At 46.3% G+C, this 72,089-nt stretch overlaps 2 protein-coding genes across 2 annotated transcripts; one reads left to right on the forward strand and one right to left on the reverse strand.

Annotated features, from left to right (window-relative positions):
- Positions 1-10,656: 10,656 nt before the first annotated feature.
- On the forward strand, positions 10,657-12,961 carry LOC123045022 (cylicin-2). The gene is made up of 2 exons (XM_044467929.1): positions 10,657-10,950; positions 11,491-12,961. Exon 2 carries the CDS (start codon positions 11,538-11,540, stop codon positions 12,777-12,779), a length of 1,242 nt encoding a protein of 413 aa, XP_044323864.1. The 5' UTR covers positions 10,657-10,950; positions 11,491-11,537; the 3' UTR covers positions 12,780-12,961.
- Positions 12,962-13,830: 869 nt separating this feature from the next.
- Positions 13,831-37,222, reverse strand: LOC123045021 (indole-3-acetaldehyde oxidase). The gene is made up of 10 exons (XM_044467928.1): positions 36,893-37,222; positions 35,023-36,789; positions 24,710-24,969; positions 24,348-24,557; positions 17,179-17,397; positions 15,611-16,576; positions 15,333-15,425; positions 15,122-15,220; positions 14,632-14,821; positions 13,831-14,439 (listed from the first exon to the last, which is right to left on the reverse strand). The coding sequence occupies exons 1-10, from the start codon at positions 37,050-37,052 to the stop codon at positions 14,222-14,224; spliced, it is 4,182 nt and encodes a 1,393-aa protein (XP_044323863.1). The 5' UTR covers positions 37,053-37,222; the 3' UTR covers positions 13,831-14,221.
- Positions 37,223-72,089: the final 34,867 nt, after the last annotated feature.

Raw genomic sequence — 72,089 nt, forward strand, 5'->3', positions numbered from 1 at the left:
TGGTGGGCAAGATGCCCAGCGTCACCTGGCTTGAGGGCTCCTTCGTGGAGACGGTGAAGGGGTGGTTCTACATTACCGAGCCGCACGGCAGAAACTGGGCTTGTCTTGGGGCTCTTCGGACGAGCTGACGGGGCTCCAACGTGTGTCCAGAACATGATAAGCAAGAAAATCAAGCTTGTCAACATGGTCCAGGTCATGCCCTTCCGCCGGATCCTTCCGTGCCAGCGCCGGACTAGCAATTTGTGGGAGTTCGCTCGGCCAAGCACCAGACGCTGCTGGAGTTCTTCGGCACGACGCACGAAGACATCTGGAAGGTGCTCTTCAAGGCCGGCGAGGTACAATTGCCCACAACTGAGGATCGTGGGCTTAGCTCGAAATGCCCGGCTAATCCGGTAAGTTCTTTCATGTTTTCAAGGTATATCCTTTACTGGCATATCTGAGGGAGGAAACTAAGCCTTCCTATCAATTTTTCAGGCCTGTATAGAGGTAGCGGAGCAGATTAACTGTCCGGCTCCGCTGCCCGAAGACCCAGGAACGCCTCTTCTGACAAAGATGTTGTTTCCGGCACCTTATGAGGTGCCGGAGAAGAAGGCCAAAAAGAAGGCCCGGGGACCAAAAGTGGTCTCCGTTGCAAGGGCACTTCGGACGTGACGTCTGAAGACTCCGAGACGCGCTCCTCTACCGAAGATGATGAGGAAGAGGAGGAAGAAGAAGAAATCCATCCCCCCTACTGGGGGGAGAAAGAATAGGAAGGCCCCCAAACATGGGGAGGCCGAAACGTCCAAGAAGGGGAAAACTTCCCTTCCGGACAACTCTACAGCGGCCACCAACAGCGGCGGGGAGTGGGAGCCCAAGGACAAGCCCCTGGCCATCTTGTAAGTGACCGGACATAGTAATATATCCAGCATTTTTACTTTATTGTTTTTAATGTGCTACATCATGCACTTGCAGCCCGGCCCAGTCCAACATCGCACTGTCCTCCTCTTCGGAGGGGTCACTAGACCCGTCGGTGATGAACAACACATCCCTTCCGACGGCCTCCTCCCCCAAGGCCGCGGGCAACACCGAGGAGAAGCTCAGGAGGCCGTCCCGGTGGTGCCAGAGGGTGAAGCCCAGGCTTCCGGACACGTGGTGGAGCAAACCCCCATGGACACCGGCGATTGGGGCCGTATCCAATTCGACCCCCAGCCGCATACAGCTCCAGAGACCCAAGCGGCTCCGGATTCGGGCAGGCCGCCTCTTCCGAACGAGGGAAGTGAGCCAACTCCACCGGTGACCTCTGTCCAACTAGAGGCACCGGATAGATTACTGGAAGCGCTGCAAGGCGCTTCTATTGTGGAAGAACACCGCACTCTTATGAGCATGCTGATCGAGAAGGTCCAGTCTACCAAAAGCGGACTGACCGAAGCGTGGCTAGCCTTCTAACAAGCTTCGAGGTAAGTAATTGTAAAAGAATGTCACAATATAGACAGTAGCCCCTGATGCTCTGTTCGGTGTTCGGAAAGAAAAGCCGAACAGAGGATCAAATTAATTTTCGCAGGAGTGTAACATAAAGTGTCTATGTGAATGAGCAGGCGTCGCTACTGGCTGCGACTGCTCACACTGCCGAGGTCTTCGGACTGAAGCAGAACCTGGAGCGGGCTGAGGAGGAGCTCGGCCTTGTGAAGAATCAGCTGGAGGACAGCCAAGGTACGCAGTGACCTGCGTGTATATTCGGGAAGGATGAATGGTTCGGGCTGACTAAAGTGTTATGAACTTTGTTAGGGGCCACGACCGAAGTAGCGACCCTCAAGAAGGCGTTGGCCGAGGCCGAGGACAAAGTGGCCAAGGAACGCGTCGCGCATGAGAAGCAGGAGGCCTGGGTCAGCGAGGTCCAGCAGGAGCTCCAGGACATCGTCAAGAAGTACGAGTCCTTGGATCGCGATTTTAAGACTCAAGAGTCTGAACTTGCCAAGGCCCGCCAGAGCGCACTAGATGCCCGAGACGAAGCACAAGGCGCCCTCCAAGAGATCCAGACGGCCAAGAAAATTACAGCGGGTAAAGCTTTCATTATGCAAAGCAGATATGTGAAGGAAACATTCCTGTTACTTACCCGGATTTGGAGCTCTCCAGGGGCATTTACGGATCTGCCGTGCAGCATATCAGATGCTTCCCAATTTTACCGAGCCGAAGAAGGGAGCTCTACGGAGAAGCTGTTCTGGTCTCAATACCTTGGACCAAAACTTCCGGTGCCCTTTAGCGACCAGCTGAAGCAGCTGGTCGAGCTGCATAAGGCGGCCGAACTAGCCATGAAGGACTTAATAGTCCGGCTATGGCCTGTCGAGCCCATGCCCAGCAGCTACTTCGGACTCGTAAAGCGGCTTGTCAGTGCCTGCCCACGGCTCGAAGTCATCAAGCGATCGGTATGCATTGAAGGTGCGCGGATGGCCTTTGCCCGCGCCAAGATGCACTGGGCGAAGATGGACGCCATGAAGCTGATGACCGAGGGGCCGCCTAAGGGCAAGGAGCACCGCCAACCTGAGCTATATTTCGACAATGTCCTGGAGGGATCCCGCCTTGCGGCGGAGCAATGTGCGAAGGATGTTGTATTCCCATGAAAACATTCATGTTTTCCTGTCCTATGATATGAAACAAGTTTGTTATGTAATATAATGCTTGTTACTTTAAAAAAATTACCTCTTGTGCGGCCGTTTATGAAAATCTGAGAGTTGCCAGTCGTCGGCTTCTGCCCCCATGTAGATAGTATGGGGGTGTTCGGGATAAATATAAACACTCTTTACTCCAAATTTTGGTCCTTAAAGGAGGTGTTTAACGCAACCAACAAGGCAATCGGACTATACGACTTTATCACCCTCACTTAGCCATAGGAGTTTGACAATGAAAATTTTGGCGAAGCCCCTGGTATTCGGAAGACCAAAGTTGGGGCGCTATACACGCCTAATCGGATGAAAACCGATTCCTCGCATAAAGAGGAAAAATCTCTAAGGATTTGAAAACCTCTCGAACAGCTGACCAGCTCTCGCCGCATCATGACAGTCAGTTTTCGGCTTTCTCTACTGAGGTGCTCGTCCAAAAGAACTGGGACACAATCGCAGTAGTTCTCCCTTTACTACCCTAGCCGATATAGAGGAATGTAAGGTAGTAAGCACAGGAGCTGGGCAACCCAACTATTGACCAAAGACATGATTCGGAGCCGATGCCTATAATGCTATAAGTTCGGGGTGTCGAACTGTACTGTAAAAGTGTTCGGACTTGATTGTCGTATTTTGCGGTGTAATGAAGCCCCTGGCGAATTAGTACGTACCAGAATGTAAGGGTGCAATAGATAATGAATACAAAGACAAGGAAAAAATCAAGTAATAAGCTGACGCTGTAAATTATTTTCCATTGTAATTTGAGTAATACGTCGAGGCATACTTGTACAAGTAATGCGATAAGCAAGAAAGGCTATTTAACATGCCGTGACCAAGAGCGAGCTGCATGCGGGTATGTAAAACAGGTATAGCAATCGTCAGCAGATACCACCTGGGTATTCCCTTGTACGTCAAAGCCCCTTGCCTCCTTGGTGTATCCGTCCCGTGATGGGTCCGATGATCAGGTTGTTAGAAAAGCCTCAAGAAGAGAAAAACCTGAAAGAAAGAGAAAAAGGTAAAGGTATGCGGATCCAGGGGTGGTTGAGCCGCATTGTGGACCGCAGACTAGCTATGCCTCTGTCCATGCCCATGGTACTTTAAATGCGTAGTTATGTACACACGGCACAAATTTCATCGCTTGATTGGGACTGGGACGGGGGGCGGATTGCTAGTTGAGCTCTGGACAAACTGGACGGTCCTGCTGCAGAGTAGTTCGGACTCGCTTGACGGTGTTCGGGGGCTTCACTGCCGAATTAAGGTTCTGACTAAGTAGGATGCTCTGTACTTCTGCTGGAAGGGCCGCGGTGTGCTCCTCAGTACGGAGGGAGCGCTCCGTATTTCCATTGATTGTTATAACACCGTGAGGTCCGGGCATCTTGAGCTTGAGGTATGCATAGTGCAACACCACATTAAGTTTAGCGAATGCGGTTCGTCCGAGCAGTGCATGATAACCACTGCGAAAAGGGACGATATTGAAGGTTAACTCTTTGCTTCGGAAATTATCCGGGGATCCGAAGACCACTTCCAGTGTGATTGAGCCCGTACAGCAGGCCTCTACACCTGGTATGACACCTTTAAAGGTGGTTTTAGTGGGCTTGATCCTTGAGGGATCGATGCCCATTTTGCGCACTATATCCTGATAGAGGAGGTTCAGGCTGCTGCCACCATCCATGAGGACTCGTGTGAGATGAAATCCATCAATAATTGGGTCAAGGACCAGTCCGCCTGAACCGCCATGACGGATACTGGTCGGGTGATCCCTACAACCGAAGGTGATTGGACAAGAGGACCATGGGTTGAACTTTGGGGTGACTGGCTCCATCGCGTAGACGTCCCTGAGTGCACGCTTGCGTTCCTTTTTGGGGATATGGGTGGCATATATCATATTCACCGTTTTGACTTGGGGGGGGGGGGGGTTTCTTCTGTCCCCCTGTGTTCGGTGGTCGGGGTTCCTCGTCGTCGTCATTGCTTTGCGACCCTTTCTCCTTATTCTCGGCATTTAACTTGCCGGCCTATTTGAAAACCCAGCATTCTCTGTTGGTATGATTGGCTGGTTTATCAGGAGTGCCATGGATTTGGCATGGTCGATCGAGTATGCAGTCCAGACTGGACAGGCCCAGATTATTTCTTTTAAATGGCTTCTTCCACTGACCGGACTTAGAGCCACTAAATCCGTCGTTGACCGCCGTGTCTTCGGTGCTACCACCGTTATTTCGACGCTTATGTCTATTGCGTCGGGGCTTGTCGTTGCTGTTTCTGGCTTCAGAAGTGCCAGGTTCGCTTGTTGCTACGGGCTAGCCAGCTGTCTTCGCCCGCACAAAAGTGGGTCATGAGTGATGTGAGGGCTGACATGGACTTCGGTTTTTCCTGGCCGAGGTGTCTGGCCAGCCATTCATCGTGGATGCTGTGCTTAAAGGCCGCTAGGGCTTCGGCGTCCGGACAGTCGACGATCTTGTTCTTTTTAGTGAGGAACCGAGTCCAGAATTTCCTGGCCGACTCTTTGGGCTGTTGGATTATATGACTTAGGTCATCAGCATCCGGAGGTCGGACATATGTGCCTTGGAAGTTGTCGAGGAAGGCGCCCTCCAATTCCTCCCAGCTGCCGATGGAGTTTTTGGGCAGACTGTTTAGCCGGTATCTAGCTGGTCCCTTGAGTTTGAGCGGGAGGTATTTGATGGTGTGAAGATCATCTCCGTGGGCCATATGAATGTGGAGAAGAAAGTCCTCGATCCACACCGCGGGGTCTGTTGTGCCATCATATGATTCAATGTTTATGAGTTTAAACCCTTCTGGGAAATCATGTCCCATTACTTCGTCAGTGAAGCAGAGGGGGTGTGCGGTGCCTCTATATCGGGCCAAGTCGTGACGTAGTTCGGAAGGAGCTCATCTACGGTTTTCAGCCCAGGCGTGGTTATGTTTCTCACATTCAGCCAGATGGCCGTCGTCGCGCCTCGAGGCACGCCCCCGTGATCCATAGATTGATCTTGTATGACCTGCTCTCTTTTCCAAATCGCGTCGCAGGTCATGTGTATATCCCCGAGCTGTTGTATTTCTGTTTGTTCGGTGAGGTAGAGCGGGCTAATATTCGGCTTGAGGTGCCACTTTGTCCCGGCCATGTGGTGGTCGGTCAGCCGTATTGTACCTTGGTAGGATGGGTTCCAACACCTCATCATCGAACTGTGGCAACAGTTTGCGCTTCGGGTAGCTTTCGGTTGGGTGCTCGAGGCCATATTCCTTGGCTACCAAGACATCAGTCCATATTTCATTGAGCAGATCCTGATCAGCTTGAAGCTGCTACTGCTTCTTTTTCAGGCTTCTTGCAGTGGCAATTAGCTTACGCTTAAAGCGTTCTTGCCCGGCAGGCTCTTCAAGCACGATGAAATCTTCGTCACCGAGGCTAACCTCATCCTCGGAGAGTGGAAGGTAGTTGCTATCCTCCAAGTCTTCGTTCATGGCCTGTTCGCCAGGGCCGGCTTGCCCGTCCTCCCATTCCTCCTGTTCGGAGGTCGGCTCAACGGGGTCTTCATTGTTTTCGGCACTGTCCGGAGTGTTATCCTCTTCTGTGACGGTATTTCTGTTTTTACTACGGCGTGGCTTAGAGCGGCGCCGCTGACGTCGGTGCTTCGGCTGTATCTTAGGAGGTTTATCCTCGACTGGATTTTCCTCATCGCCGTTATTTTCTTTGGGTGTATCCACCATGTATATGTCGTACGAGGAGGTGGCTGTCCAACGCCCTGTAGGCAGTGGTTCTTGCTCTTCTCCGGCATCGTCGCCCATACCGTCGATGTCTTCGGAGTCGTAATCGAGCATGTCGGTTAAGTCATTGACTGTGGCTACAAAGTGGGTGGTGGGTGGGAAACGAAGTTCTTCGTCATCCGCTCCCCATTCGAGCCGAACATAGTTTGGCCGTGAGTCCCCTGACAAGGAGAGGGATCTTAATGAGCTTAACACGTCGCCAAAAGGCGAGTGCTGGAAAATATCCGCGGAGCTGAACTCTAAGATCGGCGCCCAATCAGGTTCGATGGACGCGAATGCACGCGGTCCGGAGTCCATGGCCAGAGATGAGTCCGAGGTTCCGGAAACACAAGGCCAACTCGATGTTGGGTCTGTGTGCAGCTTGAGCACCGCTGAGTCTGCGTCCTCCGCAGCGGGGTTGGGCTTCCCGTCTATAGACGACGCAGTCCGCTCCGGCTCTAGGGCCAGGGCAGTCACAGGTGCTAGCTCCTGTGTGCGGCCAGATGACAGATCTAGGTCATGTTCATCATGGTGGCCGAGGGCAGCCGTCATGAGCTCGAATCCGTCGAAGATCAAGTCACTGTGGATGTCGGCCACAAAATTCAGGCTTCCAAATCTGACCTGATGGCCAGGGGCGTAGCTATCGATCTGCTCTAGATGGCCAAGCGAGTTGGCCCGCAGTGCGAAGCCACCGAATACGAAGATCTGTCCGGGGAGGAAGGTCTTCCCTGGACTGCATTGTTGTAGATGATTGATGGAGCCATCAAACCTATCTTCGACGACACAGAGGAACTCTCAATGAAAGCACCAATGTCGGTGTCAAAACCAACGGATCTCGGGTAGGGGGTCCCGAACTGTGCGTCTAAGGCTAATGGTAACAGGAGGCGGGGGACACGATGTTTACCCAGGTTTGAGCCCTCTCTATGGAGGTAATACCCTACTTCCTGCTTGATTGATCTTGATGAATATGGGTATTATAAGAGTTGATCTACCACGAGATCGTAAGGGCTAAACCCTAGAAGTCTAGCCTATGAGATTATGATTGTTGTGACTAAACCCTAGAAGTCTAAACCATCCGGTTTATATAGACACCGGGGGAGCTAGGGTTGTACAAAGTCAGTTTATAGAGAAAGGAATCTTCATGTCCGAATTGCCAAGCTTGCCTTCCACGCCAAGGAGAGTCCCATCCGGACACGGGACGAAGTCTTCTATCTTGTATCTTCATAGTCCAACAGTCCGGCCACAGTATATAGTCCGGTTGTCCGAAGACCCATTAGTCCAGGACTCCCTCACTCGTGGTAAGTCTTCAAGGTGACTTCCAAACCTTCACAGACTTGGTCAACCGGCAATCCACAATTCCTCTTGGATGCTCTAGACCTTGATGCCTAACCGTCTGGAAGATGCACAGTCTTCAAAGTAACAAGCATCGGTTCCACACAGGAACAATCTCTTCAGTGATGCTCAATCACTTTGGGTATTAGGTGTTGGGGTTTTGGGTTTTTCCTCATTGATGATTCTATCTCAAAGTCCTCGGAGGATGAGATGCTCTAAATGACAAGTGTCAATCTATCTCTCGGAGCAGCCAACCAGCTAGTGGTTAAGGGGGGCGGCTATTTATAGCCAGGGAGCAGCCTGACATGATAAGACATAAATGTCCCTAATGATATGACTATTACATGGATAAGATATCTGGACAACTGGCGCAAGGCACATCAACGGTCGGAATTTCGAACCATGAAATCCCTCAGGGCTATCATGTTCCTCACTGTAGGCAATTCGCACTAGCGAATTCCTAACTCCTCAGTCAGAACAAATTGCTTAGAGACCAGAAGAACTTCGTCTCTGTCACTTAAGAAATTGACTGAACTGCAGGAGATTTCCAAAGGATTCACTCGAAGGATTGGGTATGTATAGGCTTTGAAATGAGCATCACTTGTAAATTTTTCCTTAGTATTACCTCAACCCCCTTTAACAGTACGGTGTTTCCTATGACTCAAAAGAAAGAAATGAAACTATGAAAACAAAAGTCTTCACGCTTCATAGTCCTCACATCAATATCTTCAAGGTCACCCCAATTTCCTCATTTTCAAAGTCTCCAAGAAAACCAAAGCCTTCAGATGAAGACATTCATTTTTAGGGGTCGACTTTCTTCAGATGTATCAAACTCCTCATAGACTTATAAGACATGCGTACACTCACAAACACATTAGTTCCTTAACCTATAAGTCTTTAATACACCAAAATCACTAAGAGGCATTAGATGCACTTACAGTTGGATATCTAGCACCATATAAAGGGCAACGATACCATGTACCAGATTTCCAACAACACCCACTTGGGAGATATGAGACATTCAACCATCAACATTCTTCTTTGCGAAATGTCATCGAAAGAACATTTGGTGTTCTCAAGATGAAATGGTGAATTCTTGGAGGCATACCTTGTACAAACCGGAGACCCAAAAGATGATTGTCACTGCATGCATGTGTCTCCACAATTGGATTCATGATAGCAAGTGACATGATGAGCATTTTGACAAGTTTGACAATGATGCATATGTACAACCTCCATGTCGTTTATAGGTGCCAACGCTCTACCACCAGAAGATGATAGTACCATGAACGCAACATGCGAGTCGATTGCTGGTAGTCTTGTACCTTGAGATTATTCATTTTTTATCTCATCCACTTTTGTAATGACCAAAACTTTAAATCCATTCTAAATGTAATATTTAGCACTTTTTATGACATTCGTAAATCACTTCCGTACTCATTCGACTAGATATTGTTAAAAACAACAAAGTGTTAACAATTCATCAAACAATTTTTGTCTAAGGGTATACAAACATTTCAACACACAACTCTTTCCGGAATGTCAAACTACAATCTCAGAAAAGAACTCGACGACAGATTCTGGGAGAATTTTCCAGAATCTTGATTCTGCAAAATCCTGCGTGAAAAGAACTGGGCATGAGATCAACCCCAGAAAAATCCCCCAATGACCCACCGCTCCCTCGAACGACCCCTTGCATCTCCCCCTCTCACCACATTTCATCGTCTAGCCGCCACACACTCACATCTCTCTCGCGCGCACGACGCACTAGGAGATAATGGCGACCGAACCCTGATCTACGTCGACGTCGGTCGTTGCCCCTGCCCTTAGTCTACCTCGATGTCGCCCCTGCTCACCGCCGGTCACGGTCGCCCCTACCCGTGGTTTACCTCATCTGTCCGCCCCATCTCCCCTCCTCGCTTTCTCCTCCCTTCCTTCCTGCTCCTTGCCATCGGTGCCCTTGCTCCCTACTGGTGCCGATCTAGATCCAGTCCTCCGTACATCCCAGCCTGTCCTCCTTTCCGTCCAATCTACTACCCCTGCCCGTTGATTTGTACATTTTGTTCTGTTTGGCCCTTTCCCAGGGAGAAACTATTTTTGTAAACCCCATTATAAGTTGAATTTCGAATGAGGCCATGTAATGTGAATCTAGTGATGTATTGGTACAATTTATGATGGTTTATTGCTTATGATGTGTGGCACAAATACATGGCAAATCTGAACATTTTTTATGGCAAGTTTGCCGATGTGAGGATGACAACTTTAGTTATCAAGTATGACCATTTCTTTTCGTATGACAAGTTTCGTTTATTGGGTTTTTTCTTTTTTTTTTGGATGACAACTTTAATTGTAAAAAACGTCAGGGCCGGAGTGCTTCATGCCACATGTGTGACTCTTAATATTTGGGTTGTGTATGTAATATGAATCTAGAGATGCACTAATACAATTTATGATACTTTAATGATGAGATTATGTTAAAACGATGATGTTTTATTGATGGATTTATGTGTTAGTTGTTGGAATGGTGATGCTTTGTTGATGAAAGTATTAGTTTAGTGTCAAAATGTTGGTTACCTTACATGCAGTCTAAATATAGCATATCCAAACAAAGCCTGTCTCATCACATGCAGATCTACCAAACAATTACGATTACATATACTACTCCCTCCATTCCTAAATGTAATTCTTTTTAGACATTTCAAATGGACTACAACATACGGATGTATGTAGACATCTTTTAGAATGTATATTCACTCAATTTGCTCCGTATGTAGTCATTTGCTGAAATCTTTAAAAAGACTTATATTTGGGAACGAATGGAGTAGTACTCAACATGTCCATTCCCACACACAAAAAAGTACTCAACATGTCCACACTGGGAAAAGTGTGCGTGCCACCGCGACGTGCCGACGTCTACCACGCCGCACCCGCGCGTCGCTTTCCCTTGTACCAGCGCCCGGGACGCGGCTGATCTCCACTCTCTTCTTATTTCTTCTTCCCCTTGTGTGCTTCTCTTCTCTAACCTCACCCGCTCCTGCTCCCCTCGAATCTGAGCTGACCCACTCTACTCCACCACTCAGCAAGCTGTACCCACGAGAGCGCGCGACCACGCATACCGTCGGTAGCCCACTCTGCTGCGCGACCTCCGAAGCGAAGCGCCAGATTTGATTACCTCGCTGTCCGAGGAGGTCGCAGCTCGACCGGCGCCGGGCACAACCTGATTGGATCGGATCCGTGGACCTTGGCATAGGTCAGTTTCTCTATCTTGTTCTTGCTACCTCCAACCAAGCTTATGCGGATCTTAAAGGAAATTTATCATCATTAGCTCTCGGGTATTACTATCATATCATCGTGTCAGTTCTTATGTGGTTCCCCTAACGTGTGCACGTATCAGCCTTGCGATCTTGGTGCACAAGTTAGCTGTACTTAATTTATATATTTTCACTCTGTCTAGTTTCTACTCTCTAGTACAGTATATGGCAGTACAGTTCGTCATTGCTCCGTTTTTGCCTTTCCCAATGTATCTAGAACTAAAATACATCTAGATATATTCATTCCTCCGACGAGTATTTCCGGACGGAGGGAGTATATTCTAGCATTTGCATTTTATGCTGATTGGAATGTGTGTGTATGTAGCCTATGGTTCGTCAACCCCGTGGCTTTGGTTCCATTTGCTCATCCCTGAACTGAAATCGCCGATAGCCTTGGCGCAGTTGTCGGCTGAACAGACTATATGATTCTCCATCATGTAGCAAATTGAATTGATAGTGACAGAACGTTCTAAATGCAGGTCATTCTGGTTCTTGGAGGTTATTGCTAGCCCATCTCGAATTAGATATGGAGGCAGAGAAGAAGTCGAAGGATGAGTTACATCTCAAGATTAAGAGTAAGGACAAGTCCTCGGTGAATGAGGAGGACGAGAAGAAGGAGATCGAGATAGAAATCGATGCAAAGGTTGTGGAGAAGGAAGAGGTGTCCAGTGATGGTTCAAAGTCTGCAGGCAAAGTTAAGGAAACTAAAAAAGACAAAGAAAAGGAAGGGGAAAACAAGTCAGAGAAGCATGTAGATGAACATGAAGAAGATCAGAAGGCGAGTAAGACGAAGGAAAATAAGAAGGCAGAGAAACATGAAGATGGTAAGAAGGAAAAGAAGAAGTTAGAGAAGCATGAAGATGACGGGAAGACAAGTAAGAAGGATAAAAAGGAGAAGGATGAGAAAAAGAAAGAAGATGGCGAAGGCTCAGAAAAGGAGAAGGCCAAGAAAGGGAAAGATAAGAAGAGCGAGAGCAAAGAGAAGGATAAAAATAGCGTCAAGGAGACTGGAGCTGATGCAGATGACAGTAGCCCCAAGAACAAAAAGAAGGAGAAGGACAAGGCAAAGAAGAAGGATGAAAGCGATGAAAAACAAGAGAAAGACAAAGAGGAACATGAGAACAAGAAGAAGCATGTAGAAGTGGATCAGGCAAGAGAAATCAAGCTACAAGATAATGAGTCGGCGAAGAAAGAAACTGATGCTTCTGAAGAGAAGAAGGATGGCACGGACAAAGCAAAGGATAAAAGAAAGAGAGACAGTGCGAAGAAGCAAGATGAACATAAGGAAATCGGTGACAAGGACGAACAAGGTAACAAGAAAGATACAGAGAAGAAGGACAAGAAGAAAGATAAAACCGACAGGAAGGGGGGAGGCAAGAAGAAGGATGGCGATGATGAGAAGGAAGAAGGTAAGAAGGACAAAGAAGCGAAGGAGAAGAAGAAAGATAAGACCGACAAGGAAGAAACTAAGAAGAAAAAGAAGGATGGTGAGGATGGGGAGGAAGAAGGTAAGAAGAAAGACAAAGAGAAGAAGAAACACAAGGGCGGCAAGGAGAAGACCAACGATCCGGCAAAGCTTAAGAAGAAGCTGGAGAAGATCGACGCAAAGTTACAAGACCTACATGCTGAAAAGGAAGACATCCTAAGGCAGCTGAAGGAGAAGGAGCTCGAAGAGGGAATGACCACTGAAGAGAAGAAGCCTGTACAGATAGTGGAAGCGAGTGGCAAGGCCAAGTCCAAGGAAGATGATCTTGTTACTGCACCCTGATCTTCTGGAAATCTTTGACTTGTTGACACTTGCTGTGATTTTATATGGTTGTAACGCGAATAATTTCTGATCTGGGTACGTGCACACGTTTCTGTGTGCAGTACAGAACTCTCTCTATATACATATACAGCTTGAGTGTAAGAATATAAACGCCCAGAAAAATAAAATAAACCCATTAAACATGTTTGCTCCCATGGTCCTTTCGTTATGCATCTGCTAACATGTTCTTTGTAGCTGGTATTCCGCTGCATGTCTCTACCCGGTGGTAGTGCAGTCGGACTGGCTGAAGCTCTTTCAGTTCTATCTAGCAATGGTCTCATAAGATCAGCGTATGGTCAGTTAATCCTAGAGATCAAGGAGTTTGATGAATAGAAGGGAGTTTTTACCTCAGAAAATTCATCATAGTCGGAATAGTGTTGCAGATCGGTTGGCCAATTATAGCCGCACCGAGAGAACCACGGCTGTGTGGGTACACTCGATTTCACCTTGTATCGAGGATTTGTGGCCTCTTGATTGTAACACTGTGACATTGCAATAAAAACTTCCTTTTCCCTGAAAAAAAAAGAAAAATGAAAAGAAAATGAAAGCTCTGGTCTTCACTGATTGACCCAGCAGCGACACTTGCGTCAGTATATATCTTGTACTCTCTACCTATGTTCTGCGCTTTATACCTTACTAATGAGACCTGGCATTGTGATGAATTTTCTTTTTCTTTCTTTCTTGACCATCACAGGTTGAACTATATGATGTATGCACCTCCCAGTATCATGATTTTTTCTATGATCTGTTGCGCTGCATCAGTCTCAATAAAATTATATTCCCTGTTCCTAAATAACATTATAGTCCCTCTGTTCTGGCAGTTCAATTTCAACTACCAAAACATCTTATATTTAAGAACGGAGCATCCACGGATGGTAAACCGAAAGGTACTACTCCCTCCGTCCAGAATTACTTGTCACCAAAATGGATGTATCTAGAACTAAAATACATCTAGATACATCCATTTCAATGACAAGTATTTCCGGACGGAGGGAGTACATTATAACCTTGCTTTTTCTGAAAAAAAAACATTATCAAACTATGAATCACATTACATTACACAAATAGGGAGGTCCCATGACCATGTCTCATCATGCTCCAAGTATACATCTTCCATTTGTTTACTCTCATCGTTTTGCCTATTTGAGTCACAAATACCTGTATCCATCCATCAGTCTAGTACAAAATGTTACCTAAGAACTATGTACTGTAAGTCCGTACCTGAATGAAATTATCGAACAAATGTGGCACAACCAAACAAAATTCTGTTATAGTCGAATGGTGCATGCGTTAACAAGTGGATCACACAGTACCTTCTAGTATGCCCAGAGTACTATGCAAGAAGTATACCTTATAATGCTATCATTATAATTTACTTTGCCAAATGTGAAATTCGTCTGTATTTATTTGGAACCCACTAGAGTTTCCAAATACTTCTCCACATTGTCCAAGCCACACAGCTCCTTCACCACAGGCATGATTGCCGGAACTTCCAACTCAAAGAACGAAGGTGAAGACGATCCAGACCCACAACAGTGGAGTTCCTTCCGTGCTGCGGCAATTGCATCCCTTGTTGCGCAGTGAACTGAAGCTGCAAGGAGCAAAGGCGGCTCCCCAGATGCTGTGACAAACACCAAGTCAACAAGGCAAAAAATAAATAAATCATAAACGATCTCTACCAAATATTCTAAATTATTGTTTTTTATTTTTGAACTTAATACCATCTTATCCCTGCTAGGAGCCTAGAAAGCAAAATACAACTATCCGTTTGTTATATGCCCATAGATGTCAAAACAGGGGAGAAACCGAATACCTTTTGAAGACAGCACTCTCTTCTTGTGAAATCCACTGTTGCGCAGCTCAACATTAAACTGTTTAGGGATGGTGTCCACGGTTGGGATCTTGTATGTCCAAGTCCCGTCCGAGACAACCAGCCCATCCGTATTGGTCACATATTCCTCACTCATGAAATAACCAATTCCCTGAACAAAGGCCCCTTCCACCTGAAGTGCCATAATAGGACAGCAACAAAAGATATTAAAACACCATTAATGCAAATCAACATCAAAATGAAATGGGTTTCTATGTCCATCTCTGTGGACTTAAAGAAATGAACAATCAATGCACTAGACAGTAAACCAATACTAGAAGATAGCATAAAACACAAATAATGTAGGTTAGAGTAGAGCGAGACTACATTGTAATTAACTGATGACCTGCTATCTGAAATGACTCGAAGATGCATCTTTGGAAAGTTAACAAATATAGACAGGTTAGAGTAGAGCGAGACAAATTATACCCACCTGCCCCATGTCCACAGCAGGATTTAAGCTCTGGCCACAGTCATATATAAGATCACTGCGCAAAACTGTAGTTGCTCCCGTGAGAAGATCAATCTCTACCTGTAAATACCCGCTATGAATATCTTAATGTATGTAAACGCGTGTGTATTTCAAATTTGTACATCTATAGCAGCAGCTTACTAGCATATCTGAAACCAAGGAGTAAGGATACCTCACTAGCAGCAGCTCCGTAGTTTAGGTATGAACCAGAAGCCCCAGGAATGTAATATTCTCTTGCTGACAAATCCACACCAGCCATTTTTGCCTGCACAACGGAACATCGCGACACCTTAAGGTCATTGACTACATTACTGAGTAATGTAATATGGCACACATAACTATAGAAGCCAATGATGCACAAATTTCTACGGACGACTAATTTTTGAGAGAATAACACAATAACATCCTGATAATAGTTGCTATTAACTGAAGTTATCATCTTATCAATACCTGTGAAATTAGTCCATCCCATGAAACCTTGCCATGCTTTTCTTGCAATTGCTCCTTGAGTGATTTCAGCCTGTCAACCATGATATTGCAGGCAAGTCGAACTGCCTCACAGCTGCATTCTGATGTGGTACTCCCTGTGGTCCACCCTCCCTGTACCACACTTAACGTGTCTGCTTGAATAACTCTTACTCTTTCCAACAGGTCTTGGCTTCGATCAGCCCACAACTGTCCAAGACCAAATGCTGCCATCTGCTTCACTTTTGTCCAAAGCCCCTGGCCTAACTCAATGCCTCCAACTTCAACAACAATGGATCCATCGTTAAGAATAGACACCTTTCCAGGTGTCGGTCGAGATAACACTTTATGCACTATCGGAACAAAAGAAAGTCCCCTCTTTTTCCACTGGCTGGTTTTGTTAAAGGTCTGGATTATTTCTGAACGATATTGGTAATTTGCTGATGCAGTCAACTGATTACAGATAGAGGGAAGTGTATACCCCAAGGCATTTTCCAGGCACTCACTGTGAAACAAAGCAAGGCTCTCCACTGTGTGAATATTTCTCTGCCTTACCAAATTAGCATCAGTAGAGAGAACTGACGCCACATGCTCAATAATAGCTTCAGCAACATAAGAACCTTGCACTTCTCCAGGGCCCCGCATTGCAGACCGTGTTGAAATGTTTGTTTTGCAAATCTTTGCATCATATGAAAAGGCACCCCAATTATATTTCTTCAGTGCCTCTATGAAATTATGAGGAATAATTGGGCTAACATCCATGGTCATTCCTGCATTTATGAACAAATCTACATGCAATCCTGTGACCTTCCCATCTGATTTGAATCCTATTGAATAGCATATTTTCATGGGATGCCGGCCGCCAGTCATTATCATGTCAGTCTTGCGATCAAGATACATTCGAACAGGACGATGCAACTTAAATGCTGCAAGTGCACAGGCCGTCGCCACCTATAATTAACATACATATAATAAGTGTTCCGTTCTTTATGCTAACTCAATGAACTGTTAAACAAAACTGCAGATTAAAAGGCTCGTGAAGCACCAAACTTAACAATGTTTAAATGAGTATGTTCTTCAAGTTTTTAGCACTTTAGCAGCAAGACTGCAGCCACCCCTGCCTCCTCCTATATGTAGCACTTGAAAACTTCACATGAAGTATGTCATTAAGAAAATGGCTAGATCAGAGTGAATCTTGTTAAAAGAGACAATTCGGCTTCAACATTCAGTGTAACAATGTCACAAGAGGAAACAATACGCTTTTAGTTGTGTTACAGCTGAAGCAATCTGTATGTTATGCTTATAAGGTGAAGGTATGTGCAGATGTTCTATATTCTTATTTGGGTGCGAGGATACTCAAAATTTCAGGATCACAGCGTCTGCATTTTAAAGCACAACTGATAGTTGGTAAACACAGCAGAGTTGAACATGCAACAGCACTTGGCTGATTTACCATTTGTACTTCACAGAAAGTGTTAAGCATAATCTGACAAAAATAAGACATGGTCTGCAGCATTTCAAAAGCTGTAAGAAATGATGGTATCGACACTTACTGGTAATGATCTAACAGCTTTTCCTCCGAAGCCACCACCAACTCTTCTAGTGATAACACGAACATTGTGACAAGGTAAACCGAGGCATCTTGCAATGTTATTTTGTGCTGCCTCAGGGCACTGACTTGAGCTATACACTACCATGCAATTATCCTCATCAGGTATGGCTAGAGCAGTTTGTGTTTCCATGTAAAAGTAATATTGTGAGTTAAGCTTCACCTGCACCAAGTGTTTGTAGCACAATGCGACAATATCAAAGATATATAAAGAATAACCGAATCTTATAAAAAGATACTCCCTCCGATCCAAAAAAAGTGTCGTGGTTTTAGTGCAAATTTGAACTAAAACCAGGACATTTTTTTTTTGGATCAGAGGGAGTACATAAGAAAGGACTAACCACCTATCAGGGAGGGGGGGTGATATGTCAATTGTTCAATAATTGTGGGGGTCGAGATTGAAAGGTTAGACAAGGAAACAACTCACAAGTAGGGAGACACAAATCAGAGGAAAGGGGAACATAAAAGGGAGGCACACTTGCAACATCCATTTAATGTAAACTACTGTAGGGGCACTAAGGGTGATTCAGCGTTGCAGCAATGAATAATCTTTACTATATCTTTTACTATTAAAGAGGAGTTGGTGTCTGTATATAGGTTGGTGAAGCCTCCCCTTTTGTCTTGGTTTATTCCCCACCGATCCCCCTTCCACTGATTCCCCCCCTTACTGATAGTCTTGTCATTTTCCATGCACGCCGATTTGTTTCCTTATCCATACCCCAGAGACGTTTCCGTTTTTACCATGCTTCCTTTTTTTTACAGTGGTTACCGTGTTTCCTTTGGTAAGTGTTCCCTCTTAACATTTGTCTTCGTATGTCTCCCATCCCCCCCGCATGTCTCTGCTGAGAATAAACCAGGATGCGATCCAATATTTCCACGTGTCTAAAAAAAGCTATTTCCTCTTCCTACCTGTCAAGGGCCTCGGTGCCCAAGACAGCAGGGCCTCGACTACGTAGTTCGTAGTCTCGGTGGATAGGAGCGCTAGGGTTTTTGCCTGGCTGCTCAATGGTGCGGGAGGAGAGGATAGGAGTAGAGGAAGAGATAGGAGATAATAACTTTATTGCTTGCGTCCAAGGGTGCAGGTTACAGGATATATAAAGGCCTTATGGGCTTCTAACAACTAGGAAACTAACTATGCTTCTAACAAACTAGGAAACTAACTATTCCTGGACTCTAGGAACCAATGCAGGATCAGGACTCCCTGTCCCGATCACGCTTCGCCAGCCGTGGCCGGCCGTTGCTGGGCACGCGACCCGCGTCTGTACGCAGCGCCCCACATGACATCTCTCCCCCCCTCGACGAGCAGCTCGTCCTCGAGCTGAAAAGCGGGGTAGCGCTCGACGAAACTGTCAAGATCCTCCCATGTTGCCGATGACGCAGCCTCGCCCTTCCAGTGGACAAGGATCTGGCGCACGCCGCGTGCGAGACGTGAACGAGTCACGCGTTCCGGTTCCGGGACAGCCGCACCGTTGTGGATTGGAGGCAAACACGGCGGTGCAGTTGGAGGCGTGCCGAAGAATTTCTTGAGGAGGCCCACGTGGAACACATCATGGAGGCGCGAGCGCACCGGTAGCTCAAGGCGGTAGGCGACGTCGTTGACGACCTCGGAAATGCGGTATGGCCCGTAGAAGCGTGGCTTGAGCTTGCCCCTGGTTGGCAAGTTGAGAGAAGATGTAGCGCGCTGGCGAAGACGAAGCCACACCCAATCGCCCACTACATGCCTGACGTCGCGATGGCGTCTGTCATAGTAGGATTTGTAGACCGCCTGCGCCTGCTGTAGTCGATAGCGGACATCAGCGAGTAGCTCGTCTCGCTCCGCCATGCTTTTTGCCACGGCCGCCACCCTCGTTTCGCCTGGCTCGTAAGAACGAATAGTAGGAGGATCGCGGCCATACACCAGCTTGAATGGAGTTTCTTGGGTCGCTGTCTGGTAGGCGGTGTTGTAGATGTACTCGGCCCAGGGTAGCCACCGTAGCCACTGACGCAGATGATCCCCTGTGAGGCAACACAGGTACATGACAATGATCTTGTTAGCAGCCTCCGTTTGGCCATCCGACTGAGGATGAAATGCCGACGTCATGTGCAACTTCGTCCCGGTGAGGCGCATGAGCTCCCGCCAAAACGCCGAGGTGAAGACGGGGTCGCGGTCCGAAACCATGGACTGCGGAACGCCATGGAGGCGCACGATCTCGGCGAAGAACACCTGTGCCACCGACTCGGCCGTGTACGGGTGGCTCAACGCCACAAAGTGACAGTACTTGCTGAAGCGATCCACCACGGTGAGGATGACGGACTTCCCACCCACGCGAGGGAGCGCTTCCACGAAGTCGATGCCGACGTCAGTCCACACGCCCGTGGGCACCGGCAGTGGCAGCAGCAGCCCGGCGGGGTGCAAGTGCTCGGACTTGTACCTCTGGCAAGTACTGCAGGTGCGGACGTACTCTTGCACCGTCTTGCGAAGGTTAGGTGCGTGGAAGTCGCGGCGGAGACGACGCAAGGTGCGCAGGACGCCTTCGTGCCCATCGTCGTGCACTGCACTGAGGATCTCCTGGAGTAGCGGGGACGACGGCGGAATGTAGAGGCGGCCGTTGAAAGTGACGAGGCCGTCGGAGAGCGACCACGGCTGCTGCCGCGTACCCGCCGTGATATCCTCACGCAACGTGACGAGCGCCGGGTCTGTGGACGTAGCTTGCCGGAGGCGATCGATGAAGTCGAAGCGAGGACCCGAGATCGCAATGATCGACGTCTCCTCCGTGTCGCGGCGGGAAAGAGCGTCCGCCACAGTGTTTGTACTACCGGCCTTGTACTCCACGGTGAAGTCGAACCCCAGTAGTTTGCCGACCCAATGATGTTGCGGAATGGTTGCCAAACGCTGGTCAAGTAGAAATTTGAGACTGTAGTGATCCGTTTTTACCACAAATTGGCGCCCCCAGAGGTATGGTCTCCAATGACGAATCGCGAGCACCAGGCCGATGAGTTCCCGTTCATATGCTGCCAGGGAACGGTGACGTGGCGCGGCTGGCCGGCTAAAGAAAGCCACCGGGTGCTGGTCCTGAAGAAGGACGGCCCCGAAGCCGTATGTAGAGGCGTCACACTCGACGATGAACGGCCGCGTGAAATCCGGCAACGCGAGGACGGGAGCCGTGGTGACCGCCGTCTTGAGAGCGGTAAAAGCTGCTGCCGCCTCCGGCGACCAGGAGAAACCATCCTTGCGAAGGAGGGCCATCAGTGGCGCGGCAACCACGCCAAACTCCTTGACAAACTTGCGGTAGTACCCCGAAAGGCCGAGAAACCCCCGGACCGCGCGCGCCGAGCGTGGCTGCGGCCATTCGGCCACTGCCTGGACCTTTCCCGGATCCATGGCCACTCCTGCAGCGGAGATGGTGTGACCCAGGTATGAGATCGACTCGACGGCGAACGCGCATTTGGATTGCTTGACGAAGAGCCGGTGCTGGTGCAGGACGGTGAAGACGGTGCGCACATGGCGGAGATGGTCAGCCCACGTCTCACTAAAAATGAGGATGTCGTCAAAGAAGACGAGAACAAAGCGGCGCAGGAACGGCCGTAGCAGATCGTTCATGAGGGCCTGGAACGTCGCCGGCGCGTTGCAGAGGCCGAACGGCATCACCAGGAACTCGTAGAGGCCGTCGTGAGTACGGAAGGCGGTCTTCGGGATGTCCTCCGCACGCATCCGCACCTGGTGGTAGCCGGAGCGCAAGTCGAGCTTGGTGAAGAAACGAGCGTGCCGGAGCTCGTCGAGGAGTTCGTCCACCACCGGGATCGGAAACGCATTCTTGACGGTAATGGCGTTCAGGGCGCAGTAGTCGATGCAGAAGTGCCAGGACCCGTCGGCCTTGCGGACCAGCAGTACCGGCGATGAGAATGCGGAACAACTCGCTCGGATGATGCCCTGGGCGAGCATGGCGGCGCACTGACGCTCCAGCTCGTCCTTGTGCGCGGCCGGGTAGCGATACGGACGGACGGCCACCGGGGCGGAACCGGGCAGCAGGGTGATGCTGTGGTCGCGGCTGCGGGGTGGTGGCACGCCGGAGGGTTCGGCGAAGATGTCGTCGAACTTGGTGATGATGGCGTCGAGGAAGTCGCGGCCGCTGCATGATTTCAGGGCTGGTCCGTCCGGTCCTGCAATGCCGCGCCAGCACACCCGATGGCCCCTCCGCCAGAATGTCATGGAGAGGGCGCGGAAATCCCACAGGATCGGTCCGAGCGTCGCCAGCCACTGCGTGCCCAGGACGATGTCGTGGCCCGCGAGCGGCAAGGCGAGGAAATCCTCCGAGAACTCCTCTTGGTCGATGCGGAAGGGCACGACGTGGTACGCGCCCTGGCACAGAACGCGCTCGCCGTTGGCCACCGTGACGCGCATCTTCTCGGTGGTGGGGGATGGCAGCGTAGCACGAGCGGCCGCCTCCTCGGCGATGAAGTTGTGGGTGGAGCCTGAGTCGATCAGGGCGAGGAGGGAGACACCCCCGAGAGTGATATGCATCTGCATGGTCTCGCTCGTGCGCACGCCGGAGATTGCGTGGAGCGAGATCTGAGGGTCGGCCGGCGATGCATCAGCAGTGGCGGAGGCCGTGTCGTCGTCGTCGTCGTCGTCCGGCGCTAGGTCGAGGAGAAAGATGCGCTGGCACACGCGGTTGTGGCCCCTGCCAAACTTCTCATTACAATTGAAGCATAGGCCCAGGCGACGGCGTTCCTCCATCTCCGTCTGTGACAGACGTTTGATTGGGCGCCCTTCCGGCAGACTGAGGGCATGCTGGGGTGCGGCTGGTGGAGCCGGTGCGGGGGGCGCGAGGCGTGGTCCCGGCGTCGGCAGGATGCCCTTCTGCGGAAAACGCACCGGTGGCGCGGAGGTGAGCGCGCACTGGTCGCGCAGCTCCAATTTGCGGGCGAGGCTCATGGCGACGGCGAGGGACTGCGGGTTGTGGATTTCCACGTCGAGGCTGAGGGGTGGCTGGAGTCCCGCGGTGAAGATCTGAACCTTCTGTGTCTCGGATAAGGTGCCTGCCCAGGGAAGGAGCGCCTCAAACCGCTCCTGGAAGTCGACGACGGACGTCGTGCGCTTGCACGCCATTAGTTCGCCCAGCGGGTTAGCGCGCAGAGGTGGCCCGAAGCGGAGATTGAGCAGCTCGGTGAAGCGGGGCCACGGAGGTGTGCCCTCGTCGCGCTGGACCTGCATATACCACAGTTGGGCAGTACCCTCGAGATTGTATGACGCCATCCACACCTTCTCCTCCTCGGCGATCCGTTGTTGATGGAAGAAGGACTCGCATCTGTTGATGAATGCGAGAGGATCAGACTTGCCGTCGAACTTGGGGAAGTCCATCTTCTGAAACCGGGGCGGCCGATCATTGTGGTGCTGCCCATCATGGCCTCCATCAGCGCTCGACGAGGAGGACTTGTCCTTCTGGAGTGCGGTGACGGACGACTGCAGGGACGCCACCATGGCAGTCAAGGCCTAGATCATCTTGGCCAGATCAGCGGTGGTAGGTTCTGCCATGCCGGAAGTGACCGAGGCGGCGGCGGATGGTGGCGAGGTAGGGGAGCTTGGCGCGGACGCAGGGGTGGAGGCGGGCTGCGGATGGAGCGTGGACGAGGAAGAGGATCGCCTGGAACCTGATACCAAGTTGTCAAGGGCCTCGGTGCCCAAGACAGCAGGGCCTCGACTACGTAGTTCATAGTCTCGGTGGATAGGAGCGCTAGGGTTTTTGCCTGGCTGCTCAATGGTGCGGGAGGAGAGGATAGGAGTAGAGGAAGAGATAGGAGATAATAACTTTATCGCTTGCGTCCAAGGGTGCAGGTTACAGGATATATAAAGGCCTTATGGGCTTCTAACAACTAGGAAACTAACTATGCTTCTAACAAACTAGGAAACTAACTATTCCTGGACTCTAGGAACCAATGCAGGATCAGGACTCCCTGTCCCGATCACGCTTCGCCAGCCGTGGCCGGCCGTTGCTAGGCACGCGACCCGCGCCTGTACGCAGCGCCCCACATGACACTACCCACAACTCCCACTTTATGCATGCTAATCGGGAACATCCACATTGTCTGTTTAGGCCTTGCACGATGCAAGGTGCTTAGGAAGATGCTTAGTAAAATAAACCGAGTTTTTCTCAAGCATCAGTGCTTATCTCTACAGGAGGGGTGCCTAATTAAGCGTCTACCCTCTACAAATAAGCACCGGTGCTCAGAAAAACTGGTTTATTTTTCTAAGCACCTTGCATTGTACAAGGCCTTACAAACCAACATGCCGGCAGACCTGCATGAGGTTTCGCAGCCCAGCAGTTACCTCGGAAGCTGGGGGATCTCACCACTGCCACGGCCACCACGGGTAGCAGCGACACACGGAAGGCGTGGCCACAGCTTGAGCGGCTGCGCAGGGGGTACGCGCACGAGGCAGGAAACCTGCGGCATCCATACACCTATGAGGTACAACTGCTAAACCCCGAGCGCCGGCGGCAAAGTGCAAGGCGGGCCGGGGCACGTGCCGAGGTTGCGTGCGTCGCCAATGATGAGCACAAGGCCGCATAGCTTCCGCCGCGCAGATAAGGTCTGCCAAGCGCCAAGCCTTCAAGCTCTGTTTCCGCCAGACCGCCGTTGAAGCTGTATATGCTGATAATCTTAGGCAAGTTTTCATCAGGTACTTGTATAAAACAACCCTTTATAATCAATGGTGATTGTGCATATTTAATAGCTATTCCATAGCAATGCACAAGTACTTAGCTACTCTCTCGATTCACTATTATAAGATTTTCTAACTTTTTTCTAAATCGGATGCATGTAGACATGTTTCAGTGTGTTTGTTCACTCATTCCAGTCCATATGTAGTCCATATTGAAATATCCAGAACATGTTATAATAGTGAACAGGTGTAGTAACTAGTAAATATCAAATTACGAGTTCATCACTCTTCATGGGCCAAACACCTACCAGTCTGCCACAGAACCATCTCATATAACAGGTACATGCGACCAATGAATACTAATGTTAGCCCAAGCTGAAACTCTTTACCTGACATAAGAATCAGTTCATCCACAAACTTTGGATGGGTATCAAGAAGATTCAACTTAGCATTAAAAATTATATGAGGTGTACCTCAGCTGAGTAGATCTTCTGATCGGCTTCTTCCATCTCTTTGGAAAAATCACCAATATTTTGCGGAAGAAGAAATGGTGGGGTTTCAAAGTAACTGCATCTTCTAACTGCCTCCTCTATCGATAAAACTGGGCTATCTAAAGTTTCTGTGCTGTAGTTGACTACAGCTCGTTTGGCAGCTATATTGGCAAAATTCCGTGTTTCTGCAACCTAAAAATGCTAAAATCTTCAGTAATAGCTGGAATTAACGTTAACTCATGTTGTCAGAAATATAAACTTCATTAAAGGATAATTATTTTTTCTTTTTGTTGAAAACTGTTGCAGATTTCTTCAAATCCAAACCATCAGAGCAAAAGCCATACCACGATACCAAGAGGTTCCCCAGCACACTGAGTAAGTGGATCGCCAAACAGAGGTTCAGGTCCAAATATAGTGTTGGCCCCAAAATTGCCACCCCCCTCTGGAATATCCTTAACAGTGATAACTGCCACAGTTTTCACCTGCTCGAGAGAAGGGTCGAGCTCTATGCTATTCACATGAGCTAAAGGCTTTGTACTATATACAAATGCTCCATAAAGGCAGCCCTCTGGAGAAGGGATGTCATCCACATATACAGCCTCACCTATACATAATGTTTCTGTTATCAGCACTACAGTATACTTTATGCAAGATCAGAGTATGCAACTTCCACTGATTAAAATAGACACATAAATAAACTTGAAAGAAATGTTAAGAAAGGAATCATCAATGTATAGATAAGATGGAAGAAAGGAAGATAAACCATGTCACTAAACAACACTAGCAAGAAAAACAACATGCTGCATAAAACAACTGCTAAGTTATCTATATAAATAGGGAAAGGTACATTTTTTGTCCCTAAACTCTCTCGAAAGTATAGAAATGGCCCCTCAACTCCAAAACCGGCAAACCTTAGTCCCTCAACTCTTTAAACCGGAATAGTTTAGTCCCTTCATGCGCCAAAAGCGATTTGCATGCTGACACCGCATGGTTTTGACCCGTCACCTGTGTGGCAATCTTCTTCCTTTTACATGCATGAGCAACAGGAGAATGAGGTAGGCATGTATCTTGTGTGGCTCATGGCATCAGGAACATGTGCATACAAAGCTAGCACATACAGAACAGTGCCATGCCACTCACTCGGGCAGCTTTGCTAGAGCGAGCCATTCAACACTAGGCCAATTTTTTTAATTTTTTTTGACAAGTCGACGAATTGCATAGGCACAAGCAAGATGACCCAATTTTTTAATTTTTTTTTGACAAGTCGACGAATTGCATCGGCACAAGCAAGACGAGCCTGGCCAACACAACCGGTGGCGAACCGCAATGGCAGCCAGTGGCCACGAGCGAGTGGCGGCGCGTGCAAGTACAAGTGGGCTCTCCTCTCCGTGACGCGCATGAACACAACCGCGCGCAACACATGCCTCAACATTGCGGCATCAGGATCTCAATCCTGCTGGCGCGCTCGTGCCTCGTCGAGTACGACTGCGATAGCGCTTGACATCCTCGCTTTGTCGTTGTCGTCCACGCCGAAAGCTACTCGGCGGAACGGCCTGCGCTAACAGCGAGCAGGGGTGCCCAGGACGAGTGCACGAGGCGGAGGCATTGATGCGGAGCATCCTTCCATCATCCCCATGGACTCTACATCAACACATCCACCCCCACAAGGACCCATGACAAGAGCTAGAGCACGTGCTTTGGAAACCGAGGTGAACTCCTTCCTACTAGACTTGCATATGGACACAAATGGAACATGTATACTACCTCACCAAAATATGCTATGCATCCTTAGGTATGAAGTGGAACATCACCAAGGAGCTCAGGAGCATCCCCAAGGAGAAGGAGAACCACCCCAAGGCCATGAGGATCAAGACGGAGTGCAACCGCAGCAAAACAGCAAGTCCCAGGTGACCCCGTGCGCACGGGCCCCAAAGACCCCGTGTCCACGGGCTACACAGGAACCCGGCGCTGGAGCACCCCGTGCGCACGGGCATGTACCGTGCCCACGGGACCCCCGTGCGCACGGGCCTCCCAGGATGGCCGGCTGAGATGGGATCTCCGACTCCCCTTCGTCTCCTTCGACCCCAAGCCTATATAATTTGTACCTAGGGCCATGTTTAGGGTTAGCAAAGTATTGGATGATATCTTGGTGAGCTTTGCTCCATTACCTTCCCTCTTTGAGGATCAAGACCCCATTAGGGAAGAATCCTTGAGGATTTCAAGACCTCCATTGGGAGAAGACTACCACCAAGACCCCTCTTCCTTTGGATTTGGGATGAACTTTGCCATTGTATCTTTCCTTTGATTGTGTTTGAGACTTGTGGATCTTGTGTTGTTACTCTAGTGGATGTGTAATCGGGAATTGTTGGAGTGATTGTCCCTTTGTGTTCATCCTTGTGTTCTTGTGATTTATCTCCATTTTTTCCCTCCAAGTGTGAAAAGGTCCTTCCTAGGGTTCTACCCTACATCATATGGTATCATGAGCCACGTTGATTCACATCTTGGAGTCCCTACCTTCCACTTTCTAGCTTGATTTTGTTGTTTTTCGTCCTAATCCGAAAATCCCCACCAAAAATAGCCCCAAAAAATTTTCTTGCAATTTGTTGATCTTGTGAGATTTGGTTGATTTGATCCACGAATTTGGTGTTTGGCAAGTGGATCTACCCCCCCACCATCATCCCCACCCATCACCCACGGGAATTTGCCCAAAAACTTGCAATCCCCACGAAATCACAGAAGTGCACACGGGACATCGGGACCCCGTGCACACGGGACCCCGTGCACACGGGCCTCACTTACCCCGTGCGCACGGGCCATCCAGAAACTTTCGGCCATGTTCTGTTTTTCTTATTTTTGTTTCACCACCATCCTTCGTGTTCTTCCGCACCATTCCACGTGTTTGTTGAGTGTTTGGTTGCGATTTCTCTTGTGTCCTAAGGTGTTTCGGCTACTTAGGCGCAACTTGGTAACATCATCGCCACCAATCATCGACTCGGACAACACTTTGACTTCGACAAGATCATCTTCGACCGTAAGCAAGGACGGTAACCTCGACGACACTTTGTACTCCCTTGCCATTAACTTGATAGCTTTGAGCCATTTTGCGTAGCTTACCCATCGAGACTAGCTTGTTGAGTATTGTCGGGCCACGTCTTAGTGCACCATTTAGTGTTCCGTCCATCCCGTGCATCTACTACTTGTTATCTCGTTGTGTGGCTCGCATATCAAGCATCGTGGCATAGTGAAAAAAAAAGAGGAGATAAAAAGCTTTTAAGCAAAAGAGAAGAGAAGCAAAGAGCTATAAGCAATAGCATCGAGCCCTCGCATTCGTGCATTATCTTGGTCACCACATACATTTGCATACTTGGGATAGTGAGACGAGTAGATTCTCTATTAGGTTGGTGCACTAGCGTATCTAGCCCATTAGTGCAATCGAGCTAGCGTCTCTCTAGTATCCGTACGACAAGAGCTTTTCCCGTGTTTAGATATCTTCGAGCTCATTCCTTGGTTGTGCGGATCCCATTTATCTTTCGTGTGTGTGTTCCTCGTGTTATATTGGGAGGTTGATCTATTTGTCTTATTTGCCATTTGTGAATCTTCTCAACTTTATCAACATCTCGACTAACATTTGCTTGAATTATTTGTGTCTTTCCTAACCAAGCTCCTCCATAGACCATTTACTTGTAGGTGTGAGAAACAATTCCCGGTACCAATTCCCCTATTGTAACATCACGTGGGATCGTACTTGTTACATCCACAATCTTCGGAAAAGGTAACTTTGGTTTTGTTCTCTCATTTTCCTACTCACCACCACTTTCTTATGATGGATAGGCCAAGCTCCTCTACCAACCCACTCTTCATCGAGCAAGACGACGACATGTCATCCTTCGTCACCAAGAGCCACCTCTTTGGTGCACAACGAGCGCTCCATCAAGAGCAACAAGCTATGAACGACCGCATCGACAACCTCGCCACCGACTTACGACTCTCCGAGCAACGAACACGTGACTACTTCGACAGCAAGCTCGACGCGCACAAGCAAGAGAACGATGCAAGAATGGACGAGATCCGAGCTTTGTTGGTCAACCGGCATTCTTGAACTTCTTCCTACTCAAGACGGAGCCATTCAAGTCGACACTCCGACGACACCTCCTCCGGCTCAAGTACACCGTCATCGACCATACTTCGACGAGCCGCGCGTCAAGACCGTCATGCATCTCGAGATCCACTACACGACAAACATTCCCAAGAGCAAGTTGATGAACAAGTCCATCGTCCTCAAGCAAATCAAGTCGCTTTTGCTCAAGCTCAAGAACGACAACGTCTTCGTCGTCAAGAAGAAGAAGAACGAGCGCGTCTACACCAAGAGAAACAAGACGCCGAGGCTCAACGTCTTCAACAACAACAACGAGAAGCACAAGCTATTGAGGCGGAACGTGCCCTTCAAGAATCAAGTCGAGCCATCGCCAACCGCAATCGCGAACGGCGGAATCAAGAGGAAGCTCTTCGAGAAGAAATACAAGAGAGGAACTATCAACCACGTGTGCACCGTCAAGTTCCTCAAGCTCCTCCCCAAGTTCGTCAAGCTCCACCTCAACCTCAAGTGCAACAAGAGCGACACCAAGTGGAACAAGTGCTCCAAGACCCTCCTCAACACCAAGAGCGACATCATGAGGAACGAGCATTCGAGGACTTTCCAAGGCAAGAGCGCTACCGCAACCGCTATCAAGATGAAGAGCAACGATACGGAAAACTCAAATTCACAATGCCCAAGTTCAATGGAAGCAATGATCCGGAAGAATATCTCTCATGGGCATTGAAGGTCGACAAAATCTTTCGTTTGCACAACTATGAGGAAAAGAAGAAGATCGCAATGGCATCACTTGAGTTCCAAGACTATGTGCTCATATGATGGGAACAAGTCCTTGAGCGCCAAGAAGCAAGAGGTGACCCTCCAATCACCACTTGGGATCAAATGAAGGATGTCATGAGAGCACGATTTGTGCCCACCTACTACAACCGTGATCTCTTCAAGAAGCTACAACTCCTCAAGCAAGGAACAAAGAGTGTTGAAGAATACTACAAGGAAATGGAGATAGCCATGATTCGAGCCAATGTCAAGGAAGATGATGAGCAAACAATGGCACGATTCTTGAATGGGCTCAATCACCCCATCAAGAAGATCGCCGACTTCCAACCCTACTCCAACCTCATCGAGCTAGTACATCAAGCGACCAAGGCGGAACGTCAAGTACAAGATGATTTCAAGTACGTCAAGTGCTCCTCCAAGACATATGGCTTCTCCAACAATCAAGCTTCAACAACTCCTCCAACATCTACGTCAACCAAGCCTTCTCCAAGCAACAACGAAAAGACATCATACAAGAATCCTTCGTCAAGTTCAAGTCGCCTTCCTCCTACTACAAGCAACTACAAGCCGCGTGCTTCTTCCTCTACTCCGACCGATGAGACCGTCAAGACAAGCTCCTTCAAGTGTTTCACTTGTGGCGGCCGAGGCCACAAAGCCTTCCAATGCATCAACAAGCGCACCATGATCCTCAACGACGATGGCACCTACGACTCAACGAGTGAAGATGAAATGGAAGCTATTGAGCAAGTGGCCATGCACCGGAGCGTGAATGAGGATGAAGATGATCAAGTCTTTTGTGATGAGGATTCGAGCCCCGCTCTCCTTGTCTCCAAAGTCTTGACACTTCAACATCAACAAGAAGAAGACCAACGATGCCACATCTTCCACACTAAAGCCGGCATCAATGGAAGGTCAGTCAAGGTCATCATCGATGGAGGTAGTTGCCACAACTTGGCAAGTGAAGAACTATGTTCAAAGCTTCAATTGGTCAAGAGGAAGCACCCGCACCCCTACAAGGTTCAATGGCTAAGTGACTCCGGCACTATACGAGTTGAGCATACGGTCCAAGTCTCCTTCAAAATCGGTGCATATGAGGACACTTTGGAGTGTGATGTGGTCCCAATGACCGTTTGCCACCTCCTTCTTGGTCGACCGTGGCAATTCGACCGTGGTGTCATCCACAATGGGCGAACCAATCACTATAGTTTCAAGATGAAAGGGAAGGAGTATGTGCTACGACCTATGTCTCCTAGTCAAGTGATAGCCGACAAGCAAGCCACCCACCATGGAGAGAAGAGTGAGAAAGTGACCCACCCAAAAGTGAGTGAGAGCCACAAGCCAAACTTGAGCGCCTCTTCGCCTAGAGAGAAAAACCTCATCCTATTTGCCACCAAAAGTGAGATGAGAGAAGTGTGTGAGAACCCATCGAGTGTGATGCACTTTGTCCTTGTGTGCAAGGATGGAGAGCCAACAACTAACACTTCTCACGAGCTACCTTTAGTGTTTCAATCTCTTTTGCAGGAATTCCACGATGTTTTCCCCGATGAGCTACCTCCGGGTCTACCTCCACTACGAGGCATTGAGCATCGAATCGACCTCATCCCCGGAGCACCACTTTCAAACAAAGCTCCATACCGTGTCAACCCCGAAGAAACCAAGGAGATTCAACGGCAAGTACAACAACTAATCGACAACGGTCATGTACGTGAAAGCTTAAACCCTTGTGCCGTTCCCGTTATACTTGTGCCTAAAACCGATGGAAGTTTCCGCTTGTGTTCCGGTTGTAGACCTATAAATGCTATTACCGTTTGATATAGGCATCCCATTCCTCGCTTAGATGATATGCTTGATGAACTTAGTGGAGCCAACTTTTTCTCAGAAATTGATCTTAAAAGTGGCTATTATCAAATTCGCATTCAAGAAGGTGATGAATGGAAAACTGCTTTCAAAACCAAATTTGGCTTATATGAGTGGTTAGTGATGCCTATGGGTTTGTCGGAAGCACCCGGAACTTTCGTGCGTCTTATGCATCATGTGCTTAGACCTTACATTGGAGTCTTCGTTGTGGTTTACTTTGATGATATCCTTGTGTTTAGCAAAACCATGAAAGAGCATATTAATCATGTTAAATCTGTGTTGCAAACTCTTCGCAAGGAAAGCCTTTATGCAAACTTAAAAAAATGCACTTTTGGCGTTGACAAAGTGGTTTTCTTGGGTTTTGTTGTCTCTTCCAAGGGTGTCCATGTTGATGAAGCTAAAATTGAAGCAATTAAAACTTGGCCTCAACCCACCAATTTGCAACAAGTGCGAAGTTTTCTTGGTCTTGCAGGATTTTATCGCCGCTTTGTGAAAAACTTTAGCACAATCGCCGCTCCTTTGCATGCTTTGAGTAAGAAGAATACTCCTTTTGTTTGGGGATCTTTGCAATCAACCGCTTTTGATGAGCTCAAGTCTTTGCTTACTCATGCTCCGATTCTTGCTTTGCCCAACTTTGACAAAACTTTTGAGGTTCATTGTGATGCAAGTGGTACCGGAATTGGCGGAGTTTTAATGCAAGAAAAACGAGCAATTGCATACTTTAGTGAAAAACTCTCCGGTGCTCAACTTAACAATCCCATCTATGACAAAGAATTGTATGCTTTAGTGCATGTCCTACATGTTTGGGAACATTATCTTAGACCTCATGAGTTTGTCATACATACCGATCATGAAACACTTAAATACCTAAAAGGACAAACTAAGTTGAATAGGCGTCATGCCAAATGGAGTGAATTTATTGAATCTTTCCCGTATGTGATCAAGTACATTAAGGGTAAGGAAAATGTAGTCGTCGATGCACTTTCACGCATATGCACGCTCGTCACTAAACTTGAGTTGAATGTTATTGGCTTTGAGCACATAAAAGACTTGTATGCTAATGATCCATCTTTTGCACCTCATTATGCTAAATGTTTGATGCATACATCTTGGGAATAATATTACATCAAGGATGGTTATCTTATGAGAGCTAACAAACTATGCATTCCCGAGTCTTCTCTTCGTTTGCTCCTTTTGCAAGAGGCTCATGGAGGCGGACTCATGGGACACTTTGGACGCGACAAGACTTTCGCCACGCTCTCCAAGAACTACTTTTGGCCCAAGATGTTCCGCGACGTCTCACGCTTCACCACCCGATGCTCTACATGTCGCAAAGCTAAGTCTAAAGCTCAATCTCATGGTCTTTACATGCCTCTTCCTATTCCTTATCAACCTTGGGAAGACATTAGTATGGATTTTGTACTTGGTTTGCCTCAAACTCAAAATGGAAAGGATTCCGTGTTTGTTATTGTGGACCGATTTTCTAAGATGGCACATTTTATTCCTTGCAACAAGATAGACGATGCTTCACATATTGCAAATCTCTTTTGTAGGGAAATCTTGCGCCTCCATGGAGTACCAAAGACAATCGTCTCCGACCGCGACGTCAAGTTCTTGAGTTACTTTTGGAAGACTCTATGCGCCAAGCTCGGAATCAAGCTATTGTTCTCATCCGCATACCATCCTCAAACCGACGGCCAAACGGAGGTGACAAACCGGACACTATCCACTCTACTTCGCGTCTTGATCAAGAAGAACATCAAGGAGTGGGAGGCGTGTCTACCCATCACCGAGTACGCCTACAACCGCGCAAGACATTCGACTACCGGCAAGTCCCCCTTCGAGGTCGTCTACGGCTTCAACCCGTTGTCCCCATTGGACATTCTACCTCTCCCTCTACAAGAGCGCACCAACATGGATGCGAGTGCACGAGCAAGCTAAATCAAGAAGATGCATGAAGATACAAGAAACATCATCGAGCGCCACGTACATCGACTAGCCACCAAGCTCAACGTCAACAAACAACCCATGATCTTCAACATAGGTGACCTCGTGTGGCTACACCTTCGCAAGGACCGCTTCCCCAACGAACGCAAGTCCAAACTACTACCTCGAGCCGATGGACCATTCAAGGTGCTAGCACGCTACAACAACAACGCCTACAAGATTGAACTCCCACGAGACAAGTACAACGTGAGCGACATCTTCAACGTCAAAGACCTCTCGCCTTTCCATGGTGATGAAGATCTTGATCCGAGGTCGGATCCTTTCGAAGGGAGGGGAGATGATGCGGAGCATCCTTCCATCATCCCCATGGACTCTACATCAACACATCCACCCCCACAAGGACCCATGACAAGAGCTAGAGCACGTGCTTTGGAAACCGAGGTGAACTCCTTCCTACTAGACTTGCATATGGACACAAATGGAACATGTATACTACCTCACCAAAATATGCTATGCATCCTTAGGTATGAAGTGGAACATCACCAAGGAGCTCAGGAGCATCCCCAAGAAGAAGGAGAACCACCCCAAGGCCATGAGGATCAAGACGGAGTGCAACCGCAGCAAAACAGCAAGTCCCAGGTGACCCCGTGCGCACGGGCCCCAGAGACCCCGTGTCCACGGGCTACACAGGAACCCGGCGCTGGAGCACCCCGTGTGCACGGGCATGTACCGTGCCCACGGGACCCCCGTGCGCACGGGCCTCCCAGGATGGCCGGCTGAGATGGGATCTCCGACTCCCCTTCGTCTCCTTCGACCCCAAGCCTATATAATTCGTACCTAGGGCCATGTTTAGGGTTAGCAAAGTATTGGATGATATCTTGGTGAGCTTTGCTCCATTACCTTCCCTCTTTGAGGATCAAGACCCCATTAGGGAAGAATCCTTGAGGATTTCAAGACCTCCATTGGGAGAAGACTACCACCAAGACCCCTCTTCCTTTGGATTTGGGATGAACTTTGCCATTGTATCTTTCCTTTGATTGTGTTTGAGACTTGTGGATCTTGTGTTGTTACTCTAGTGGATGTGTAATCGGGAATTGTTGGAGTGATTGTCCCTTTGTGTTCATCCTTGTGTTCTTGTGATTTATCTCCATTTTTTCCCTCCAAGTGTGAAAAGGTCCTTCCTAGGGTTCTACCCTACATCAGGCATGCTGCGACAGGGGCGCTCCGTGCCACTGAGCCAGACTCCGGTGACCACCGCGTCGGCGTCCCAAAGGGAGGAGAAGACATGCACCCGGCATCGCCATGGACCACGATGCCACCCGAGGGACCTCCCGCAGTGACGCCAAGACGGTGTGATTGCCCCCAGCTCCGAGCATGGAAACCACGTGCACTGGAGGAGGAAGAGCGCTAGACAACCTGGGGCAACGCATGTTTGTGATATAGGCTCAAGGCGACGCAGAGACATCATCGGCGCCGTGGCCAGCAATGGCGGAGGCATACCATGAGCACCAGGATGGCAACACGAGCAGCACTTCGCCGTGTTAGGAGCTCGCCTACGCCAAGGCCAATCTGCTGCGTGTTTCCCTGCTGCTAGTGAGCCTCGTAGTGCCACAGCTCCCCAGCTGTCTGCACCTTTTGCATGCACCGCCGTGAACCACACAAGCTCCACGTCTACCTCCTTCTCCTATTGCTCAGTGTGCGCCCACTGCTCGACGAAATGTCCAGCTAAGTTACAATGAGAAGGGAGAAGAAGACTGCCACATAGGTGACGACCGGTCAAAACCATGCCAAGTCAGCATGAAAACCGCTTTTGCATGTGAAGGGACTAATCCTTGAGAAGTTAAGGGACTAATATTTGCCTGTTTTAGAGTTGGGGGACCATTTCTATACTTTTGAGAGAATTCAGGGGCGAAAAATATACTTTTCCCTTACCAAAGTTCAAGATTACCAATGGCTACAACAAGAAATATGTGAAGCTCGTACCAGAGGCTTGGAGTTCTGCTCCAACTTTCTTGGCTGGTATGCCAACTGGGAGATAATCTTTACTGATTTCAACTATCTGCTTGCAAGATTCAAGTATGTGGTCATTGCTATGCAGACCAGATTCCACACTATTGGTCTCCTTAAGTGACAAGTCAATATCTGCACTGGGTGGACAATTTGGATTTCCATTGGTATCAGAAGCAGCATGGCCATTTAGACGAGCTGATCTTGCAGGCTTCACATTGCGTTTGGTCATCGGGTAAAGAAAAGTAAACAGAAAGGCAACTGCCAAGCTTGATCTGTAAGCAGAATGTGTTGTGCCTTCTTTTGGAACAATGATTTTCTTAAGAACGTTGCATGCTTCAAGCAGGACTGATGCACTAATGGGTTTACCAACTAAGTACTTCTCAACGTCTCTAGCCCTGATAGCATGTCGGGTTCCAAATGCACCAAAAGCTAAATGTAGTTTTTCCAGTATTAAGCTTCCTGAACTTTCATCTGAGGAGATTTGAGCAAAGAAAGCGCAGTTAAGGTAAGCAACTGCATTTCCAAGAGGGCGCGGAGCAGCTCGGTATGTCTCGAATAGCAGTGAACTTTCTGTCTTATCTCCTGTCATATTTACAGCCCCAGCACTTGATGAGACATTGTCAGGAGTACAATGAGGAACAGAAATGCTTAAGAGTAGTGCCTTGTAATCACACGGTGGCATTTCCAGGAACTCATCCAACGTGACATTCAATTTTCCTGATGATACCTGGATGCACACTGACGAACCAGCAGCAAGAAGAATAGTTGCAATATCAGAGGGAAATTCGTCCCTTTGCGCCATCACCAAATTTCCACCCAAGGTTGCCGTGTTCCGAACATAATGAGAGGACACCTTTTCCATGTGATCAGCAATCTTACCAAAGATGACATCCTTGCAGTCATCACCTTCTCGTCTTAAAATCTCAATAACCAGAGAGATCGATGTTGCAGCTCCAATTTGAACACCCTCGGAATCCTTGGATACTGAATTCAACTCCGGGATGTCTCTCAGGTCAATGTACCTATCATACACCTCTGCCTCCCTGTAAACACCAGAAGAGGTGTTGCCTACGACCACCTTTGTGCCACTTCCATCGAACGAATCAGAAGCTATCAGCCTGTAGTACTCCTCCACACTCCGAGGTCGATGCCAAGAGCTCTCGCTTCCCGCCATTACCCTAGCCGACATACACTTATCAATCCTCAGAGAGGCTCTGATCTCAGCCTTGAGAAATTCTGGGAAAGCACCAATGCTCCCCTCCTTGTACGGTGGCAATTTGTCGACATGAGCGTCTCCCTTTTTCCAGAAGGAGTTGAGACCAAGGTCCTCCAAATCGACGTCTGCCGCGAAGCTCTTGCAGGCGTCGGCAATGGGGCGGTAACCCGTGCAGCGGCACAGGTTACCCACGACGGCGCGCTCCGCGTCAGCCGACGTGAGCCTCGAGAACCCCTCCCGCGGAGGCGGACCGGACCCCTTGCCCTCTGCGCCGGCTAGCGCGGCGACGAGGGACATGCACATGCCGGGCGTGCAGAAGCCGCACTGCGAGGCGTGGAAGCCCGCGAATCGCGCGTGCACGGCGTGGAGCCCGTCGCGGCTGTTCCCGAGCCCCTCGGTGGTGGTGACCGCGCAGTGGTGAAGCCCGTGCACAAGGGTCAGGCACGAGCTCACGGCGGCGTGCGAGACCTGGTCGGCCGCCGCGTCGTACGTGGAGAGCAGCACTACACACGCGCCGCACCCACCTGCAACCAAGTACGAATGGAAACCCGCATTAACCTCGAACGGCGACGGCCTCTGCCTAGGAGGAGGAGAGGGAGGGGGTAAGCGCAAAGTGGTGGAGCGTACCTTCGCCGCAGCCGAGCTTGGGCCCGGTGAAGCGGGTGCGGGTGCGGATGAAGTCGAGGAGGGTGGCGCCCGGGTCGTCGCCACCGCGGAGCTCGAAGCGCTGGCCGTTGACGGCAAAGACCGCCGCGGACGGCGGTGGCTGCGGCGTCGAGGAAGCCATCGCGCGGAGGCGAAAAGGGGGAGAGATTTGCGTGCCGGAATCCGATTCCCATGTGCTCGATCTCCTTATCTAGTGAGCCTTCCACCCTTCCGTGTCGCAGTCTCGTCACTGTCTGCCTCGGCTGCGAGAGCTCGCGAAATTCCAAACAGAGAACAACCGACGGTGACACGCGAGAGCATGTGTCGCCTCCCCCGACCCCGGCGGCGTTGCTGGAGAGACGTGTCGTGGCAGCTGCAGGTGGGGCCAACGAATAGGATGGACGGCGCATGGGGGTGAAGTTGTTTGGGATCACTTGATTGACTGAATGAATATTTTATAACTGCAATAACACGTGAGGGACGGCGTCACGGCGAAGACGAAGCGGGTGTTCCGGTGCACGCGCGGCGGTTTCGACCATGCTCCGGCCACGTGACGACGTCCACCTCCGCGACCAATCCCACTTGACAAAAGCCCAAATGTTGATGGTTCCTGGAAATAGAAATATTATAGAAAATAAGATGATATGTATCTTAAATTTTATAGAAAAAAAGATGGCATTGATATATAGAGCAGCAAAAATTTCATCGAGTCAAGGCTAATGTTTTCTTTCTTTAAAATGCGAAGGGTTAATTTCTATCCTGCAAAATAAGAATTCATTCCTACAAGGTTTCAGAAGAATTTTTCTTTTGAAAATTCTGTCCTATAGAATTCCTACAACCAAAGGAGATGGTACTCCGCCCGTCAAGTGCCGCAAATCAAAATCTGGTCTGACTTAGAGCATCTATATCTGGGCGCCCACCCCCCCTCCCCCCACAAATGGCCTGGTCAGTGACCCGTCAAAATATCCAACTCAGGTGTGTCTCTCAAACTGGTCGTCCGGGCAGTCCCGCACCCCTCAGATTCAGGAGGGTTTGCGAAGGCCCGGACACGTTCGTCACGTCAGACCGGCTCATCATGGCCCACCCGGTGCCACATAAATCCCAAATTCGGACGAACTCTAGACCGCAATCCACTCCACTTCTCTCTCTCTCTCTCTCTCCGCCTCCTCCTCTTTTCGTCTATCCCAATCCGACCTATGGCGAGCGGCGACGACAGCGCCGCCGATGACGACGTGGAGGAGATCGCCCTCTGCACCGCGCTATGCCAGTTGGCCCTTGGCCGGGGCGGCAGTTGTAGCGACTCGATCCCAATGGATCAAAGTCTCTGTGCTTAAGTGTCATCCCTGGATCGGTATACTGACACACAGTACTCGAGGAATTATAACAGAGTTCAATCACACACTTATTACATCGAGGTCCTCATAAAGAGTATTTATTACAAAAATATGGTTGAAGGCCATCTAAATAAGATAACTGCGGAAGCTTCGAACATAAATGAATCCATCAACTCCACGGCATAACTGAGTGCATAACAACGACCTAGCCACCTTATTCTTCGTCGGAAAACTCTGCAACATTAGACGTTGCAGCCGTGTAGGTCAGCACATGGAATATGCTGGCAAAATTACACTATAGAACAATGAATGAAAAAGACTATATCTACATGCATATTTGGTTGGTGGAGGCTCTAAGTTTAATTTTTACAGAAAGCTAATTTTTTTCCTATAACAAAGGAATAATTTTATTTTACTACCAAGTTTATGCCATTATTGAGAAGGTTCCTCCAACTCAATCCCAAAATTATCAAGTATAATAATAAACCCAGTGCACTAATTAAAGAGTGATGAGATCAACAAAATATTCACTTCCAGATACTCAAATTGTCCATAACCTGGGACACGGCTCACCATGATTAGTTTGTACACTCTGCAGAGATTTGTGCACTTTTCCCCACAAGACTCGACCGCATCGATGATCGAAAGATCGAGACATAGTCTTTCTGAAGCATTAAATATTTACTTTGGGTAGACCGGTACACCTACTTTCCCCTACATTTGCTAGTCTACCACTGAAAGAGGTCACACAACTTACTCAACTATGACAGAGCCCATGATTGGATTATGGCTGTACACGGAAGTTTCTAGACATGAAACATCATATGATCCCTTTGAGCCTGGGTGGCGGACCTAGGGTAATCACACGGGTACTCCGGGATTCCCATGGGCAAGCAATGGTTTCTCCAGGTGCCCCAAACAATCCACCAAGATGTGTATTAAAGTTGCCACTTAATGTTGTACCAAAATTATTATCTCTCGCAACTTACATGAACCTCACAAACCAATACCAGTCTACGAGCATGGCTAAGCAATTTATGAGCATAACGTATGTTCCTAGGGTGATCAAAGGTAATAGGTTCCTACCACATGAACTACATAACCAAACCACATATTCCCAATCCTACTCATGCAAATCTTGGAGGGAGAAACGAATGCATAGTAAAAACTGGGTATTGAAAAGTATGATCAAAGTGTAACTTGCTTTGCTAATGATCGGAAAACTCTAGAGATACGTAGTAACAAGCTTCGCACTCCAGAAAATCTATCGTAAACAAAAAATAGCATACATAAGCACTCAAGCAAAAGATGCAAAGAGAAATCAAAGAAACGATTCGAAAAACTCAAAAATAAACAAATAACTAATCTAAACAGGAAACAATTTTTAATGGTACCATAATTATGTGGATTATATCTTAACAGAAGGTACATGTGATTATCTTTGATTTGCAAAAAGAATCAACTAAAACGGACCTACGAAACTTAAGATCGATCAAAAGAAGATCAAATTCAAATTTGAACAAACTCAAAATTTTAAACTTTCAAAAACATGTTTAAGTTGGATTACTGGATGGATGAGATTGCGCTGAAGGTTTTTTGCGTTAGTCTCATCGAATTTGGACAAACGAGCAAAAGGTTATGCTAGTTTGAAATGCAGGGGCTAAACTGTAAATAAAAACTAGCGGATAGGTCCCTGGCAGAAAAAGAAAAGAAAAAGAAAAAGATCTAACGAACGAACATTCGCTACAGAAACTAAATGAATGAAAACCGTTCGCTACCGAGATCTAACGAGCGAACGCTCGCTAAAAAACAATTCGAAAAAAACAGATCTCGATCTGGATCGTTGGATCCAGATCGGACGATCGAGGGCGGCGGCGCTTACAGGGCGTTTGTGATCGACGGCAGCGAGGCGGTCGACCGACCATGGGTTGAATTTTGGGGCGACAAGAGCTACGGCGTAGACGTCCCTTAATGTGCGTTTACGCTCCCTCTTGGGGATGTGGGTGACATAGATCATGTTCACCAATTTCACCTCGGGGGGAAACTGTTTCTGTCCCCCAGTGTTCGGCAGGCGAGATTCGTCATCATCCTTGCTTTGAGGTCCTTTCCCCTTATGTTCGGCATTCAATTTGCCAGCCTGTTTGAAATCCCAGCAGTTTCTGTTGGTGTGGTTGGCAGGCTTGTCACGGGTGCCATGAATCTGGCAAGGTCTGTCTAGTATTTTGTCCAAGTTGGATGAACTGTACCTATTACCTTTGAATGACTTCTTACGTTGACCGGGTTTGGAGCCACTGAATCTGGCGTTTACTGTCGTATCCTCTATTTCGTTATTGTTCCGATGTTTGTTTTTGTTGCGGCGTGGCCTGCCATTGCCATCCCTGGCCTCAGAAGTGCCGAGGTCGCTGTAACTGTTGCTTCTATAAGCCAACCATCTATCTTCGCCCGCACAGAAGCGGGTCATAAGTATAGTAAGAGCTGCCATGGTCTTCGGCTTTTCCCGGCTGAGGTGTCGAGCGAGCCATTCGTCGCAGACGCTGTGTTTAAATGCCGCTAAGGCCTCGGCGTCCGAACAGTCCATGATTTGGTTCTTTTTAATTAGGAACTGATTCCAAAGTTTGCGAGCTAACTCTTCGGGTTGCTGAATTATGTGACTCAGATCATCAGCATCCGGTGGCTGAACATAAGTGCCCTGGAAGTTGGCCCGAAAAGCATCCTCTAAATCTTCCCAGCTGCCAATGGAGTTCTCTGGGAGGCTATTCAACCAGTGTTGTGCTGGTCCTTTTAGCTTTAGAGGGAGGTACTTAATGGTGTGGAGATCATCTCCGCGAGCCATGTAAATGTGGAGAAGAAAAATCTGCAATCCATACAGCGGGATCTGTCATTCCATCATATGGCTCGATGCTTACGGGTTTAAACCCTTCCGAAAAACTGGTGCTACATTACCTCATCGGTAAAGCACATGGGGTGCGTGGTACGTCTATACCGGGCGACATCGCGATGGAGTTCGGATGACATCTGTGTTCGGGGCTGACCCCGGATTTGGTTATGTTTATCATGCCAGGCCTGATGGCCGTCATCTCGTGCTGGAGCATGTCCTCTTGATCCATAGATTGATCTAGTCTGGCCGGCTCTATGGTCAGGTCCTGACGTAAGTCGTACATGTAGCCCAGAGCCGTTGTCTCCTTGCCTCTATGGCGAGGGGGCACAGGCTGGTGGTCGGCATAATGAGCCATTTTGTCCCGTCCATGTGGTGGTCGGTCTGGTTGATCAGCATGATTGTATTTTGACGGTATTGGCTCAAAAGCCTCATCGTTGAATTGTGGTAGTAACCTACGTTGGGGATAACTTTTAGTTTGGCACTCATAGACATATCCTTCTTTGACGGCTAGGACCTTGGTCCATCTGTCATTGAGCATATCAAGTTCGGCTTGAATCTGTTGTTGTTTCTTTTTCAGGCTCCGTGCGGCGGTGATAAGCCGTCGCTTGAAGCGTTCTTGTTCGAGGGGTTCCTCTGGGATGATGAAATCTTTGTTACCGAGGCTAACATCCTCTTCGGGGGTGGGTAAGTAATTATTGTCTCCTGAATCCTTGTGATCAGCGTGTTCGGGGCTGTATTGACCCTCTTCCCTTTCATCCTGCTCGAGCGCAGGCTCAACGGGGTGGTTGGGGTCTTCGGCGTTGTCCGGAGTGTCATTATCTCTGGTGCTGGTATTGATGTCCCTTGCCCGACGCGATCGTGAGCGGCGCCGCTGACGTCGGTGTTTTGGTGGTTCATCGATGGGCTTATCCTCATCTGGATCTTGGGTGCCATCGTCGTCCTTCTTCTCAGGCGTGTCCACCATGTATACATCCTAAGTAGAAGTGGATGTCCAATGCCCAGTGATAGGCGGGTTTTGACCTGGTTTGGCTCCGACATCGTCGTCCATGCCATCGATATCTTCAGAGGCGTAGTCTAGCATGTCGGTTAGGTCCTCGATAGTGGCTATTAAGTGGGTGGTGGGTGGGACATAAAATTACCTACTCCCAGCCCCCAGTTCAAGCTATGCATAGTTCGGAGGTGATACTTCCGTGATGGTGAGAGATTGTATTAAGTCCAGTGTTTCGTTTAGGAGTGAAAGCTAGACAGGCGTATGAGGATCTGTGGAACTGGGCTCGGTGATAACCACTTGATCGAGCTCGATGGACGCAGACCTCAAGAGTTCGGAGTTGTCGTCCAGAGGCGAGTCCAGCTTCCCGATGACGGTGAGTCCCTTTTGACTCCGGGTCCGCCGACGGCATGGTCGCATCTGGGTCTCTGGCTAGAAGCTCCGTGATGGGAGATAGTCCGATGGGGTTCATCCTCCCGTCTTTGAACGATGTGGCCCGCCCTAGATCTAAGGCTGAGGCGGATACGAGCATCGACCCCCCTAGACGGGATCTGATAGTTGATCCGAAGGGCCCTCTTCGTATGGGTGGGAGCGGCGGCCAAGGCCGTGAACCCCTTGAAGACCAGGTCTCATCAAATATCGGCGATGTAATTCAAACTTCCAAACCTGATCTGGTGACCAGGGGGTAGCTGTCGACCTACTCAAGGTGACCGCCCGAGTTGGCACATAGCACAAAGCTGCCAAACACAAAGGATTGACCAGGGAGAAAAGTCTCCCCGGGAATAGCGTCGTCGTCGATGATGAGGCAACCCATCTTCTTCTATTGACAACACAACGGAACTCTCAATGAAAGCACCAATGTCGGTGTGAAAACCGTCAGATCTCGGGTAGGGGGTCCTAAGTTGTGTGCCCGAGGATAGATGGTAACAAGGGACAGTAGGGAAACGATGCTTACCCAGGTTCGGGCCCTCTTAATGGAGGTAAAACCCTACGTCATACTCGATTATATTCGTTGTGTATAAGGGTTGCAAGAGTTGATCTACCTCGAGATCGTAATGGCTAAACCCTAGCTGTCTAGCCTATGATTATTCTGATAGCCTCTATAGACTAAACCCTCCGGTTTATATACACACCGAAAGGGCCTAGGGGTTGTATAGAGTCGGTTTTGCAGAGGAAGGAAATAACATATCCGAACACCAAACTTGCCGTCCACGCATATAGGAGTCCTACCCGGACACGGGGGATAGTCTTCTGCTTTATCTTCACGGCCCATCAGTCCGGCCCATATCGAATAGTCCGGACACCCGAAGACCCCCTAATCCATGACTCTCTCAGTAGGCATTGCACTGGCAATGATAATTGTGTTGGATAATATTCATCATGTAGCAGTAATACCTAGGGTGACATAGAACTAGCTCCAATCCATCAATATAACGTAGGCATGTATTCTTTATATAGTCATACGTGCTTATGGAAAAGAACTTGCATGACATCTTTTGTCCTACCCTCCCATGGTAGTGGGGTCCTAATGGAACTAAGGGATATTAAGGCCTCCTTTCAATATAGAACCGGACCAAAGCATTAGCACTTAGTGAATACATGAACTCCTCAAACTACTGTAATCACCGAAAATAATCCCAATTATTGCCACCTTGGGGTATGCGGATCATAACTCATAATAGGTGTCTACAACTTGCAAGATAGGATCAAGAACTCAAATATATTCATGAAAACATAATAGGTTCAGATCTGAAATCATGGCACTTGGGCCCTAATGACAAGCATTAAGCATAGCAAAGTCATAGCAACATCAATCTCAAAACATAGTGGATACTAGGGATCAAACCCTAACAAAACTAAGTTGATTACATGATAAATCTCATCCAACCCATCACCGTCTAGCAAGCCTGTGGTGGCATTACTCACATATGGCGGTGAGCATCATGAAATTGGTGATGGAGGAAGGTTGGTGATGATGATGGTGACGAATCCCCCTCTCCGGAGCCCTAAATGGACTTCAGATCAACCCTCTCGATGAAGAACAAGAGGAGGAGGCGGCTCCGTATCGTAAAACGCAATGAACCCTTCTCTCTGATTTTCCTCTCCTGGAATAGGTACTTATAGAGTTGGAGTTAGGGTCGGAGGAGGTCTAGGGGGCCCACAAGCCTACAGGGCGTGCCCCCAGGGCTTGTGGCCTCTGGGTGCCCCCCTCTAGTAACTTCTTGCGCTAGTATTTTTTATATATTCCACAAAAATTCTCTGTAAATTTTCAGGTCAATCCGAGAACTTTGATTTCTGCACAAAAATAACTCCATGGCAGTTCTACTGAAAATAGCATCAGTCAGGGTTAGTTCCATTCAAACATGCAAATTAGAGTCCAAAACAAAGGCAGAAGTGTTTGGAAAAGTAGATACGATGGAGACGTATCACCTACTCTATAAGCTGCTAGGGAAAACAAATAAAAGGGTGTTTATCTAAACTACAAACGAGAAGGTAAAAACAAGAATTAAAAAGGAACTAAGTTAGTAAGGTGGTGCTTGGGAAGTAAGTTGTTCTCGATTTTAGAGTCGTCACTACTAATATGAACTGGGCAACATGTGTGGATCATATCTCTTTGTCGCATCCCTAAGCTAGTCTTTATGTGCTTAAGTGGGTGGATCATCCTACAGAATATGTTCTACTCTAGGTAAACTTCTTACCACGCACGCCACTATCATAGTCTCACGACTTCGGTTCTCACCACGGTAATTAAGGGTTTCCCCATGGACATGGCCTTACCAAGGGTTCTCCGTTACTTCCCTACCGAGTGCAAGAGGCGAGGAAAAGAGGCTTTTACTGGTACCTCGAAATATCTTAACATCCTAACCTAGAAAATCAACAATAATATGCTTTACGACCAATCAAGGCGATAATGTTTCGCGAGCACTCCTCACAACACTCGTGAAGGCTATTGACTCAAATATAAACAGAAGATATCGGATTTCTCAAAGTAATTTAAATCTAATCATGAAAGTTCATCCATATCCCCGATAACAAATATGACTACTCAAACATGTAAATGGATAACATAGAGGAGAATGATACATCTCCAATGTATCTATATTTTTTTTATTGTTTCATGCTATTATATTATCAATCTTAGATACTTTATATGCAACTTTATATCATTTTTGGGAACTAACCTATTAAGTTAGTGCCTAGTGCCAGTTGTTGTTTTCTGCTTGTTTTTGGTTTTATAGAAATTCTATACCAAATGGAGTCCAAACACGACGAAACATTTTGACGATTTTTTTGGACATAAGAGATCCTAGAAGCTTCAGCAGAGGACTAGAGAAGACCTAGGAGGAGACGGGAAGGCAACAAGGCACGTCCTATTGGGTAGGTGCGCCCTGATGCCTTGTGGGGCCCTCATGGCCCAGCCTGACCTAATTCCACCTCTCTTAATTCCCAAATATTGCAAAAAACCCAAAGCATCTACTGAAACAATTTTTTCGCTACCACAAGTCTCTGTTCTTCCGTGATCCCATCTAGAGGCATTTTCTAGTACTCTGTTGGAGGGTGGATCGATCACGGAGGGCTCTACATTGACCTTGTTGCACCTCGGATGATGTGTGAGTAGTTTACCACAGATCTACGGGTCCATAATAATTAGCTAGATCTCTCTCTCTCTCTCTCTCTCTCTCTCTCTGATCTTCAATACAATGTTCTCCACGGAGTTCTATTCGATGTAATCTTCTTTCCCGATGTGATTGTTGGGATCCTTTGAATTGTGGGTTTATGACCAGATTATTCATTGAAAGTAATTGAGTCTTTTCTGAACTTTATTATGTGTGGCTGTTATAGCTTTGCATTTCTCTCTGATCTGCCCGTTTGGTTTGGTGAACTAGATCGATTTATCTTCAGTGGGAGAGGTGCTTTGTGGTAGGTTTAATCTTGTCGTGTCCTCACCTCGTGACAAAAGGGGTAGCGAGGTGCATTGTATTGTTGCTACTAAGGAGAAAATGACGGGGTTTAATCATATTGCTTGGTTTTATTCTGTCTACATTATGTCATCATACTTCATGCATTACTCTATTTGTGATTAACTTGATACGTAGAGAGGCAAGCATAGAAACGCTCTCGAAGTGGAGTAATAGTAGTAGATGCAGGCAGGAGTCGGTCTACTTGTCACGGAAATAATGCCTATGTACATGATCATGCCATGAATGACGTCATAACTATGGGCTTTTCGATCAATTGCCCAACAGTAATTTGTCTACCCACCATATTGTTGGAAATATGCCCTAGAGTCAATAATAAAATGGTTATTATTATATTTCCTTGTTCATGATAATTGTCTATTGTTCATGCTATAATTGTATTGACCGGAAGCCATAATACATGTGTGAATACATAGACCACAACATGTCCCTAGTGAGCCTCTAGTTGACTAGCTCGTTGATCAACAGATAGTCATTGTTTCCTGACTATGGACATTAGATGTCATTGATAACAGGATCACATCATTAGGAGAATGATGTGATGGACAAGACCCAATCCTAAGCATAGCACAAGATCGTGTAGTTCGTTTGCTAAAGCTTTTCTAATGTCAAGTATCATTTCCTTAGACCATGAGATTGTGCAACTCCCGGATACCGTAGGAATGCTTTGGGTGTACCAAATGGCACAACGTAATTGGGTGGCTATAAAGGTGCACTACAGGTATGTCCGAAAGTGTCTGTTGGGTTGACACGAATCGAGACTGGGATTTGTCACTCCGTATGACGGAGAGGTATCTCTGGGCCCACTCGATAATGCATCATCATAATGAGCTCAATGTGACTAAGTAGTTGGTCACGGGACCATGCATTACAGAACGAGTAAAGTGACTTGCCGGTAATGAGATTGAACAAGGTATTGGGATACCAACGATCGAATCTCGGGCAAGTAACGTATCGATTGATAAATGGAATTGTATACAGGATTGCCTGAATCCTCGACATCATGGTTCATCCGATGAGATCATCATGGAACATGTGGGAGCCAACATGGGTATCCAGATCCCGTTGTTGGTTATTGGCCGGAGAGCTATCTCGGTCATGTCTGCATGATTCCCGAACCCATAGGGTCTACACACTTAAGTTTCGATGACGCTAGGGTTATAGGGAAGGTTTGTACGTGGTTACCGAATGTTGTTCAGATTCCCGGATGAGATCCCAGATGTCACAAGGAGTTCCGGAATGGTCCGGAGGTGAAGATTTATATATGGGAAGTCATCATATGGTCACCGGAAGTATTCGGGGGTTTGCCGGTATTGTACCGGGGCCACCGAAGGGGGTCCGGGAGTCCACCGGGAGGGTCCACCTACCTTGGAGGGCCCTATGGGCTATATGTGGAAGGGAACTAGCCCCTAGGTGGGCTGAGCACCACCCCCCTAGGGCCCATGCGCCTAGGGTTGGGGGGACCCTAAAGGGGGCGCCCCCCTTGGCTTGGGGGGCAAGCCCCCTCCCCTTGGCCGCCGCCCCCCTCTAGATCTCATCTAGAGGGGCCGACCCCCTTCCCCCTTTACCCTACAAATAGAGGGGAGGAGGGAGGGCAGTCGCACCACATCCATGGCGCAGCCCTCCCCCTCTCCAACACCTCTCCTCCTCCGTTTGTGCTTGGCGAAGCCCTGCCGGAGAACCACTGCTCCACCACCACCATGCCGTCATGCTGCTGCTGGAGCCTTCTTCCTCAACCTCTCCCTCCTCCTTGCTAGATCAAGGCATGGGAGACGTCATCGGGCTGCACGTGTGTTGAACGTGGAGGTGTTGTTGTTCGGCGTTTAGATCGGAATCCACCGCGATCTGAATCGCTACGAGTACAACTCCTTCATCCGTGTTATTGCAACGCTTCCATGTCGCGATCTTCAAGGGTATGAAGATGCACTCCCCTCTCTCTTGTTGCTAGTTTCTCCATAGATTGATCTTGGTGATGTGTAGAAAATTTTAAATTCTGCAACGATCCCCAACAATGGCATCATGAGCTAGGTCTATGTGTAGTTTCTATGCACGAGTAGAACACAAGGTGTTGTGGGTGTCGATTTTGTCAATTTACTTGCCACTACTAGTCTTATCTTGATTCGGCGGCATCATGGGATGAAGCGGCCCGGACCGACCTTACATGTACGCTTACGTGAGACAGGTTCCACCGGCTGACATGCACTAGTTACATAAGGTGGCTAGCGGGTGTCTGTCTCTCCCACTTTAGTCGGATCGGATTCGATGAAAAGGGTCCTTATGAAGGGTAAATAGCAATTGGCATATCACGTTGTGGTTTTGGCGTAGGTAAGAAACATTCTTGCTAGAAACCTATAGCAGCCACGTAAAAAACTTGCAACAACAATTAGAGGACGTCTAACTTGTTCTTGCAGCATATGTCGTGTGATGTAATATGGCCAAAAGGATGTGATGAATGAAATATATGTGATGTATGAGATTGATCATGTTCTTGTAATAGGAATCACGACTTGCATGTCGATGAGTATGACAACCGGCAGGAGCCATAGGAGTTGTCTTAATTTATTGTATGACCTGCGTGTCATTGAATAACGCCATGTAATTACTTTACTTTATTGCTGAACCGTTAGCCATAGTAGTAGAAGTAATAGTTGGCGAGAAAACTTCATGAAGACACGATGATGGAGATCATGGTTTCATGCCGGTGACGATGATGATCATGGCGCCCCGAAGATGGAGATCAAAAGGAGCAAAATGATATTGGCCATATCATGTCACTATTTGATTGCATGAGATGTTTATCATGTTTTTGCATCTTATTTGCTTAGAACGATGGTAGCATAAATAAGATGATCCCTCATAAAATTTCAAGAAAGTGTTCCGCCTAACTGTGCACCGTTGCGAAGGTTCGTTGTTTCGAAGCACCACGTGATGATCGGGTGTGATAGATTCTAATGTTCGCATACAACGGGTGTAAGCCAGATTTACACATGCAAAACACTTAGGTTGACTTGACGAGCCTAGCATGTACAGACATGGCCTCGGAACACAAGAGACCGAAAGGTCGAACATGAGTCGTATAGCAGATACGATCAACATGAAGATGTTCACCGATGATGACTAGTCCGTATCACGTGATGATCGGACACGGCCTAGTTGACTCGGATCATGTATCACTTAGATGACAAGAGGGATGTCTATCTGAGTGGGAGTTCATTAAATAATTTGATTAGATGAACTTAATTATCATGAACTTAGTCTAAAATCTTTGCAATATGTCTTGTAGATCAAATGGCCCACGCTAATGTTGCCCTCAACTTCAACGCGTTCCTAGAGAAAACCAAGCTGAAAGACGATGGTAGCAACTATACGGACTGGGTCCCGAACTTGAGGATCATCCTCATAGCTGCCAAGAAAGCATATGTCCTAGATGCACCACTAGGTGAAGCACCCGTTTTCCCAGCAACTCAAGACGTTATGAACGTCTGGCAGTCGCGTAGTGATGATTACTCCCTGGTTCAGTGCGGCATGCTTTACAGCTTAGAACCAGGGCTCCAAATGCGTTTTGAGCAGCACGGAGCATATGAGATGTTCCAAGAGCTGAAAATGGTTTTCCAAGCTCATGCCCGGGTCGAGAGATATGAAGTCTCCGACAAGTTCTATAGTTGTAAGATGGAGGAGAATGATTCTGTCAGCGAGCACATACTCAAAATGTCTGGGTTACACAAACACCTGGGAGTTAATCTCCCGGATGACGCGGTCGTCGACAGAATCCTCCAGTCGCTTCCACCTAGCTACAAGAGCTTTGTGATGAATTTCAATATGCAGGGGATGGTGAAAACCATTCCTGAGGTATATTCAATACTGAAATCAGCGGAGGTGGAGATCAAAAAGGAACATCAAGTGTTGATGATCAATAAAACCACTAGTTTCAAGAAAGGCAAGCGTAAGAAGAACTTCAAGAAGGACGGCAAGGGAGTTGCCGCGCCCGGTAAGCCAGTTGCTGGGAAGAAGCCAAAGCATGGACCCAAACCTGAGACTGAGTGCTTTTATTGCAAGGGAAACGGACACTGGAAGCGGAACTGCCCCAAGTACTTAGCGGACAAGAAGGCCGGCAACACCAAAGGTATATGTGACATACATGTTATTGATGTGTACCTTACCAATACTCGTGGTAGATCCTGGGTATTTGATACCGGTGCGGTTGCTCATATTTGTAACTCAAAACAGGAGCTGCCGAATAAGTGGAGGCTGGCGAAGGACGAGGTGATGATGCACGTCGGGAATGGTTCCAAGGTCGATGTGATCACCGTCGGCACGCTGCCTCTACATTTACCTACGGGATTAGTTCTAAACCTCAATAATTGTTATTTAGTGCCAGCTTTGAGCATGAACATTTTATCTGGATCTCGTTTAATGCGAGATGGCTACTCATTTAAATCCAAGAATAATGGTTGTTCTATTTATTTGAGAGATATGTTTTATGGTCATGCCCCGCTGGTCAATGGTTTATTCTTATTGAATCTCGAACGTGATGTTACACATATTCATAGTGTAAGTACCAAAATATGTAAGGTTAATAATGATAGTCCCACATACTTGTGGCACTGTCGCCTTGGTCACATTGGTATCAAATGCATGAAGAAGCTCCATACAGATGGACTTTTGGTGTCTCTTGATTATGAATCATTTGACACATGCGAACCATGCCTCATGGGCAAGATGACCAAGACTCCGTTCTCCGGAACAATGGAGCGAGCAACCAACTTGTTGGAAATCATACATACTGATGTGTGCGGTCCAATGAGCGTTGAGGCTCGTTGTGGCTATCGTTATGTTCTCACCCTCACTGATGACTTAAGTAGATATAGGTATGTCTACTTAATGAAACACAAATCTGAGACCTTTGAAAAGTTCAAGGAATTTCAGAGTGAGGTAGAGAATCAACGTGATAGGAAAATAAAGTTCTTACGATCAGATCGTGGGGGAGAATATTTGAGTCACGAGTTTGGTACGCACTTAAGGAAATGTGGAATCGTTTCACAACTCACGCCGCCTGGAACACCTCAGCGTAACGGTGTGTCCGAACGTCATAATCGCACTCTATTGGATATGGTGCGATCTATGATGTCTCTTACCGATTTACCGCTATCATTTTGGGGATACACTTTAGAGACAGCTAGATTCACTTTAAATATGACACCGTCTAAATCCGTTGAGACGACACCATATGAATTATGGTTTGGGAAGAAACCTAAGCTATCGTTTCTAAAAGTTTGGGGATGCGATGCTTATGTCAAGAAACTTCAACCTGAAAAGCTCGAACCCAAGCCGGAAAAATGCGTCTTCATAGGATACCCTAAGGAAACCATTGGGTATACCTTCTACTTCAGATCCGAAGGCAAGATCTTTGTTGCCAAGAACGGGTCCTTTCTGGAGAAAGAGTTTCTCTCGAAAGAAGTAAGTGGGAGGAAAGTAGAACTTGATGAAGTACTGCCTCTTGAAGCGGAAAGTAGTGCAGCTCAGGAAGATGTTTCTATGGTGCCTGCACTGACTAGAGAGGAAGTTAATGGTGATGATCAAGGTGCTTCGAATCAAGTTGCTACTGAACTTCGTAGGTCCACAAGGACACGTTCCACACCAGCAACCCTGTCCTGGAAATCATGTTTTTAGACAACGGTGAACCTTCGAACTATGAAGAAGCGATGACGGGCCCAGATTCCAACAAATGGCTTGAAGCCATGCAATCCGAGATAGGATCCATGTATGAAAACAAACTATGGACTTTGACAGACTTGCCCGATTATCGGCGAGCGATAGAAAATAATTGGATCTTTAAGAAGAAGACGGACGCGGATGGTAATGTTACCATCTATAAGGCTCGGCTTGTCCCTAAGGGTTATCGACAAGTTCAAGGGGTTGACTATGATGAGACATTCTCACCCGTAGCGAAGTTGAAGTCCGTCCAAATCATGTTAGCAATTGTCGCATTCTATGTATGGCAAATGGACATCAGAACGGCATTCCTGAATGGCTTCCTGAAGGAAGAATTGTATATGATGCAGCCGGAAGGTTTTGTCGATCCTAAGAATGCTAACAAGGTATGCAAGCTCCAGCGCTCCATCTATGGGCTGGTGCAAGCATCTCGGAGTTGGAACATTCACTTTTATGAAATGATCAAAGCGTTTGTGTTTATGCAGACTTGTGGAGAAGCCTGCGTTTACAAGAAAGTGAGTGGGAGCTCTGTAGCATTTCTCATATTATATGTGGATGGCATACTATTGATGGGAAATGATATAGAACTTTTGGAAAGCATAAAGGCCTACTTGAATAAGTGTTTTTCAATGAAGGACCTTGGATAAGCTGCTTACATATTAGGCATCAGGATCTATAGAGATAGATCGAGACGCCTCATAGGTCTTTCACAAAGCACATACCTTGATAAGATACTGAAGAAGGTCAATATGGATCAGTCCAAGAAGGGGTTCTTGCCTGTATTGCAAGGTGTGAAATTGAGCTCGGCTCAAAGCCCGACCATGGCAGAAGATAGAGAAAAGATGAGTGTCATCTCCTATGCCTCAGCCATAGGGTCTATTATGTATGACATGCTGTGTACCAGACCTAATGTAAACCTTGCCGTAAGTTTTGTAGGGAGATACCAAAGTAATCCTGGCATGGAACACTGGACAGCGGTCAAGAATATCCTAAAGTACTTGAAAAGGACTAAGGATATGTTTCTCGTTTATGGAGGTGACGAAGAGCTCGTCGTAAAGGGTTACGTCGATGCTAGCTTCGACACATGTCTGGATGACTCCAAGTCACAAACCGGATACATGTATAGTTTGAATGGTGGGGAAGTAAGTTGGTGCAGTTGCAAGCAAAGCATCGTGGCGGGATCTACATGTGAAGCGGAGTACATGGCAGCCTCGGAGGCAGCACATGAAGCAATCTGGATGAAGGAGTTCATTACCGACCTAGGAGTTATTCCCAATGCGTCGGGCCTGATGACTCTCTTCTGTGACAACACTCGAGCTATTGCCCTTGCCAAGGAGCCCAGGTTTCACAAGAAGACCAGACACATCAAGTGTCGCTTCAACTCCATTCGTGAAAATGTTCCAGATGGAGACATAGATATTTGTAAAGTGCATACGGATGTGAATGTCGCAGATCTGTTGACTCAACCTCTTCCACGAGCAAAACATGATCAACACCAGGACACTATGGGTGTTCGATTCATCACAATGTAACTAGATTATTGACTCTAGTGCAAGTGGGAGACTGTTGGAAATATGCCCTAGAGGCAATAATAAAATGGTTATTATTATATTTCCTTGTTCATGATAATTGTCTATTATTCATGCTATAATTGTATTGACCGGAAGCCGTAATACATGTGTGAATACATAGACCACAACATGTCCCTAGTGAGCCTCTAGTTGACTAGCTCGTTGATCAACAGATGGTCATGGTTTCCTGACTATGGACATTAGATGTCATTGATAACGGGATCACATCATTAGGAGAATGATGTGACGGACAAGACCCAATCCTAAGCATAGCACATGATCGTGTAGTTCGTTTGCTAAAGCTTTTCTAATGTCAAGTATCATTTCCTTAGACCATGAGATTGTGCAACTCCCGGATACCGTAGGAATGCTTTGGGTGTACCAAACGTCACAACATAACTAGGTGGCTATAAAGGTGCACTGCAGGTATCTCTGAAAGTGTCTGTTGGGTTGACACGAATCGAGACTGGGATTTGTCACTCCGTATGAAGGAGAGGTATCTCTGGGCCCACTCGGTAATGCATCATCATAATGAGCTCAACGTGACTAAGTAGTTGGTCATGGGATCATGCATTACAGAACGAGTAAAGTGACTTGCCGGTAACGAGATTGAACGAGGTATTGGGATACCAACGATCGAATCTCGGGCCAGTAACGTACCGATTGACAAAGGGAATTGTATACGAGATTGCTTGAATCCTCGATATCGTGGTTCATCCGATGAGATCATCGTGGAACACGTGGGAGACAACATGGGTATCCAGATCCCGCTGTTGGTTATTGGCCGGAGAGCTGTCTCGGTCATGTCTGCATGATTCCCGAACCCGTAGGGTCTACACACTTAAGGTTCGATGACACTAGGGTTATAGGAAAGGTTTTTACGTGGTTACCGAATGTTTTTTGGAGTCCCGGATGAGATCCCGGACATCACGAGGAGTTTCGGAATGGTCCGGAGGTGAAGATTTATATATGGGAAGTCATCATATGGTCACCGAAAGTATTCGGGGGTTCGCCGATATTGTACCGAGGCCACCGAAGGGGTTCCGGGGGTCCACCGGGATGGTCCACCTACCTCGGAGGGCCCTATGGGCTATATGTGGAAGGGAACCATCCCCTAGGTGGGCTGGGTGCCACCCCCCTAGGGCCCATGTGCCTAGGGTTGGGGGGAGAACCCTAAAGGGGGCGCCCCCTTGGCTTGGGGGGCAAGCCCCCTCCCCTTGGCCGCCGCCCCCCCTCTAGATCTCATCTAGAGGGGCCGGCCCCCTTTCCCCTTCACCCTATAAATAGAGGGGAGGAGGGAGGGCAGCCGCACCACATCCAAGGCGCAACCCTCCCCCTCTCCAACACCTCTCCTCCTTCGTTTGTGCTTGGCGAAGCCCTGCCGGAGAACCACTGCTCCACCACCACCACGTCGTCGTGCTGCTGCTGGAGCCTTCTTCCTCAACCTCTCCCTCCTCCTTGCTGGATCAAGGTGCGGGAGACGTCACCGGGCTGCACGTGTGTTGAACGCGGAGGTGTCGTTGTTCGGCGCTTAGACCAGAATCCACCGCGATCTGAATCGCTACGAGTACGACTCCTTCATCCGCATTATTGCAACGCTTCCGTGTCGCGATCTTCAAGGGTATGAAGATGCACTCCCCTCTCTCTCGTTGCTAGTTTCTCCATAGATTGATCTTGGTGATGCGTAGAAAATTTTAAATTCTGCAACGATCCCCAACACATATGCTATCTTTATGAGAGAGATAGTGAAAACTATGCCCCCTGGGTCTATTTTAATCATATTGGTAGAACCAAAAATACCTTGCTGCAATCTACTATCTTTCATTTTACTTTGCAATTAATCCATCACTTATTTCCAGATTTGATCCTTGCAATTAACGAGTGCAAGGGGATTGACAACCCTCTTGCCCGTGTTGGGTGCAAGTATTTGCTCTTGTGTGTGTAGGTATTGTCGATGAGTGTTGATACGTCCCCAATGTATCTATAATTTTTGATTGTTCCATGATGTTATATTATCATTCTTGGATGTTTTACAATCATTTTATATAATTTTTTGGTACTAACCTATTGAGATAGTGCCCAGTGCCAGTTGCTATTTTCTACATGTTTCTTACATCGCAGGAAATCAATATCAAACGGAGTCCAAACGCAATGAAACTTTTTTGGATTTTTTTGGACCAAAAGACATCCAGTGGGCCAAAGAAGTTCCGAAGAGGGAGCCCAAGGTGAGCACAAGACACCAGGGCGCGCCTGGAGGCCCAAGCGCGCTCTGGTGGTTTGTGCCCACCTCGGCGGCCTCCCGCACCACCTCTTTTCTCTATAAATACCCCAATATTCCAGAAACCCTAGGGGAGTTGACGAAAATCAATTCCAGCCGCCGCAAGTTCCAAAACCACCAGGTCCAATCTAGACACTATCACAGAGGGGTTCATCATGTCCATTGGTGCCTCTTCGATGATGTGTGAGTAGTTCATTGTAGACCTACGGGTCTGTAGTTAGTAGCTAGATGGCTTCCTCTCTCTCTTTTGATTCTCAATACAATGGTATCTTGGAGATCCATATGATGTAACTCTTTTTGCGATGTGTTTGTTGGGATCCGATGAACTTTGAGTTTGTGATCAGATCTATGTTTTTATCCATGAAAGTTATTTGAGTCTTCTTTTGATCTCTTATATGCATGATTGCTTATAGTCTCGCATTTCTTCTCTGATATTTGGGTTTTGTTTGAACAACTTGATCTATTTATATTGCAATGGGAAGAGGTGCTTTGTGATGGGTTCGATCTTATGGTGCTTGATCCCATTGACAGAAGGGGAACCGACATGTATGTATCGTTGCTATTAAGGATAACAAGATGGGGTCTATTTCTACATAAATAGATCTTGTCTACATCGTGTCATCGTTCTTATTATATTACTCCATTTCTCCATGAACTTAATACACTAGATGCATGCTATATATCGGTCGATGTGTGGAGTAATAGTAGTAGATGCAGGCAGGAGTCGGTCTACTAATCTTGGATGTGATGCCTATATAATGATCATTGCCTGGATATCGTCATGATTATTTGAAGTTTTATCAATTGCCCAACAGTAATTTGTTTACCCGTCGCATGCTATTTTTCTTGAGAGAAGCCACTAGTGAAATCTACAGCCCCGGGGTCTCTTCTTTATTATATTTGCCTTCGCGATCTATTTTTATTTGCTTTTATTTCTAGATCTATTAATCCAAAAATACAAAAATACCTTACTGCAGTTTATTGTTATTTATTTTATCTCGCGTTCTCGTGAGACCTATTTATCCAATCTACTACAATTTTATCTATCTTTTTACCCGTGAGGGATTGACAACCCCTCTCACGTCAACACGATCAAACATGATGCCATGATTAAAATTATGGAGCACATGGGGTTTGACGCCAAATGGCTGGATTGGATCAAATGCATCTTCTCCTCCGGAAAATCTTTAGTCCTCCTTAATAGTGTTCTAGGTAGACAATTCCTCTGCAAATGTGGTGTTCGTCAAGGTGACCCTTTATCACCACTCATCTTCGTTCTAGCAGCTGACCTTCTTTAGGCTGCTATTAATGACGCATTCCGACAAGGCCAAATTCAGCTACCATTCCAGAGACCAAACCAGAATGATTATCCTGTGATCCAATATGCCGACGACATGATTATTCTACTCCCAGCTTCCGCTGAAAAAGCTAGGACAATCAAGGGCATTCTTTCTGACTATGCCGCTTCCATTGGTTTAAAGATAAATTTCCACAAGTCCACCTTAATCCCGATCAACTGTGAGCCTGATTGGTACAACGACATCGCCTCTATCTTCGGCTATAAGGTAGGCTCTATGCCCTTCACTTACTTGGGATTGCCTCTCGGAATAACCAAGCCTACGGTCCAAGATCTTATGCCTCTAGTCTGCTTGATGGAAAGAAGAATGACCAGCACTCTAGCATTGATGTCATATGGTGCAAAGTTGTCGCTCCTCCACACGATGATCATGTCGCTCACCATATTCGCTCTCTGCACCCTCAAATTCCCACCGAAGATTCTAGAGCTGCTCAATAAACTCAGAAGAAAGTGCCTTTGGACAAAAACGGAGCAAGGAGATAAATGTAACTCACTTGCGGCTTGGGACATGGTTTATCGACCAAAACAAAGTGGTGGCCTTGGTATCATCAATCTCCATATCCAAAGCGAGGCCCTCCTCCTCAAATATCTGCACAAATTTTACAACCACCATGACCTGCCTTGGGTGGAGGTGATATGGACAACATACTACACACACAAGATCCCACATGCGTCGGATCCATGCGGGTCGTTCTAGTGGAGAGACGTGCTGAAACTCACACCAGTATATCGAGGAATATCCAAGGCAATTGTACATGTTGGGGACACGGTTCTTATGTGGAAAGATCTATGGTTGGAATCTGTGCTGGAAGAATCACACCCGCGGGCCTTCTCCTTTGCATTAAATGAGGACATCTCAATCAAGGATTTCTTGGGATCCACCTCCCTCCATGAAACGTTTCACCTTCCCCTTTCGGTGCAAGCTCATGGAGAAGTCCATGACCTGCAACAAAAAGTGCTACACATCGGTAATCATGAAGATTCATACACACATGATACACGGGAATATTGTTGGGGTTCGAAAGACTTCAAAGCCAATAGATACTACAAATTCTACTTTCGGGATGTGAAGGCCCACCAATCCTATCACTGGCTCTGGAAGTCCAAAGTCACGCTAAAAATCAAGATGTTTGGATGGTTGCTACTCTTTGATCGACTAAATACTCGCAATATGCTCAAGCGAAGACACTACAACATCAGAGATGACCTCAGCTGCCTCTTATGTAATCAACAAGTTGAAGAGGATGTGGAGCACATGATCTTCCAATGCCCTTTCAGCACAAACTGCTGGTCCAAAATAGGGATCTCATGGGAAGAATCTGGATCCAGACTACACTGGATAAGTAAAGCCTCTAATGATTGGAATAAACCCATGTTCATGGAAATCTTCTTACAAGCAGCTTGGAGCATATGGAAAGAAAGGAATAACAAACACTTTAGAGGCATCCCTCCAACATACCACGGCTGGCTTGATAGGTTCAAATAAGACTTCACCCTCCTCCAATACAGAACCAAAGTAGACTTGAGAGACTTTATTCTCTCTTTTGTAAACAACCTTCCACCCCACTAGTTAGTCCAGGACTTGGTTAGATCACACTCTCCCCCAAAGTGGAGGATGAGATGCTTGTAAATATATGTTGTACAGTGTACCCAACTTTTTGAGTAATACAAACACAGTGGGAGCCTCTCCCACGGTATAATTTAAAAAAAAAGACAACCCCTCTCACGTTGAGTTGCAAGTATTTGTTCTTTCTGTGGAGGTGTTGTTTACGTAGTGTTGCTTGGTTCTCCTACTGGTTCAATAACCTTGGTCTCATCACTAAGGGAAATACCTGCCGTTGCTGTGCTGCATCACCCCTTCCTCTTTTGGGAAATACCAACGTAGTTCTAGCAGACATCAAAAGGAATTTCTGGCACCGTTGTCGGGGAGACATCATCAACATCTATCAAGTACCCATTCATAAAATTTCATCTCATTGCATTTACGTTATTTTCCATTTGCCTCTCGTTTCATCTCCCCCACTTTTAAAAAGTTTTCACGAAAATACAAAAATATTTTCTGTTTTCCTTTCTGCTTATTTGCTATCTTTGCTTGTGTTGCCATGTGCCTACTATTTGCTTGCATCTTCGCTTGCTAAAAAATGTTGATATGAATCCTCATCCACTTGCTAATCTTTTCAAAAGACCAAATTATGATGAACCAATTGCTAGGGAGTTGAGTGCACTTGATTATATCTATTAAGTTTTTCTTGAATGTCATGAATCTGAAATTTGTGATGAAGTACTAAACAAAGAAATTTGTGAAGTGATTCATGATAGCTCCTTGAATGGAAAAGCATGATTGAAATGGTGTTATTATAAATTCTATTAATGTCAATTATGCTAATAATATGCAAAACTACAAGCTTGGGGATGATAATTTTGTTATGTCCACTACTTATTGCAATGATCATGATTGGGGTGATAATGTTTCTTATGATCTTGAAAATTTATTTAAGCCTCATGATGAATATGTCATTGATAATAATGTTTGCAATAATATTGAAAGTGGGTTTGGAAGAGTTACAGTTTTAGGTAATAATGATCCCACTACTTTGGAGAATGACCAATCCTATGAATTTTTTGATAAAAGTGGGCTTGGAGAGGTCATGACTTAATTTGATGATAATCCCACTATCTTGCAAGCATGTCAACCTTGCATGCATGTGGATCATGCAGAGAATATGCTATGTGATATATATATTGTTGAATTTTATTATGACTACATGTAGTTATTATGAGAGAGGAAAATATGGCTGTAGAAATTTTCATGTTACTAAATTACCCCTCGTTATGTTGAGATTGTCAATATTTTATTCATCTCCTTTGCATATGCTAGATAATTCTTGTCTTGATAATTTGTTTGCATATAAAATATGCATAGGAAGTATGATAGACTTAAATGTGTTTGTCACATGCCTTATGATGCTCTCTTTGTGTTTCAATTCTTATCTTTCATGTGAGCATCATTGAAATATCAAGCCTATCTTATTGGCTATAAAAAAAGAGCTTGTTGGGAGACAAACCAATAGTTATCTTTCCTATTTTATTGTGTGCACAAAATTATGATAATGTTGTGTTTTAGTGTTTAATTAGTGTTCATGCCAAGTAAAACCTTTGGGATGATTTGGGTGATAGTAGCTTTAATTATGTGCATTAACAAAAACTTTTGCGCCCAGTATCAGAATAAATGTGCTCGGCTGGAATGTGATAAAATTCTAGGTTTTTACACATGATTGATATACAAATTTCCCATGTTTTCCTAATTATTTAGAACTTTTGGAGTTACAAAAGTATGGTCAAAGTTCAGATTACTACAGATTGTTCAGTTTTTGACAGATTCTGTTTTCATTGCATTGTGTGCTTATTTTGATGAATCTATGGATTGAATCGGGGTATAAGCCATGGTAAAGTTGGAATACATTAGGTATAGTGCAATAACAAAATATGAATGGGTTTGCAACAGTACTTCAAGTGGTGATTTGCTTTATTATACTAACGGATCTCACGGAGGTTTTGTTGAGTTTTGTGTGATTGAAGTTTTCAAGTTTTGGGTGAGATTGCGATGGATGAGGGAATAAGGACTGGCAAGAGCCTAAGCTTGGGGATGCCTAAGGCACCCCAAGGTAGTATTCAAGGAATTCCAAGCAACTAAGTGAAAGAACATGCGGTGCCCCCATGTTTGGTTTTGGTAATTGATGACAATCTCTATGGACTAATGGTTTCCTTGAGTTATATTTGAAGGTTTTGTCCATAGGCTTTTCTTGAAGTCCATGTGTTGGTTTCAAGGAGTTTATGAGTTGACCAAGGTGCTATTAAGGAATTATCCAAAGATTGGTCATGTGAGTGTTGAGCTTATTGCAAGCATGTCTTGAATAAGAAGATTGTGTGATCATTCATGTTTAACTTCAAGACATCATCCAAATGAAGAGAGTTGGAAAGATTCAAGGTTGATCAAGACTAAGTCAAGAGTGAATCAAGTTGATCAACTCACAAAGCGTAGAAGATGTACCGAGAGGGATCAAGTGATCCCATGGTATGGTAAGCATTGTCCATTGCACTTTATGTACTAACCCATGGTCTATGTGAGAGTTGTATGTGGGGTTAGGTACGTATCCATGGGCTTGCGTCAAGAGGAAGATATCATATAACCCATGGAAAGGATGACATCAAGTGGTGTCATCAAGATTGCCGTGTGCAAGTTCAAGTGGAGCATCACGAAGAGATCAAGTGCTTGAATATTGCCATCCATTGTGGTGTCAATGGACTTGTGAAGATGTGCCAAAGAGTGGCTCACCCATAGTGAACTATGGGGGAGCAATCATCTAGTCTTCATCGAGCCAACAGAATCAAGAAAGGTGGTCCAACTTGAGGGAGTCAAGATCGTCTTCATCTAGCTCAAGTGGACCATGTGCAAGGCAAAGATTTTCCCTTGATAGGTTTTCTATTTTACCGGTCTTGTGGTGGTAGTTGGGAGACCGAGTTATAGGATCGTTTGCCGTACTATCAAGGGGGGCTCTCAAGTTGGTAGCTTGATCGTATCGTTAGTAGAGAGCTCAAACCATTGCATCCTTGCATCATGTTTCTTGGTTCTTGTTTGGTTATCTTTGTGAGTCTTAGAGCTTATGGTCATCTTGATGACAAGCTTGAGTTCATCGAAAATGGAGTTCGCATGCGTCTTCTATGATGTTTTCGGTGTTGGAGGTTTTACCGGTCTTATCCGATGAAGGGTTCTCACCATTTTCTTATGGGACTTTTCTCATTTGCTTATTCTTGATATTTCTATCAATATTGTGTTAGCCCATGTCGTTAGCTTTCCAACAAACTTGGTTTCGTTGAATTCGGAGTCCGTTTGCAAAAATTGTGGCTGTTTTGGTAAAGGCTGCAGCGGTACTACCGCGACTAGAGCGGATGTAATTTTTTACTACCGCTCCAGAGCGGTACTACCGCTGCTCCTGAGCGGTAGTACGGCTCCAGAGCAGTACTACTGTGGCTCCTAAGCGGTAGTACCGCCCCGGACCAAAATCTCATGTTTTCTCTCTCGTTTGGGCTGTTTTGACCGTGCTAAGCGGTAGTACCGCTTGTGCACGACCTGAGCACATAACGGTTGGATTCGGGAGGTCCTATAAAAGAGGGTCTTCTTCCCCAATGAACCTAATCCTTTGAGCTCGTGTTCTTCCCCCATTGTTGACCTTCTTCGAGCTTGCTATCTCTCAATCCCTCCATGGATTCTTGCTAGTTCTTGAGGGAAAAGAGAGAGGAGATCTAGATCCACGTTTCCACCAATCACTTTCTCCTCTAAGTGAGGGGAACCCCTTGGATCTAGATCTTGGAGTTCTTCGTGTTCTTCTTTCGTTCTTCCTCTCATTTTCCTCCCTAGCATTAGTTGCTTTGGTGGGATTTGGGAGAGAAGGACTTGGGCACTCCGTGTGCCCTTGCCATTGCATTTGGTGCATCGGTTTGAGTTCTCCACGGTGATACGTGGAAGTGAAGTTTGAGAAGCTTATTACTCTTGGGTGTTTGGGCACCCTAGAGCTTGTTCCTCTTGGGTGCCTTGGTGCCCTAGACGGTTGATGGTGTTCGGAGCTCAATCATTGTGGTGTAAAGCTCCGGGCAAGCGTCGGGGTCTCCAATTAGGTTGTGGAGATCGCCCCGAGCAATTTGATGGGTATCGGTGACCGCCCCCAAGGTTTGCCAAAGTGTACGGGTTCGGTGACCGCCCCCAAGGGTCGCCATTTGTACGGGTTCAGTGACCGCACTCAAGGGTCCCTTAGTGGAATCACGGCATCTTGCGTTGTGCGAGGGCGTGAGGAGATTACGGTGGCCCTAGTGGCTTCTTGGGGAGCATTGTGCCTCCACACCGCTCCAAATGGAGATTAGCATCCGCAAGGGTGTGAACTTCGGGATACATCATCGTCTCCACGTGCCTCGGTTATCTCTTACCCGAGCCACTTTACTTATGCACTTTACTTTGTGATAGCCATATTGTTCTTTGTCATATATCTTGCTATCACATAGTTGCTTATCTTGCTTAGCATAAGTTGTTGGTGCACATAGGTGAGCCTAGTTGTTGTAGGCTTTGTGCTTGACAAATTAACCGCTAGTTTTATTCCGCATTTGTTCAAGCCTAAACCGTAATTATTTTAAAGCACCTATTCACCCCCCTCTAGGCGACATCCTCGATCTTTCAATTGGTATCAGAGCCTCGTGTCTCTTTATTAGGCTTTACCGCCTAGAGAGTAAAGATGTCGACTAGAGGATTAGGATTCTCTGACACTCTTAGTTTCGATGGCACAAATTTTGATGTTTGGGTAATTCGCATGCTTAATCTCTTTAGGGTCATGGACCCAAAGTTAGAGCGAATTGTAGATATGGGTTTTTCTCCTCCAAAGGATCCCCAAAGATTATCTTTAGAGGATGAGAAAAACTCTTATCTCAATGCTCAAGCTTCTAATGTGCTTTTTGATGCTTTGAGCAATGTATTTATATTTGAACTCATGCCGTTCCGGGATGCTCATGAGTTATGGACAAAGCTTCAAGATAAATATGGTGTGTCCAATATTTGTGGGGATGATTGTTCTCCCTCCACCTCCGGTCGTATATTCTTCTCAACTTCTTCTACTTCACCTACATGTGGTTTGCCACAAGGAAATGGTATGGTGAGTAGTGTTGGTCATTGCAATGATGATAGTATGCTTACTGTGGATAATCCTTCATCACTATATTATTGCAATGCTCCTTCTTTGGGCTTTAACACTTCGAGCACTCCAAATGTTTCACATGCTTGTGTTGATAGTCCTTGCATATCATGTAGAAATTGCTTGACTAAATCGCATGATGATATGCTTGCTATGTCTTGTTGCCATGATAAAAATGCATCTATTTACTCGAATTATTGTGCTAACAATGTAGAGGAAACCGAACACTCCATGGAACAAGATGTGGTGTTTAATGGTGCCTCAAGGGATCCTACATCATCATCTATTGCTTTTTGCCTTATGGCTAAGGCATCAAAGGTATCTCCTACTTTGTACCCCAATATGTCTCTTGATGATGATGTTGATGCTAATGATGATGAGGATAATGATGAAGAGAATGATAATGTTGCCTCCTTAAAAACTAAGGGGGAGATGATTTTTAAAGCTCTTCATAAAAATAAAATTGCTCGTTCCAACTTCATGGAAATTATGTCCATTGCCATTGAGGGCAAGAAATATATTGAGGAGTTGGAATCTCATCTCGAGGAGCATGAGGTCACCATTGAGAAAATGGAAGCTCATGGGCGTGATTACGCAAATGAGATCGCGGAGCTATCTCAAGCTCTTGAACATGAACAAACCACCAAGGAATCTCTTGAGGAGACTTTTGCTCTAGAATTGTCTAGAGTGAAGGAATCTACTGATAGAGCTCTTGAGGTGGCCAATGTTTTTGAAACTAAAAATGCTAAGCTTGAAGTTTCTCATGCTAGACTCCTTGAGGATATTGAGCATCTCGAAAATGGCTCAAGGGTCATCAAGAGTGAGCTCATCAAACTCACCGAGTCTCATGCCCAACTTGAAGCTTCTTATTTAAAAGAGCTTGCCAAGTTGTCCTCTCCTATTGTTGTAAATGATGATGCTTGTGCTACTAACTCTATTACTTGTGAAGCATCCATTTTGAAGGAGAATGTTGAGCTACGGGCTCAACTTGAGGTGCTATCTTGCAATTATGGGAAATTGGAAGAAAGACATGAAAAGCTGTCAAGCTCTCATGATGATCTTCTAGTATCCCATAGTGTGCTAAAGATAGCTCATGAGGCCATGATTGCTAAGGTAACATCTAGTGAGTCTCATGTGGATACTAGCACTACTTCTAGTCAAAATAGTATATTGCCATGTGCTAGTCCTTGTAATTCATCTACTCACAATGTTGGTACATCTTGTGATGAATTGCTTTCCTTGCCTTGTTGCTCTAACGATGAAGCTTATACTTCCTCTAGTACTTGTGTTGAGACTAACCATGTAGAGGAAATCAAAGAGCTCAAGGCCCAAGTCACTTCTTTGAAGAAAGACTTGGAAAAGTGTCATGAAGGGAAGGCCACACTCAACAATATCTTGAGTGTGCAAAAATCCCCCAATGACAAAGGTGGACTTGGATTCAACTCCAACAAGAAGAAGAAGTCCAAGTTGAATAAGAAGAAGGGCCAAGAACAAGTCAAGAATTCGGCCAAGATTGTTTACTTCAAGTGCAAAATCGAAGGGCATCATGTTAGATCTTGCCCATTGAAGAAGAAGGCCATTAGTGTCAAGCAACAAGGGAAGAGGGCACAAGTTCAATCTCATGCTCAACATCAAGTTGAAGAAAGGCCTCTTCCCAAGAAGACTCAAGTTAATGCTTCTCAAATTGAGAAATCAAGTGAGAAGAAAGTGAAGAGTAGACGTTGCTACTTATGCCGTGAGAAAGGTCACGTCGCTTCTTCATGCACTAGTGGTAACTTATCCAACCCAATTATTATTGATGATATCTATTCTCTTGGTAAGGATAAGGTTGGCAATGTGTTTGCCAAGTTTGTTGGTACTCAAAGTGGTGTCAAGCGAAGAACCATTTGGGTAGCCAAACCTATTGTGACTAACCTCTTAGGACCCAACTTGGTTGGGGACCAACAAGTCCAAACTTGATCAATAGGTGTTGTTGGAGGTCATTGGAAACTTGGCTACTTTATGAAGAATTAAGGGGACTTCATCTTTCTTGTTGTCTCAAGCCAAGTCAATTGGGTTGTCAAGTTTCTATCTTATATCCAATGTGCCTCCTTGCGGTAACTTGTACTTAAATTGTTTACATTGAAAGTTACTTGCCCCTTTGCATGTTTTGGTTTTGTTCCTTGCATGTGTTTGTCTATGTTGTGATTCCAACTTGCTTATCTTGAGCAATCAAGTATGTGTGTGTTGGTTTGCACACCATGTATGTGTCGTGCATTGAGCCTTTATGCTTCTTGTTTGTATCCTAGTTGGCTCGTGTGAGAGATTAATGGAACATCCCATTTTGGGGGAGTGATGTGCTTTGTGCACCTCACAATCCTATAAATGTGTGTACATGAGGAATACCATCTAGTATTGATATTACAAGATTATCTAGTCGCTAGGTGGTATATCTCTCATGAGAAATTCAAATTCTAAATAGTCCATTAATTATCTCTTGTTTGTTCCTCTTATTGCCTCTTGTTAAGTTCTTATTGGTATCACATTATGGGGGAGTAATATGCTATGTGCATATTACAAGCCTAGAAAATGTGTACATTTGAGATATTGTCACCTATAATTGATATTGTAAATTATCTTGTTCCTAGGTGGCATGTTAGCTCTACAAGTTGCAATTTGCTTTTTGTTTGGAGTGAAGATGATGTCGGATATCCTTACTATCTACCACCGGGAATTATTTCCAAATACTTCTTGTCTTTTGACAATTGGTAATCACTTATGTGTGGTGGAATTTAATTGATCATATTTACATTGACTTTTGTTTATTTGCCTTTTTCTCTTGCCAAGGTTTGTGTCAACTCCCATTGTCTTCCCTACCACTTGTGGATCTTGTTTATTTCTTGTTCTTGTCTAGTGTTTTCTAGATATAGTGAAAGTGGTGGTCCCACCTTGTGCATTTTGTATTCAAATGCAAATCCTATATAATGCACAACTCGTGGGGGAGCTATCCTATTTTCTTTAGAACACTCTTCTTGTGATCCTTATCAAGTGTGTTTTGGTGGAAGGCAAGCCATTTCTTTTTGGTACTTTGTGCCATCATGAAACTTTGTTGAGAGCTTGGTTTGTTTGGAACCATCCTCTCTTTGGGAGTTTGACATCTTTAGTTTAGTGTGTATCAATGGATATCTCATTCCTTGATGTATCTTTAATGATATCTTCCAAGTGATGATTTCTCCATTTGGTATCCTTTTCACTTGGCATTTCTTTCTCTTTAGGTTTCGGGTTTAGAAAGTCTTGAGCATGCATGTTTACTTCATGTATTTGATTTGGCATGCTTTCTTTCTTTGACTTAATATATAGGGGAAACTCCACCTAGTCTCAATTTGGATGAGATGTGCATGAAATTCATTTTCATATCTATATGCACATATTTATGTGGAGTTTGTCCTATGTATTGGTGTTTCTAACTATTTGGTCCCGATGAGTTTGGGTACCGTTTAGTTTGTGTTGTTCTTCTAGGAACATTTGGAGATGCATTGGATGCTCGGCTCACTCACAAGGAAGGTGTTGTCACCATGTGCATATTGGAGTCAAGCTAGGATGATCAATGAACTACTATCTACCTTCAATTGGTATCTACTACATCCTTCCAATGATATCTCGGTAACAAGTATCTATTCATGCTTTCCCTCTTGCATTCAACCTTGTGTAGGTTGTATCTTGGCATGATATTCATTTCATATCTTGTGATACTTGTTTCCTTTCTCAAAGCATCCCAACGATGATCTCTTGTTGCTAGTTGTGATGCCTTTGATGGATGTGTGTTTGGACTTCATTTATATACAATAAGACCATATCTAGCCAAGTGCTATGCTTTCAAGCAAATATCTTATTGGTATATCTATGACTTCCTTGTGGATATCTTGTTCCTTCGTGTTGTAACTATTTCGGGTGTACATTCTTCGTTGTAGATATATATATCATCATGATTTCGTCTACATAGAACCTTATACACTTGAGAGAAATTACATCTCTAGTTGATATCCTTTCTTTCACGTCCACCTTGTCTTTCTTATGTTATTTCTTTGGTGGCTCCATGAAAGCTTGTGCCTTGAGTGCGTGTCTTCTATCGTTTCATCTTGATGCACTCTTGTGTGGTGAAGGTTATTTTCCTCTTGCTTATCTTTACGAGGTTTTTGCCATCTTAATTGGTATCCCTCGTCTTGATGAGCCTCCCCTCGTCTATCTTCACCACGGGTTGTCACAAGCATAGGTTCTCTTTTGCCTATTAGTAAGCTTGTGAACCCTTTTGCCAGTTGTGTGTGGGAATGATAGGCCTTGCACCATGTGCCTCATTATTTCAAGACTATGTTGATGCTTAATGCTCATCCTAATTTTAGTCTTCTCAAGTGCTTCGCCATGACTCACACACACCATTTTGGTTGAGCCTATTCTTAAGTTGCCTCTTTTACATGTTGCTCAATCATGTGCTTGTTGCAAGCGCTAGGCTTTGTTTCCTATAGGCTCACTTGCACTAGATGTAAGTTTCTATTGATTTTGGGGGAGCTATGATCCTATTTTGTGCACTTTGTATTCAAATACAAAAATTCTTATGTGTGCACAAATCATGGGGAGCTTCTCCAGTTTCTTTAGAACACTCCTCTACTCATATCGTAATATCCTTCATTCATGTGGCTCATAGGATCTTTGGTCTAGTTGGTTCAATTGACATCCTTTGATTGCTTGCTTCAATTGGTATCTTTTGATTGCTTGATTGCTTGTTTCTCTCTTTGTTATGTCTTTGTGGCATATCATTCTTTTGCAATCTTTGGGCCTCAATATAGTTTGTGTTCCTCCAAGTATTTACTGTTGGATATGTGTATTGCATTCCACTCTCTTGTTGAGAAATACACAATTTATGGAGGACCACAATTTACATTGGCCTTCTTAGTTTTTCGCCCAATGGGGGAGAAGTTTCAGAGAGTTTTGTGGAGAAGTTTAGAGAGTTATCTCCTCTTGCTTTGGTTTTGTTCCTAAGCTTTTGCATCTCATTCTCCTGCATCATTGGTTGTTGCATTGCATTGTGATGCATAACTCCTTGTATAAACTCTCTTGAAAGTGATTGTCATCAATTATCAAAATGGGGGAGATTGAAAGAACATGCGGTGCCCCCATGTTTGGTTTTGGTAATTGATGACAATCTCTATGGACTAATGGTTTCCTTGAGTTATATTTGAAGGTTTTGTCCATAGGCTTTTCTTGAAGTCCATGTGTTGGTTTCAAGGAGTTTATGAGTTGACCAAGGTGCTATTAAGGAATTATCCAAAGATTGGTCATGTGAGTGTTGAGCTTATTGCAAGCATGTCTTGAATAAGAAGATTGTGTGATCATTCATGTTTAACTTCAAGATATCATCCAAATGAAGAGAGTTGGAAAGATTCAAGGTTGATCAAGACTAAGTCAAGAGTGAATCAAGTTGATCAACTCACAAAGCGTAGAAGATGTACCGAGAGGGATCAAGTGATCCCATGGTATGGTAAGCATTGTCCATTGCACTTTATGTACTAACCCATGGTCTATGTGAGAGTTGTATGTGGGGTTAGGTACGTATCCATGGGTTTGCGTCAAGAGGAAGATATCATACAACCCATGGAAAGGATGACATCAAGTGGTGATCGTCATCAAGATTGCCGTGTGCAAGTTCAAGTGGAGCATCACGAAGAGATCAAGTGCTTGAATCTTGCCATCCATTGTGGTGTCAATGGACTTGTGAAGATGTGCCGAAGAGTGGCTCACCCATAGTGAACTATGGGGGAGCAATCATCTAGTCTTCATCGAGCCAACGCAATCAAGAAAGGTGGTCCAACTTGAGGGAGTCAAGATCGTCTTCATCTAGCTCAAGTGGACCATGTACAAGGCAAAGGTTTTCCCTTGATAGGTTTTCTATTTTACCGGTCTTGTGGTAGTAGTTGGGAGACCGAGTTATAGGATCGTTTGCCGTACTATCAAGGGGGGCTCTCAAGTTGGTAGCTTGATCGTATCGTTAGTAGAGAGCTCAAACCATTGCATCCTTACATCATGTTTCTTGGTTCTTGTTTGGTTATATTTGTGAGTCTTAGAGCTTATGGTCATCTTGATGACAAGCTTGAGTTCATCGAAAACGGAGTTCGCGTGCGTCTTCTACGATGTTTTCGGTGTTGGAGGTTTTACCGGTCTTATTCGATGAAGGGTTCTCACCATTTTCTTATGGGACTTTTCTCATTTGCTTATTCTTGATATTTCTATCAATATTGTGTTAGCCCATGTCGTTAGCTTTCCAACAAACTTGGTTTCGTTGAATTTGGAGTCCGTTTGAAAAAATTGTGGCTGTTTTGGTAAAGGCTGCAGCGGTACTACCGCGACTAGAGCGGATGTAATTTTTTACTACCGCTCCAGAGCGGTACTACTGCTGCTCCTGAGCGGTAGTACCGCTCTAGAGCAGTACTACCGTGGCTCCTAAGCGTTGGTACTGCCCCGGACCAAAATCTCGTGTTTTCTCTCTCGTTTGGGCTGTTTTGACTGTGCTAAGCGGTAGTACCGCTCCTCCAAGCGGTAGTACCGCTTGTGCACGACCTGAGCACATAACGGTTGGATTCGGGAGGTCCTATAAAAGGGGGTCTTCTTCCCCAATGAACCTAATCCTTTGAGCTCGTGTTCTTCCCCCATTGTTGACCTTCTTCGAGCTTGCTATCTCTCAATCCCTCCATGGATTCTTGCTAGTTCTTGAGGGAAAAGAGAGAGGAGATCTAGATCCACGTTTCTACCAATCACTTTCTCCTCTAAGTGAGGGGAACCCCTTGGATCTAGATCTTGGAGTTCTTTGTGTTCTTATTTCGTTCTTCCTCTCATTTTCCTCCCTAGCATTAGTTGCTTTGGTGGGATTTGGGAGAGAAGGACTTGGGCACTCCGTGTGCCCTTGCCATTGCATTTGGTGCATCGGTTTGAGTTCTCCACGGTGATACGTGGAAGTGAAGTTTGAGAAGCTTATTACTCTTAGGTGTTTGGGCACCCTAGAGCTTGTTCCTCTTGGGTGCCTTGGTGCCCTAGACGGTTGGTGGTGTTCGGAGCTCAATCATTGTGGTGTAAAGCTCCGGGCAAGCGTCGGGGTCTCCAATTAGGTTGTGGAGATCGCCCCGAGCAATTTGACGGGTACCGGTGACCGCCCCCAAGGGTTGCCAAAGTGTACGGGTTCGGTGACCGCCCCCAAGGGTCGCCATTTGTACGGGTCCGATGACCGCCCTCAAGGGTCCCTTAGTGGAATCACGGCATCTTGCATTGTGCGAGGGCGTGAGGAGATTACGGTGGCCCTAGTGGCTTCTTGGGGAGCATTGTGCCTCCACACCGCTCCAAACAGAGATTAGCATCCGCAAGGGTGTGAACTTCGGGATACATCATCGTCTCCACGTGCCTCGGTTATCTCTTACCCGAGCCACTTTACTTATGCACTTTACTTTGTGATAGCCATATTGTTCTTTGTCATATATCTTGCTATCACATAGTTGCTTATCTTGCTTAGCATAAGTTGTTGGTGCACATAGGTGAGCCTAGTTGTTGTAGGTTTTGTGCTTGACAAATTAACCGTTAGTTTTATTCCGCATTTGTTCAAGCCTAAACCGTAATTATTTTAAAGCGCCTATTCACCCCCCTCTAGGCGATATCCTCGATCTTTCACTAAGCTTGGGGATGCCCCGGAAGGCATCCCCTCTTCCTTATAACAACCATCGGTAATTTTACTTGGAGCTATATTTGTGTTTGTCACATATCATGAGTTTTGCTTGGAGTGTCTTGTATTATACGAGTCTTTGCTTTGTTTGCTTTTTAGTTTGTCACAATCGTCCTTGCTGAACACACTTGTTTGAGAGAGCCACACGCGTATCGTGATTTGCTAGAATACTCTATGTGCTTCATTTAAATCTTTTGGGCTAGGCAGTTGCTCTAGTACTTCACTTATATCTTTTTGACCATGGCGGTGGTAAATTTTTAAAGAAATAAGCTCTCTTGCTTCACTTATATTATTTTGAGAGTTGATTTTTTAAAGAAATATGCTCTCATGCTTCACTTATATTATTTTGAGAGTTGATAAATCTTGAAGAAATATTTCTGCTCTCGTGCTTCACTTAGGTCTTTTTGAGAGTTGAGAATAGTGATGGTAATTTGCACGAGATATGAATTTAGTCCCAAAGTGATGGGTATCCAAGGGGGATATAACAAAAACTTTCATGAAGATCATTGGACATTATAAACTTGATTCCTTGCAAAAGTTTTACGATATGGAGATAGTGATATTTGAGTCATGTTGGTGAGTAATTATGCTTTAGTAAGAATA

This window comes from Triticum aestivum, chromosome 2B (assembly GCF_018294505.1).
Source record: "Triticum aestivum cultivar Chinese Spring chromosome 2B, IWGSC CS RefSeq v2.1, whole genome shotgun sequence".
Classification (NCBI taxonomy): Eukaryota; Viridiplantae; Streptophyta; class Magnoliopsida; order Poales; family Poaceae; genus Triticum; species Triticum aestivum.

Excerpts from the sequence above, each read along its gene's own strand:
- LOC123045022 (XM_044467929.1), top strand. The coding sequence starts at position 11,538 with ATGGAGGCAGAGAAGAAGTCGAAGGATGAGTTACATCTCAAGATTAAG.
- LOC123045021 (XM_044467928.1), bottom strand. The coding sequence starts at position 37,052 with ATGGCTTCCTCGACGCCGCAGCCACCGCCGTCCGCGGCGGTCTTTGCC. Across the intron at positions 17,398-24,347 it reads AGAAGATCTACTCAGCTGAG|GTGAAGCTTAACTCACAATA; the intron begins GTACACCTCATA and ends CACTTGGTGCAG. Across the intron at positions 16,577-17,178 it reads AAGCTGTTAGATCATTACCA|GTGGCGACGGCCTGTGCACT; the intron begins GTAAGTGTCGAT and ends TGTTAATTATAG.